Source organism: Cololabis saira, chromosome 22 (genome assembly GCF_033807715.1).
Source record: "Cololabis saira isolate AMF1-May2022 chromosome 22, fColSai1.1, whole genome shotgun sequence".
In the NCBI taxonomy this organism is placed as follows: domain Eukaryota; kingdom Metazoa; phylum Chordata; class Actinopteri; order Beloniformes; family Belonidae; genus Cololabis; species Cololabis saira.
The window spans coordinates 3,806,764-3,873,352 of record NC_084608.1 but is presented as its reverse complement, the minus strand read 5'-3'; the positions used below and the strand labels follow the sequence as shown (position 1 = coordinate 3,873,352).

At 43.7% G+C, this 66,589-nt stretch overlaps 3 protein-coding genes across 4 annotated transcripts; 2 read left to right on the top strand and 1 right to left on the bottom strand.

The window, feature by feature from the left end:
- The first annotated feature begins 12,209 nt into the window (after positions 1-12,209).
- On the top strand, positions 12,210-14,693 carry LOC133423537 (tripartite motif-containing protein 16-like). The gene has a single exon (XM_061713747.1). The coding sequence runs from the start codon at positions 12,308-12,310 to the stop codon at positions 14,051-14,053; it is 1,746 nt and encodes a 581-aa protein (XP_061569731.1). The 5' UTR covers positions 12,210-12,307; the 3' UTR covers positions 14,054-14,693.
- Positions 14,694-17,126: 2,433 nt separating this feature from the next.
- On the bottom strand, positions 17,127-19,818 carry LOC133423270 (uncharacterized). Its single transcript, XM_061713432.1, has 2 exons — positions 17,854-19,818; positions 17,127-17,542 (listed from the first exon to the last, which is right to left on the bottom strand). Exon 1 carries the CDS (start codon positions 19,798-19,800, stop codon positions 18,433-18,435), a length of 1,368 nt encoding a protein of 455 aa, XP_061569416.1. The 5' UTR covers positions 19,801-19,818; the 3' UTR covers positions 17,127-17,542; positions 17,854-18,432.
- A 9,322-nt stretch (positions 19,819-29,140) lies between these two features.
- On the top strand, positions 29,141-65,650 carry LOC133422987 (lethal(3)malignant brain tumor-like protein 4). Of its 2 annotated transcripts, XM_061713060.1 has the most exons (19): positions 29,141-29,181; positions 32,254-32,326; positions 32,463-32,548; positions 33,643-33,747; positions 33,826-33,961; positions 36,457-36,548; positions 38,572-38,714; positions 39,632-39,708; positions 41,476-41,561; positions 41,661-41,771; positions 42,666-42,780; positions 43,573-43,672; positions 44,488-44,616; positions 50,286-50,366; positions 55,321-55,394; positions 59,183-59,349; positions 63,150-63,212; positions 63,295-63,446; positions 63,501-65,650. In XM_061713060.1, exons 2-19 carry the CDS (start codon positions 32,299-32,301, stop codon positions 63,985-63,987), a joined length of 2,232 nt encoding a protein of 743 aa, XP_061569044.1. In that variant the 5' UTR covers positions 29,141-29,181; positions 32,254-32,298; the 3' UTR covers positions 63,988-65,650. The 2 variants fall into 2 exon arrangements, with proteins under 2 accessions (XP_061569044.1, XP_061569043.1); XM_061713059.1 differs by having other exon boundaries at positions 63,295-65,650.
- The last annotated feature ends 939 nt before the right edge of the window (positions 65,651-66,589 follow it).

Genomic DNA, 66,589 nt, shown 5'->3' with positions numbered 1-66,589 from the left:
CCTGTTTCTTTATCTATCAGGTTGTATTTTTTTCTACTTTGTGATTTTATAAGCTAAGAAAACTTGAAGGACAAGGTACTTTTGCTGTTTGCACTGTTATCCCACTGTTTAACCATACAGTTTGAATAAATGTTGAATCTGTTCTTACATTTCAAACTTGTTTCATTTGAGTCATTACAGTTTTGCAGTACAGGTGTACTAATTTAATTGGTTTTTATTAATTCAATTTAATTGGTGTAGTTTAGTAGCATTTAGTATTATTTTAGAGCAGTGATTTGGGGGCTCCAAAGACTGAATGTGGTGAAAGATGTATAGTTAAAAAGATGGAGTTGAATTGGTATTTTTTCTAGGGTCATTTTTATCGTTATGGGGATAAATGCCAGAAATTATTGTGATACATTTTTTAGTCCATACCACCCATCCCTACAATGTACAAAGAAAGTGCATTTGTATATTTCCTCACTGTCTCCTAGGCTTGTAAATGTAAACACTGTACAGCTGGACAAATTAAAGTGCATGAACATTAATAACATGTTTTATATAAACCAGGACAGTGCACTGCTTTGTTTCTAATACTGAAAAGTCAGTAAGCAACTTAATTCAGCATAGAACCTCACTGCCTCCTAGTCTTGTAAATGTAAACACTGAACAGCTGGACAAATTGAAGTGCATGAACAATAGTGCGGTGACAACAGTGTAAATCCATTATGTGTGTTGTAATAAAATATCGATATTTGCCGTAAGTTTATCGATTATTTATTGCGACAGAGAGCGCGACGATATATTGCAATATCGATTTTTTCCCCCACCACTAGTCAGGAAGCTGACGGTCCACACACAGACATGGCCTGGAAGCGACTGGGAAGCCTGGTGACCATTCCCCTCTCCCACTCTAGGCTGAACATTTTAGAACCATGATAAACTGGTCCAGCAATGGAGCAGCAGAGCTGAGATGGAGGGTTAGCAGTTACCTGAGCAGGTGGAAAACCCCATCAGTCCAAATTATCACCAGAGAGAGTTTGGATGCACGGTTATTACCCAACAACCTCCTGTATGGCAAGCCTAAGGAACGATATCTGCAGTCCCCAGACCAGTGTGGTTAATAAAAACAACAAAAAACATAACTTTAAACTGTTGATGTTTCAACATAAAAAGGGAAAATTACCACGCTCTTTGTGTTCTTGAAATTTGCAGAGGTGGGAAGTAATGAAGTACGAATACTTTACTGTACTTAAGTAGTTATTTCTGGTATGTGTACTTTACTTGAGTATTTGATAACTTTTTACTTTTACTCCCTAGATTTATGAAAACAAATATCTGTACGTTCTACTCCTTACATTATCAAAACAGACTTGTTACTTTTTCAACGGATGACAAGGTGACATGACTAACTTCAGAGGGATACGATAAAGAGGGAAAAACGTGCAGCGCAATGTTTGCATTACAACTTGAGCCATCCTCTGGTCAGTCCAGTCATGATTATATTCAGCTTGCAGCTAACCGATTATGTGGTGATTTAGTTCCCTAATTGCGTGTTAATTTAGTTCCAATTGCGTGGCGATTTAGTTCCCTGATTGCGAGACAATATAGTTCCCTGATTGTGTGTTGATTTAGTTCCCTGATTGTGTGGTGATATAGTTCCCTGATTACGTGTTGATCCCTGATTGTGTGGTGATATAGTTCCCTGATTACGTGTTCATTTAGTTCCCTGATTGTGTGTTGATATAGTTCCCTGATTACGTGTTCATTTAGTCCCCTGATTGTGTGGTGATATAGTTCCCTATTTACGTGTTCATTTAGTTCCCTGATTGTGTGGTGATATAGTTCCCTGATTACGTGTTCATTTAGTTCCCTGATTGTGTGGTGATATAGTTCCCTGATTATGTGTTCATTTAGTTCCCTGATTGTGTGGTGATATAGTTCCCTGATTACGTGTTCATTTACTTCCCTGATTGTGTGGTGATATAGTTCCCTGATTACGTGTTCATTTAGTTCCCTGATTGTGTGGTGATATAGTTCCCTATGTACCTGTTGATTTACTTCCCTGATTGTGTGGTGATATAGTTCCCTGATTACGTGTTCATTTAGTTCCCTGATTGTGTGGTGATATAGTTCCCTGATTACGTGTTGATTTAGATCCCTGATTGTGTGGTGATATAGTTCCCTGATTATGTGTTGATTTAGTTCCCTGCTTGTGTGGTGATATAGTTCCCTGATTGTGTGTTGATTTAGTTCCGATTGTGTGGTGATATAGTTCCCTGATTACGTGTTGATTTAGTTCCCTGATTGTGTGGTGATATAGTTCCCTGATTACGTGTTGATTTAGTTCCCTGATTGTGTGGTGATATAGTCCCCTGACTGCTTGGTGATTTAGTTCCCTGATTGTGTGGTGATATAGTTCCCTGATTACGTGTTAATTTAGTTCCCTGATTGTGTAGTGATATATTTCCCTGATTAGGTGTTCATTTAGTTCCCTGATTGTGTGGTGATATAGTCCCCTGGCTGCTTGGTGATTTAGTTCCCTGATTGTGTGTTGATATATTCAATTCATTTACATTTTATTTGTATAGCGTCTAATACAACAGATGTTGTCTCTAGACGCTTTCCAGAGATCCAGAACATGAACATAAACATGCACATAAACATAAACATAAACCCAATATAGTCTGCTCTTGCGGCTCTCTGCTCTTGCGTGCTTGCTGATTGGGTAACGTACTGCGTCACGCATCGCATCACTTCCTGGTGTTGCGGTCTGTTGCTGCTGCACGGCGTGCAGGCTCAGATCTCTCCCGACTTTTTTGTCTAAAACTTAGACTGTTTTCTGGTAAAATAGCACTATAACTGGTACATTACTGTCTTTATTTCAACACTCGCTCATTTTCTCTTCCATAACTTTCACTGTCACCAATCACCGATACATTTTCTGTCCGTTAGCCTCCGTTAGCATCTTAGCATGGCCTCTCCGTCTCCCACCGTTTCACCTCTTTGCTGCTCAGTGTGTGAAATGTTTAGTTATTCCTCTGCCTCCTTTAGTGAAGATGGTAAGTGCTTAAAATGTAGTTTATTTACAGGGCTGGAGGCGAGGCTCAGTCAGTTAGAGGTCCGGTTCTGCCAATTTGACCATAGTCCGATAGCCTCCTCAGCTAACCAGGCTAAGCTAGCGGCGGACCGGCCCATAGCAGCTGAGCGTAGCCGCTCCCCTGCAGCTCCCGAGCAGCCGGCCAGTCAGGACCGGTGGGTGACGGTTCGGAGGAAGCGTAGTCCTAAAGGGCTCACGGAACACCACCACCCGCTTCATGTGTCTAACAGATTTTCCCCACTCAGCGACACACCCGTTGAGAAACCGACCCTGGTGATTGGCGACACCATGGTCAGACATGTGAAGCCGACTCCAGAGACCATAGTTAGGTGTATCCCGGGGGCCAGAGCGGGCGACATTGAAGCAAATTTGAAGCTACTGGCAAAGGGTAATCGTAAATATGGTAAAGTTATCATCAATGTCGGAGCTAACGACTCCCGTCTTCGCCAGTCGGAAGTGACCAGAATGAATATTGTCTCGGTGTGTAACTACGCCAAAAGTATGTCGGACTCCGTAGGTTTCTCTGGTCCCCTCCCCAATCTGACCAGCGATGACATGTTTAGCCGCATGTTCTCGCTCCGTTGCTGGTTGTATCGGTGGTGTTCAGAAAACGACGTGGCCTTTATTGACAATTGGGAAACGTTCTGGGGAAAGCCCGGTCTGATTAGAAGAGACGGCATTCATCCCACCCGGGCTGGTGCTGCTCTTGTCTCTAGTAATTTGGCCTGTTTCATTAGACCCTCTCCCTGACATCGCAGGGTCCAGGCCAGGATGCAGAGCTGTAGTTTAACACACTTCTCTGCTGCTTCTCGAGGACCAACGCCTGCCAACAAAACTATAGGATTACATGATGTAACTGGTAACTCTAACCAGGTGCCTAGCAAAATAGAAGTGGTTGCAGTTCCCCGCCCTCCACAAGTTCACCAGGTGCGGCGTTATAGAGGCGTTAACCAAAATAATCTTGTAAAAATTAAAACCAATGCACACACTTTACAGCCATAGCTTTGTCAGCAAAGAACGTCAGATCTCTGGTACTGCTAGTTCCCTGATTACGTGTTCATTTAGTTCCCTGATTGTGTGGTGATATAGTTCCCTGATTACGTGTTCATTTAGTTCCCTGATTGTGTGGTGATATAGGTGTTGAGAAATGGTTGTTGTCGGACCCAGACGTAGGAGAGAGCAGGAAGCAGGAGATCCAAAAAAGCAGGATTTATTTAAGCAAACAAAAAGCGCTGCTTTTGTTGAATAAAATAATTCAAAACCACACTGAATATGTAAACTGCATGTGCTGATTAACTGAATGTGTGTATGTGCTGAGCTTATTGTGAGTTTACTCTGACTTGTCTCTGAAAGGAGAAATTCTGTACCAGGCACGAGATAAGGGGGGTCACCAAGCAATAAAACCTGGGGCATCCTCCCCCTTTCTAAAAGCAATACAACTTGGTCTCAGACACAGAGAACTCAGAACTCAGCAGGGCGTTGACAGGGCAGGCTGTGAAGTCTGTTGTCCGGCTGAGTCTCCCTTTGCAGAGGCCTCTTAAATTCTATATCAGTCTTGTGTCCATTTTTAACTTTTCCAGCTCGATCAACAAACCCGGGGTGATCAGGTTCGATCACAACACTTTGCAGGATGGCAAAAACTTGAAACAAGAATCCAAAACTACTAAACACAAGGGAAACCACGGAGGGAGGAGACAATACGGACCAGCAGGGAACAGGGAAAGACAAGACCAGATATACACAAGGGTTAACGAGACACAGGTGCAGACAATCAGGGCCGATGGGGAACAGGAAGGTCAAACCAGAACTGAAACCCAAAGACATGGGCTTCAAAATAAAACAGGAAGTATCAAACCACAGAATCCTAGGGGCCGGCTTCGGGGGACACAGAATCCTAGGGGCCGGCTTCAGGGGACATGAAATCCTAGGGGCTGGCTACGGGGGACATAGAATCCTAGGGGCCAGTTTCAGGGGACATAGAATCCTAGGGGCCGGTTTCAGGGGACATAGAATCCTAGGGGCCGGTTTCAGGGGACATAGAATCCTGGGGCCGGCTTCAGGGGACATAGAATGCTAGGGGCTGGCTTCGGGGGACATATGGCGCTTTTCCACTAGAACCTACTCAGCCCGACTCCACTCCACTCGGTTTGGTTCTTTTCCTCTAGGGGTCTAACGTGCCGAGTAGATACTTTTCTGTATTTATTCTGCCGAGGTTCTAAGGTGCTGAGTCGGCTGTATCTGACATCATCACACTACAGGCCACCGATTGGTCGGGGGGTTGGAGTCAGACGTCTGAGTCAGGAGGAGGAAATCAGAGAAAGAGACTCTGACGGATTCTTGTTCATTTTATTCAACCAGCAATGGCAGCAAAAGTCTGTTTGGTGATCCAACTCTGAGGTGCAGATGTTCATAAACCTGGTGCTGAGGAGAGAATTAAAAAGGGATCTAGACGGCGATAAGGAACGACCAGATCTACCAGGAGCTCTGTCTCTTTATAGCTGCTCACGGCTCCAGCTGACTTTTCAGCAGCACAGAGACAAACTAACAAAAAAAAAGTGTTGCCGCTTGAAGCTTCTCTCACTCTCATTTTTTAACTTGATAACAAACACAAGCCACACACCCAGCAGCACATCTATCATCTCCTCCAGGTTCTACATCTTTAGTGTTGTTGTCTTCTTCCTTTAGATCACACAATCAAATACGTCACAGCAGCTTCACTCCAACCTCCTACTTCTGCTCCAGGTGATGATTGTTATGGAAAAGAAACCAGGCCGAGTTGAGTCGAGTTGAGATGAGATGAGTAGAGCTGAGTAGGTACTAGTGGAAAAGCGCCTATGGTCTCTCCTGCTGATTCCTGTCAGCACTCTCTCACGCTGCTGCATTTTCGATCAGCAGGAGCCTATTCAGCAAATTACTTGGACATCCTGCTAATAACACATTAAAGTAATCTAGTCTAGAACATACAAACACATGAATTTGTTTTTCGCCATCACTCTGTGAGAGGATGTTCCTAATCTAATAGAGATGGAAAAATTTTGTTTTACAAATATAATATAATATAATATAATATAATATAATATAATATAATATAATAATATGCTGTTTAAACCACAAATCCTAATCAAAACAACACCAAGGTTTCACACAGTGGCACTGGAAGCCATCGCAACAACATCTAATCCCCTCTTAAGATGCTTGGGATCAAAAATAATAACCTCTGTTTTATCGGAATTTAGAAGCAAAAAAAAAAAAAAGAATTAGTTTATATCCAGTCCTAAGACATGATTAGAGTTTAGGTAACAGTTCTGTTTCATCTGCGTTCATAGACAAATAGAGCTCCGTATTTGTTGTGATTCTGGATTATACTTCCTACTACATGTATAAACTGAACAAGATTGGCCCTAGCACTGAACCCTGCGGAACACCATAACAGACCCTTGACTGTTCTGAACAAACCTCATGTACATGAACAAACTGGAACCTGTCAGATAGATATGATTTAAACCAACGTAGAGCTGTCCCTTTAATCCCAACAACATGCTCTAACCTGTGCAGTAAAATGCTGATCTTGTCAGGGTTTGACATTTCATGTTGACATTTCCTGTTTTATTTTGAAGCCCATGTCTTCATGTTCGAAACTGCGGCGCACAAAAAACACCACTTTCTACGCTCACGGTCGTACGATCGAAAACTGATTTGAACGTAGAAAGTTGCGGTCTTTCACGCACACACCAAGTCTGGCGTACACACTTTTTTCTGAGGTTTTGTCCATCAGCGACACTCACTGGTGATGCAGTGAAGTCCAGAATATGAGGAAACGTGACGTCAACAATAAGTTCACGACCACGTGAAGGACGCGACAGTCCCCACATCAATCAATCAATTACTTTATTTGTCCCCAAGGGGGCGATTAGTTTTGCAACAGGAGAAGCACACAATGTTAAATATAAATAAAATATACATAATAAGTTACAATAGGTTACACATCATAGTATAGACCTAAGCTTAAGAGGGAAGGCTTTTTCACCCACTACCTTTTCCTTCCGGCATTTAAAAGAACAATAGCGGAGGAACAAAGGAGTGTTTGTATCGGTTTGTCTTTGCAAAAGGTAGTGTAAGCAGTAACTGATGGAAACTGAAACTGACCTGCTGGTCCAGGACTAAGACTGGACCATCAGCTGGTTTAGTCTGGATCTGCTGGTCCAGGACTAAGACTGGACCATCAGCTGGTTTAGTCTGGACCTGCTGATCCAGGACTAAGACTGGATCATCAGCTGGTTTAGTCTGGATCTGCTGGTCCAGGACTAAGACTGAACCATCAGCTGGTTTAGTCTGGACCTGCTGGTCCAGGACTAAGACTGGACCATCAGCTGGTTTAGTCTGGACCTGCTGGTCCAGGACTAAGACTGTGTGTGTGTGCGTGTGTGTGTGTGTGTGCGTGTGTGTGTGCGTGCGTGCGCTCTTGTTTTCATGACAAATCAGGACATTTTTATGATAACACACCTTCACTATCAGGACACTCGGAAAAATGAGGACATTTTTGACGTCCTCATTTTTCTGTGTTCTAGACCTCCCCAACACATACCTGCCAACACTCCCGATTTAAGCGGGAGTCTCCCGATTTTCAACCATTTCTCCCGCCCTGCTCCCGATTTGTAATTTCTCCCGCTTATCTCCCGATTTTAAAGTGAAATGAGTGTTTCAATGGTGTTTCACGTGTCGGGGTTCCTGCATGGATGTATTATATTAACGGGTTCCTGACAAACCTGGCAACCCAACCCAAAAGCACTGGCTACGTCCAAGCTCCGCCCCATGGAGCTGCTGCGATACGTCAACGTCGCCGCCATATTGGATGTGGCAAGACTGCGCTGTAAACTAATACAAGTAAATGGACTTATTTTCATAAAGCGCCCTTCTACAAAGAAATTTACGTTTTACGTCTCATTTATTCATTCACACACGCACTAATATACTTGGGAAACAGTTAGGCACCAAATATAATATATTTAATTTTCTCAGATGGCAAAAATAAGAACTTTATTGATCCCACATAGGAGTAATTCATGTTATATCAGCTATAGAGAACAAGGTAGTGCCGAAAAACAATATATCCCCCTCACAAAAACAAGAAAAATAGAGAAATATATTCTCTCATCAGCAAAGCATTACATAAACATATTTAAAAAATTTCAAGTTACAAAATAACATATTTGAACAATTTTTCAGATTTTTTCAGTTATTTTATTGTTTGGAAAATGGTTAAAATATGTTATTTTGTTATTTGAAAATTTGTTTTGTTAGAGAAAATGCTTTGAAAAAAAGCTGAGGGAAGAGTTGGTGGAGTATCAAGTCATAGCAAGCAAGGATCTCCCACAGGAAGAGAGAGTTGAAGGTTCTGGGTTCTTCTAGGGAAAGAGGAGAGCTTTACAAATCTGGCATCACTGATGAAGGCAATGGTCTGCATCTCTCACAGCAATGCAAGCTCAGAGAGGTCATTCAGCATGGTGGAAAAGATCCTCACAGAAAACACAATGAGTATGGATAATTCTACTCTTTGCGCACTCCTTTCTTGCAGGATAAACCATACCAGCCCTGGCCACAAGTATGTACCCTCCAAGAAAGTGATTGAAGCTGCAAAGTCTCCCACCTACAATTACAACAGGTCCTTGGGTGACAAAGGGAACCTGGAAAATTCTTCAAATATTGTATTTTATTGTTATTAATACTAAACTTATTTGGCTCCAAGAAGGCTGTAGAATCATTTTGGGAGGTACATTTTAGCACATTTCATTGTAGCTATGGATTTAAAGCTCATTAAAAGTCGCCTTGTTTATATCAGGGTGGGGATGTTGTGAGTGGAGCATTCCAACCACTACCCCAGAAAATCTCCCTCTTTTTCACAGCCCAATGTTGGCAGGTATGCCCCAACATGCTCCCAGACCAAAAATTTCCAATGTCCTTAAAAATCACAATTTTAGGAAATAAAGTGTGTAAGTGTGTTTAACATTTTTGCTCATCTTCGATTACGCCAACTAGTGGCCAGTTTTGGAACTTAACAACCTGGGAGTCGAACCGGGGACCTTCTTGCTGTGAGGCAACAGTGCTGACCACTAAGCCACCGTGCTGCCCAAAAATGTGGGTGGAAAATGTCCGGCAAATTTTTGGAAACTTTGCATGGGAAGTTAAACTGGGGAATTTTGGAAATATTCCAAGTTGGAAACTTGCCATGGGAATATATGGGAATTAATGGGAAATTTGGGGTAATTCATATGTCATGCAAGCATAAATATAGCTAAACATTTTCTTTTGTCATCACCAGACATGCATGCAATTGCTCACAGCCTTTCCTTCTGCATTGGCTGGGGTAAAATGTATCTACATTGTTCTGTGCGTGTGCGTGCGTGCGTGCGTGCGTGCGTGCGTGCGTGCGTGCGTGCGTGCGTGCGTGCGTGCGTGCGTGCGTGCGTGCGTGCGTGTTTGTGGCGGTAGATAGACCTCTCTTAACTTCTGTGAAGTAACTATGGCTTGTTTATCCAACTAATATGAATCCTTTATTTTTATTACAGAAAAGAGCACTTCGAGTTATTTACAATACGCATTACAGAGAACACACCAACAGATTATTTATTGAATCAAGATTAACTGAAACTCCATGATTTGGTGAAGTTACAGACACTCACAATCATGTAACAACTAGATGTAAAGCATTACCAGAAAACTTACAATACATGTTTACTTTCAGTTCAAATAATGAAGATAGTCGTAGAAAATTTAATTTTAAACATCTATTTGCCCGAACAACTTTAAAGCAGATGAGTGGAATTCATTACATTATGATTTAAAGGGCTGTATAAACATATTTCAGTTTAAAAAGAAATTTAAAGAGAAAAAAATAGCAATGTATGGATGAAATAGTTAAAATTTATAATATATGCGTATGGAGACAGACAATCTATCTTTGATATTTTTGTTTTTCTTTCTTTGTGATATTAACTTTTTGCAGACCTGTGCAAATTGTGCAGACCATCTGTTATTATTGTTCAATTTAGTTCTGAGGGAGGGGCAGGTATAATAAGATTTTCTTCTTCCTGCTCCTTTCTGGTTATGGAATATGCTTTTGATTGTGTCATTTTACTAGTTTTTTTTTTTTTTTTTTTTTTGCATATTTCCATGATCGGAATAAATAAAAATTAAATGAAATGTTTGCACCACAGGGTGGCGCTATAACAGATCTTAAGAGAGACAGAAATGACTTTTCAGTGTCCTCTCCGCCATCATCCAGTTCAGCACCGCGGACAGCGCCGTGCTGCAACGGTGCTGAAAGGGAACGTTATTGCAGAGAAACGCTGGTAACACTTTACAATAAAGTACACAACATTTAGAGTACGCTAGTTACCAAATCCCTCATTAACATTAGGCATTTTGCTTTGCAAATAAATGAATCTATTTAAACGAGATATTTGCAAAACAATTTTCTGAACTGACAAGAAATGAAATAATAATAATAATGGGCATAAAATATTAAAAATAAGCTTTATTATTTAAAAAAATCCATGGTAAAGTAAGGAAATTTCCCTAACAAAAAAGTAAAAACTAATGGCTTTTTACTGAATTATGATTTTTTTTTTATGTTTACGAATGTCTTTCTCCCGTCGGGTCTGTCACGGCTCAGACAGGACAGACACATGGCCAAAGCTCCGGGGGCTGTCCTCGGTGCCGGGCAGACCAGCGAGGCAGTTCCGGGGTTCGGTCTGGGGGCTTGGCAGGCTGGTCCGGGGTTCGGCCTGGGGGCTTGACAGGCTGGTCAGGGGGTCGGTCTGGGGGCTTGGCAGGCTGGTCGGTCCGGGGCTAGGCAGATCCATCCAGGATCGCCTCAGGAAGGGGAACAGAGACCAGCGGGACCACCTCCAAAACAGAGACTGGCGGGACCGCCACAGGAACGGAGACTGGCGGGAAGAGCACAAAATAAAATGCATACAGTGTACATCATAGCCAATAAAATTGCTTCAATTCTGTGACGTGTGTTGCTGTACTTTGTTTACAGTAAGTCTATTTGAACCGTTAAGCTTAATAACCTTGACTACTGAGTAGTGGTGTACTGGCCATCGGGCATATGGTCAAAAACCCGTTTTTACCGGCCCTCTCTCTCTGTGTGCTTGCCATTCGGGGGTAATGAGAGCATGTGTGTGCCGGCCAATCACAAACCTACCGGGGCCTTAACACGCCTGTTTCTAGCTAGAGCAGACCCGGCGGGAGAAAGACATTCGTAAACATAAGAAAAATCATAATTCAGTGAAAAGCCATTAGTTTTTACTTTTTTGTTAGTGAAATTTCCTTACTTTACTAAGGATTTTTTTAAATAATAAAGCTTATTATTATTATTTTATGCCTATAACTAGCCTACTCTAAATTTTGTGTACTTTATTGTAAAGTGTTACCAGGGTTTCTCTGCAACAAGGTACCCTTCAGCACCGCGGACAGCGCCGCGTTGCAGCACGGCGCTGTCCGCGGTGCTGGACTGGACGACGGCGGAGAGGACACTGAAAAGTCATTTCTGTCTCTATTAAGATCTGTTATACCGCCACCCTGTGGTGCAAACAAGCTATAGTTACTTCACAGAAGTTAAGTGAGGTCTATCTACCGCCACACACGCACGCACGCACGCACGCACGCACGCACGCACGCACGCACGCACACACACACTTTTTGGCCCCCGCACTTCTGAAATGAATCCGGCGCCCCTGCTACACAGTGTCAAGTGTCTCTAATTTCTACACCATACAGGCATTAAAAAGTTGAATGCGTGTTCAGGGATAAAGAAGCTGGTGGTGGGAGGAGAACAAGGTGAAGGTTGGGGTCGTAGAACCAGCAAGAACTTTAATCTACTTTCACCCCTCGTTAAAACAACCAGGAAACCTGGAACGTGACACTGATAGTAGTTTGAAACAGGAACGTTTCCTGTTCTGAAAGAGGTCAAGGGTTTTTTTATCTCAGACATCTTATCCTGCTGGACTCTGAGCCTCATAAACCGGCAGATCCAGTCTGAGCAGGTTTCCTGGTTCCCTCCCCTGCAGACCTGCAGCTATAAGATGGGTCTGAACAACACGAGCTGAACACTGAGAGCTGACAGCCTTCGTTCTCTGCACACCTGATTTGTAGATCAGAGCTCAGACTAGTTTCAGCTTTGAGGAAGTTGAACTGTCTCAGTCTCAGTTACCGAGAGGAGAAATGGCGCAGAAAGGAGATCAGCTGGACCAGGAAACCTTTTCTTGTTCCATCTGTTTGGAGGTTTTAAAGGATCCGGTGGCTATTCCCTGTGGACACAATTACTGTATGAACTGTATTAAATCCTTCTGGGATGAAGGAGATAAGAAACCCCCCAGCTGTCCTCAGTGTAGAAGGACTTTCACACAGAAACCTGAGCTGGTGAAAAACACCATGTTAGCAGCTTTAGTGGAGCAGATGACGAAGACGGGACTCCAAGCTGCTCCTGCTGATCACTGCTATGCTGGACCTGAAGATGTGGCCTGTGATTTCTGCTCTGGGAGAAAACTGAAAGCTGTCAAGTCCTGTTTGGTCTGTCTGGCCTCTTACTGTGAGAAACACCTTCAACCTCATCATGATGTGGCTCCATTAAAGAAACACAAGCTGGTGGATCCCTCCAAGAACCTGCAGGACAACATCTGCCCCCGTCATGACGAGGTAATGAAGATGTTCTGTCGTACTGATCAGAAGTGTATCTGTTATCTCTGCTCCGTGGATGAACATAAAGGCCACGACACAGTCACATCTGCAGCAGAAAGGACGGAGAGGCAGAGAGAGATGGAGGTGAGTCGACAACAAATCCAGCAGGAGATCCAGGACAGAGAGAAAGATGTGAAGCTGCTTCAGCAGGAGGTGGAGGCCATCAATCAGTCTGCTGATGAAACAGTGGAGGAAAGTGAGGAGATCTTCACTGAGCTGATCTCTCTCCTCCAGAAGAGAAGCTCTGAGGTGAAGCAGCAGATCAGATCCCAGCAGGAAACTGAAGTGAGGAGAGTCAGAGAGCTGGAGGAGAAGCTGCAGCAGGAGATCAGTGACCTGAAGAGGAAAGAGGCTGAGATGAAGCAGCTCTCAGAGACGGATGACCACAACCAGTTCCTCCACAGCTGGCCCTCACTGTCACCACTCAGTGAGTCCACACACTCCTCCAGCATCAGCATCCGTCCTCTCACACACTCCTCCAGCATCAGCATCCGTCCTCTCAGGTACTTTCAGGATGTGACAGCATCTGTGTCAGAGGTCAGAGGTCGACTACAGGACATCCTGAGAGACACGTGGACAAACGTCTCACTGGCCGTTACTGAGGTGGATGTTTTACTGTCAGAACCAGAACCAGAACCAGAACCAACGAGCAGAGCTGGATTCTTGAAGTATTCATGTGAAATCACTCTGGATCCAAACACAGTAAACACACGGCTGTTACTGTCAAAGGAGAACAGAACGGTGACAGGCATGAACAAACTTCAGTCTTATTCTGATCATCCAGACAGATTCACTAATGTTCCTCAGGTCCTGAGTAGAGAGAGTCTGACTGGACGTCATTACTGGGAGGTGGAGAAGAATGCAGGTGGAGTTCGTGTAGCAGTTTCATACAAGAATATCAGCAGATCAGGGGGGTGGAAGGAAAGTTTATTTGGAAGAAATGACAAATCTTGGTCACTACGTTGTTCCTCAGACAGATATGTATTTTGGTACAACAACATCAGAACCTCCATCTCAGGTCCTCTGAGCTCCACAATAGGAGTTTACCTGGATCACAGAGCAGGAGTTCTGTCCTTCTACAGCGTCTCTGGAACCATGACCCTCCTCCACAGAGTCCAGACCTCCTTCACTCAGCCGCTCCACGCTGGAGTCACGTTTGGTTCCCCGCTCTTCGGAGTGTTTATTTACCCCCTTCCTGGTGAATCAGCTGAGTTCTGTAAACCCAAATAAGTCATGAAGATAATCGTGTTTCCTCTTCATGTTTTTATTGATTTTCTTTTCTTCTCAGAGACGATCGTCTCAAACTCTAATGGATGGAGGGACGTTTTTGTTCTATAAGTTGATGTTTTGTTGTTATTTCCTCTTTTGGAAGTTGTTCTTGTGTAGTTTCACCTGGGAAATATTAATAATATTAACATATTTTATTTCATTATAAAAACATAGAAATAAGCTGTGTTGTAATTGATGTTAACTGTAAGTTTGGATGTGTTTCTGGGTTGTATTTCTCTTTTCTTCCACTTCATGGACTCCAACAGATGACACACCAGACCTTCTTCATCTCTGATATCACGTCTGCATTCACACTCGTTTCCTCCTTCATTAGCAAATCAAAGGTTCTGGTTTTCTCAAGATAAAACTATTTTCCAGACATGAGAACAAAGTAAATGTTTCCAGAAATGTTAGTGACAGCAGCAACGCAGCAAACAGTTCAGTAAAGCCTGTAGTTGGTGTAAACTAGTGTGTCGGGGCCGGTAGTCATCGCTGCAGCTGCAGGACCAAACTAGATCTGCAGATCACATGTTGTTGATGACTCAATCTGTTGAGGATGTTTCATGTTTCACAATCTGGATATTTAGTAAGAAATAAAACTTCTGATGTTCTAACAAAGTGTTTTCTTCAGTCTTCATTCCAGGATTTGACAAGCACAGAGTTCATGTTCACAACAGATCATATTTCTGATATTTAAATGTGACTTTAATGATTTCACTGCTCTAGTTCTGGCCAGACTTCACTCAGAAAAGAGGCTTTAAATCTCCACAATCCTCTTTTCCTAGTAAATAAAGATGAAATAAGTGAATTAAAACAGTTGAATCTGAGTTAAATGGAGCCGTCTTGGGTGCAGGAGCCGCTGCAGGAACATGTTCTGCTTGGAAGATGCTGCTGCACGGTACCAGAGGTGCAGCGGTTCAGCTCCACTCTGCAGGGTGGAGGTCTTGGAACGTGGCTCAGGAAACCTCCCAAGATGAGTCACTTTACCGTCAGAGTGTTAACAACTGAGTGCACGTTGGGACACTAGATGTAGTAAATGTTTGACTTTTAATGGGCTGTGAAGCCTGAGAGCAAGGGTCAAGTAAACTTTGAGTTTCAATGTGCAGGTGAACAGAAGCAGCAATAAAAATGAATCATGATGGAGCCAGTGGCGTCAATTCAGTCAAAGGTCTGGCATGGCAAGGTTACGAGTCCCAGAAGTCTATGTAGCTGATCTGTGTGGTCAAGAAAATTTGAACTTTTTTAAATGCAGTCTCACTCACATCCTGCTAACTATGAATTCTACACTTTAACAACGAGTTGATCAATTCAGTCAATGCACCTTTACGCAATAATACGCATCCGTTTTCTGCACCACGGACAGCAAGCGGCAGTTAGAGAGCAGAAAAAGCGTATCTAACAAACGCAATTTAACTAATTCAGTTCACTTTATTCACTATGTCAGTGCAACTATATCACAGAGACATCCCAGTTTAACTTAAAACAGTTAGTGTCTAAATGCAAAAAGGAGAGGGAGGGAGCAGAAGAGAGAAAGAGAGAGAGTAAAAAAAGTCAAATATTTCCCTTAAACAGATTTATAAGAGGGTAGGGTGATTTGATATCTTACCTTAAGATGAACTTGCATAATTAAACCATCAGTGGATAACAGCCTCGTTAATAACAGCCTCGTTAATATCCTCGTTAACAGCCCGACTCTCTCTGTTGCCGGGGCAACATTGGACCATCACTTGCCTTCTTTTTTTGAAAAAAAAAAAAAAAAATTGCAGGGTTTCCTATGGAGCCACCCACCCTCAAAGTGAAATATTTCAAGCCTTTATTTGTTATAATTTTGGTGATTATGGCTCACAGTTTATGAAAACCCCAAATAAAAAATCTCAAAAAATTAGAATATTTTATGAAATCAATAAAGAATTAATCATCAAAATTATAACAAATAAAGGTTTAACATATCTCGCTTTGCATGTAATGAGCCTAGGTAATATATGAGTTTCACCTTTTAAGTTGAATATAAATTAACTTTTACACCATATTCTAATGTTCCGACCTTCACCTGTATATTCTACATCTGGGCTGATGTGGACGTACAAGCATAGGAGGATATTTCAGTTGCTAGTATGGTTGCCTGTTAGTTAGTTAATATTTATTTTGGTCAATCACAAGCATAAAAATCAACAAACAAGATAACACAGGTTTATCCCTGGTCAACATTGTGATTATTTTGACCGAAAAGGTCTGGGCTTGAAGCATAAAGCTGATCTTGCCCACCTTTTAACAGAATAGAATATACAAAAAGAACAAATAAAGTATAATAGTAATAATAATAATAATAATAATAATAATAATAATAATAATAATAATAATAATAAAAATAATAATAATAATAATAATAATAATAATAATAATAATAATAATAATAATGATGGCTCTGAAAACAGAAAGTGAAAAGATGCTAAGGAAACCGACAAAACCAATTTAGGTTGTCATTTCATCTCATACATGTGTACATTCTTCTTTGTTTGCTTATTGTGCTTCTATATACATGTATGTGTCCATTACCTTTGCTTTGAATAATATCTTGTATGCTTTTATTGAGTTTGCTAGTTTAAGGTCGTTGTCTAATGAGTTCCACAGTTTTACTCCTAAAACGGATAAACATCTGCCCTTTGTATTTGTTCTTACTGCTGTTGTGTCAAACATTGCTGTTCCCCTGAGCTCATGTTTGCCATTTCTTGGCTTGAAGTAGCCCAGAGGTAAATTGTTATAAGCCTTGTATATTATTACAGTGGTGTTCAGATTAATTATACAGGACTGTCTCAGAAAATTAGAATATTGTGATAAAGTCTTTTATTTTCTGTAATGCAAAAATGTCATCCATTCTGGATTCATTACAAATTAACTGAAATATTGCAAGCCTTTTATTATTTTAATATTGCTGATCATGGCTTACAGCTTAAGAAAACTCAAATATCCTATCTCAAAAAATTTGAATATTCTGGGAATCTTAATCTTAAACTGTAAGCCATTGTAGCCGGTTTGGGCTCTGCGTTGTGTTCTGATGGATGGATGGACGGACACAGGGACTCGGCAATGTTGTTCAGCCAGTTTATTTCAGAAATAAACCTGAAATAAACGTTGAAAAAAACTAGGCTTTAGTGTTTGCTCGGACACTAGAGCCTCGACGCCAGTTCTCTCTCCGTTGTCAAAAGCAAGAGCTGCAGCCACACTTAGACTACAGTACATGACGAATTCAAACAGAAAATATATAATACAAATACATATAACACACTTCACAATAAACACAAGACTAGCTGAATAACATATTTTATATAAAGTTAATAAAAGAATAAATTAAAATACAACAAACGTGGGAGCAACAGAAACATACCTGAAATAAACGTTGAAAAAAACTAGGCTTTAGTGTTTGCTCGGACACTAGAGCCTCGACGCCAGCTGCAATGAGGGGAAACACGGGTCAACAAATGGAGTGGTTTGTGAGTATGTGTGTGTGTGTGTGTGTGTGTCAGAGCGTAGAGCAGAGTGGGGGGGTCCCCACAATGCCATCAAAACAAGCCTCCGACAAATTAACCCAATTAAAAGAAAAGATTAAAAGAATCCCCCAAAACACCAAAACTGCTCACCAAAGAAACATATAACAACAAAACTTCAGACTACAACAATACTCCCCCGTTTGTAACACTTAAAGACACTTATAAAGACACTTATAAAACAAAATATGAACAGGTGGAAAATAATCCACTTACTTCTCTCTCCGTTGTCAAAAGCAAGAGAGCGAGAAACCGCGCGAAAGCAGGTGGATGACGTCACCGCGGTTGTGAAGACCCCACCAAAATAAGATAAAATTAACAAAATAAGACTGAAAATAAAATAATATGGAGTGAGGGATTTTTGATGGAATGCATATATATACACACTATTATATACCTGCTACATTCACCCCTCCTGAATTCCACCAAAATCCTGAGTGACTGACAGGACATATCATAACAGATAGGGACAACCAACATCACGAAAAAAAACTGGCACGGGTACACACAAAGATCTAATCTTCACATTCAGCTAAGAGCTGCCCGGTAAACAGGCCCAGAGAAAACAAAAGGTCGGCCAAACCCCAGTTTCTCCTAGAAATGTCTGGTGCCGCGTACACCAAACCACCCGGCCTACCTGAGTCCCAAACCAAACTGGTGAGTACATTCAGGAAGTACACCATAGCACAACGACAAAAAAAAAAAAAAAGTGAAAAAAGAGGGCGAACCTCTCTTTAAAACCAAAACATAAACAAAACAACCCCTCTAGAACAGAGTGGAAGCAAGCTATGAACCCTAACGAAACGAATAGGCAAACCCCCCCATGCTAAGAGGTTCCTGAACCATTGTTTCTATCAACCGGTCGACTTTTCTAACAACCCTCCCAGCACGTGTCCTGACCACACCCTGCATGTCTGGTTGCGTGGGTCCCTGACTGACTCGACCCCGTTCTTCCTCAACTCTGGGTAAGGCGCCAGGAATAACTGTAGGGGCATGGGCTGTGTGAACACTCGACACTGTATCTGACATATAAACTGCCGGCACTGTAACTGGTCTGAATGACTGGACACTACTGGCGTCAATCACCGATGCTGCATCTGGGGCAACTGACTGGTCTGGCTCTGTGTTCCTATCAGACTCATCTACCTCTGAATCAGACTGGTGACTGACATCTTCTGCTCCACTGAGGACCCATGCGCTCGTCCTATCTCCTGAATCCTCCTCCTCCAAAGAGTCGACGGTATCTTCCATTTGAGACTCGTCCTCGGAATCATCAAAACCATCCTCGGTATCTGATGGACCCCCTTCAGCAGACGTCACAGGCAGGAAACTGATATCCAGGAGAAGGTTGCGATGCACCACCCTTGTCCTTCCATCGCTATCCTCCAGCTTGTAGATATGAGTCTGTGGATTGCAGCCCACGACAGTATAGACTGTCGGTTCCCACTTGTCTGCGAGTTTCTTCTTGCCCCTCTCGCCTTTGTTGGCGAGAAGCACCCTGTCTCCCACATTCAAACAAGTCCCCTTGACCCTTCGATTGTAACCCCTGGCCTGCTTGTCTTGCTCCTTGATGGCATGTCTTTGGGCAATATCCGCTGCCTCGCGAAGGTGGGACATAAGTGTTGTCACATAGCTGCCGTAGTCAACAACCACAGGGTCGTGCAGGACCTGTTTGAACATCACATCGATGGGAAGCCTTGGAACCCGACCAAACATCAGGTGGAAGGGCGCATACCCAGTTGTCTCATGCACCGTGGCATTGTATGCAAACGTCAGGGTCTGTATCTGCTGGGGCCACTTGGCTTTCTCCCTCAGTGGCAGAGAACGGAGCATACTTCCCAGAGTCCTGTTAAATCTTTCAGTTCCTCCGTTCCCCATGGGGTGATACGCTGTAGTGTGTGACTTGGAGACTCCCGACAGTTTGAGCAGTTCTGCAACCAGATCACTCTCAAAATTGGTTCCCTGGTCTGTGTGAATTCGTCCTGGAAATCCATACACACAGAAGACGTTATCCCATAACTTCTTAGCAACCTGCTTCGCCTGTTGGTTGGTGCAGGGAAAGGCGTGGGCCAACTTAGTAAAATGATCTGTCAGGACGAGAACATCCACTGAACGTTGCTTGTTATCCTCCGCACTCCAGAAATCCAAGCACACTAGTTCCATAGGAGCGGAAGTCCTGATACTCTCAAGCGGAGCTCTGGCAGAAGGTTCTGGTGTCTTGGCCAGGATGCACCTCTGACAGCACTTCACGTAGTCTTTGATCTGATGCTCCATTCCGGGCCAAAAGAAGCGCTGTCTTGCAAGGTGGATCGTTCTTGCCTGCCCTTGATGTCCGGCAAAGTCATGCACACCACTCAAGGCCTTTCCAATCAGATTCTGGGGCAAGACGAACTGGTGTCTCTTGTGTTTACTCAAGGGGTCCTTAACAGTCCTGTAAAGCACCCCATCGACAACCTTGAGTCTCTCCCACTGTTTGATAAGCGCCAGGGCACCTCTGTCCAAACAGTTTTTCTCTCGCCTTGAGGGTCTCCTCTGTCGATCTAGAAAAGGCATGACTTTGGATATGCTAGGGTCAAGCTCTTGGCTTTGTCGGAGCTCTTCCAGCGAGAAAGCAGGAAGCAGATCTTGCCCACATGGAACCAGGTGTTGCACGGACTGAATTAGTTCTGTCGCCCTGGACTCCACAGCTGCGTCCCAATGACTATGAGAACCAATTATAGCTTTCACAATGTCTTTACACAGGGGCTGGGGACAACGGGACTGAGCTGCAGCGCCCCGTTTTGCCTTCTTAGTTTGTTGACACTGGACTTTCAGACGGAAGACATCCTGAACTCCATTCACTCCAACTTCATCAGACTCCGCAAGCAGATTGTTGTAGGACTCCGAGACAAGTCTATGCCCAACTGGCTTGGCAAACGGATCACGACTGAGGGCGTCAGCCACCACGTTCTTGGTTCCGGCAATGTGCTTCAGACTGAATGTATAAGGAGCAAGCTTTGCTACCCATCGTTGCTCACAGGCGTCGAGTTTGGGCTTGGTCATTATGTACGTGAGTGGATTGTTGTCCGTCCACACTGTGAAGGAATTGCCCTTCAGCCAATGGCTGAATTTGTCACGGACACTCCACTTCAGCGCCAAGAACTCAAGTCGATGAGCTGGATAATTTTTCTGAGAGCTGCTCAGTGTCTTGCTTGCGAATGCTATGGGTCGTGCTTTGCTTTCACCAGCTGGTATTTGTGACAACACTGCTCCGAGTCCGTCCAAGGAAGCATCGGTAGACAGAATCAGGGGACGTGAGAAGTCGGGGTGTGCAAGGACCACACAGTTCAGCAGACTGTCTTTAAGACTGACAAAGGCGATGTCACACTCCGGAGTCCAGTCATCAGGTTTGAGTTTCCTGAACGTCCCTGCCTTCACATTGACTTTCTTCTTTCCTCTTCTCTTTTGACCAGCAGTCAGAGCAAAGAGAGGCTTGGCGATGGAAGAGCAATTAGGGACGAAATGTTGGTAAAAGAACACCATGCCTAAATAGGACTTGATCCTCCGCACTGAGGGTGTACACCCATCATCTTCCATTAGATCAGACTTAGACATCTTGGATATTACTTCCACCTTTGCAGGATCCACAGCCACACCACTGCCATCTATGATGTGACCCAGGAACTTGACAGACGATCGCATCAGGTGACACTTCTTGGGACTCAATTTTAGGTTGTGGTCTCGCAAACGTTGGAAGACGACCTCTAACCTCTGCAGTGCTTCGTCTTCAGTTGACGCAAAAACAAGCAAATCGTCCAAATAACATAGCAAACTGCTGAAGTTCAGATCCCCGAATATACTCAGCATCATGCGCATAAAGGAGGCTGGACTATTGCATAGCCCCTGCGGCATCCTATTATACTCATGCAGACCCAGCGGTGTGGTAAAGGCTGTGTATTTTTTGTCCTCTTCGGCCATGGGGATGTTGTAAAAGCCGGACGTCAAGTCCATCGTGCTGAAGTAGGCGTTTCCTCCCAAGGCGGCCAAGCAGTCTGACTGGTGTGGAAGGGGATGGGCGTCCTTGAGTGTCCTTGCATTCAACCACCGGAAATCGGTGCAGATCCTCAGGTTTCCATCCTTTTTCCAAACCATCACCAGCGGTGAGGCATACTCGCTCACAGACTTCCGGATTATCCCTTGCTCCTCCATGTCCGTCAAGACTTGACGTAGTTTCTGGTAGTGAGCAGGGGGTACTCTTCGGTAAGGAAGGCGGAACGGGTGTTCGTCAGTCAATCGAATGCGGTGGACGAAGCCTTTTGCCTCACCGCAGTCCATCTCATGCTTGGAGAACACATCATTGTAGCGCTCAAGCAGCTGGACTAACTTCTCCTTCCCTGTTTGAGTGGTGAGACAGTGTTGTATGTCAAGGTTGTCGAGGCCAACATCCCGCAGCCTCTGCTCGAGATCAGAAGGACTGGTTGATGTTTGACACTTGGCTGGAACAGTCTTGTCAACCTGACTAGAGCCTTGGAGCAGCTCAAAATCCTCCACAGCCAGACAGGGGGACACATCCGCCAGCTTACAGTTCCTCTTCAACGTAACTGGTCTATCAGACAGATTGGTGACCTTCATGGGGATCCACCTATCACCCCACAGAGGTGTCACGATACGACCAACCATGATGTTACGTGGCATGGACTTGGATGAGGTCGGTTCCACCATCACAGTGCTTCCTGGTGACATTGGAGTATTGTTGGGCAGCTTACCCCAAACAAGGTGTTCTTGCATCGCTAGAAGAGTGACTGATTGTTTGAGCTTGACTGTGCCAATTTTGTCCGGTAGCTCCTCACCCCTCCAACGGGATGTATTAGCCATGACGTCTAAAAACTGTTCACACTCTGGGGACGAAGAAAGGCTGCAGACGGAGATGAGGCGCCAGTAATCATCACTGTTCTTCAACTTGTGCATGAGAAACTTGATGACGTTTGTGCCGATAATAAGATCATCTCGCTGGCCTGGCACCACAAGGACTGGAACGATGCAGCTCTCTCCATACACCTTCAGTTCAACCTCGTACAAGCACTTTGGTTTAGTGAGTTTTCCTCCACAGCCCACTAAGACCACTTCCTGAGTCATAGGTCTCCGTTCTGACAATACTTTCTCACTCAGCATTCTTTTCTCTGCTTCTTCACTGAGAGTACAGGCCATGGAACCTGAGTCAAGCATCCCTCGCATCTGGAATGTATTATTTACATTGACTGGAGCATAGAATAGCTCGTCGTATGGCTCAATTCTCTGTGTCTTCTGTGCTATTACTTTCACACCGGCCGGTGCTGTACTGCACACTTTCACATAACACTGTTCAATTTCACTGTCACTTCTGAGGGTTTGTTTGTCCTCACCCACACTTCCCCTCTTCCAATGCGGGCCAGTTAGTTTAAAGGCTTCTGCTCTCGAGGTGGCTGTGCGGCTTGGTCCTTCCGTCCGTTGGTGTAACTCGAACAGTCTCTCTTGATATGGCCTGACTTGAAACAAGACAAACATAGGCGGTCCCGCATGCAGTGTGCCAGAGTCGAGTGTTCCACAGACTTGCAGACTCTACAGTGTCTCCTCTGTGACTGGTCAGACTGGTGCTGTCTATAGATCGGCTGGTTACCTTGAGCCATTGCCTGGCTGTTCTGAATGAGTGTGCGATCAAGGAGGCCAATCAGAGTCCTGAGACAATTATCATCGAACTGAGGAGCAGATGTGACACTCGCTTCAGCCTGGACAGGTGGCATCACAGGCTGGCTGGGCATTGATGTCTCCTCAGACACGGGTGCTTGAGCATGAGCGGTGACAGGCCTCACCGGGCCAGGACGGTGTGGTCTGGTGGTCAGTCGTTCTCCCGTCTCGATCTGATAACGGTCAACGTGCTCCTGTATTTCACCAGCAGTCCATTTCTCTGGCGCTTTGAACCGCAGCACTGCAGCAAGGGAAGGATCAGGACAATACTTGACAAACATCATAGTCACCTCTCGACAGGGATCATCAATATGTCGCCCTTGTCTGCTCAGACCTTCCTCAGCTGCATCAACAGCCTTGTTAAGGCGGATCCAGTACTCAACTGGGTTCTCTCCTACCACAGGCACGGTGCTATAGAAGTCTGCAAGAGGCATACTGGACCATGACACACCACTGAAATGCTGTTTCAGTATGTCAATGATAACCTTCGGGTTCTCATGAGGTTTCAGTGAAGGATTGCTACGGAGTGTTATTTTTACGATGTCTTTGGCTTTGCCCATCAATCTAGACAACATTTCCTGATGCTGCTCTCCTAGCTGTATGCCCCTTTTCCTCAAGTAGGTGTCCATGAGCTCCTCCCACTCATGCACCGTAAGCTTGTCAGACCCATCTCCTCTGTACACTGGAGGCTCTCTCACATCAGACTGCATGACTAACTTCACACCAGTCAGATTAAGTGTGGAATCAACAAGTGACTGGCCTGTACCTGGGTTCTGAACCCGTACCTGACTGTCTTCACTTGTCTGACTCTTCCCCTTTAACTGAGCTGATATAGAATGTCCTACTTCTAGGGCAATCTGTGTGATGAGACTACTCAAAGCTGGGCTACTCACATCTGGGATGACTGACAGAGTTTCAGTGGGCATGTGTGTAATGAGTGGACGGCTAGGTAGATGAGTGGAAGTGAACACTGGGGAACCTACATTGTCTGGAACACTAACTGGATGGGTGGATCTGGGTGCTGGTGACCTCACCTCTGGTCTTACATCTGGGGAATTAAACAGCTGCGCCCCCCTTCCAAGACCAGTAACTGGAGAGTTAAATAGCTGTGACCCCCTCCCTAAAGAGTTAAACAGCCGGACGCCCCTCCCCAAACCAGAAATCGGAGTGTTAAATAGTTGGGCCCCCCTCCCAGAACCAGAACCAATAATATGAGCCGATTCCCCATTTACAGCATTGTAATCCATTTTCTTGTTTTCTTCCAAATAACTCATCAATGCAAAAAAAAAGAAAAAAAAATATATGTATATACTGATTTTTCACAATAACAAAGAAAGTAATTTTCAGTTGTCTTTTTCTTTCACGTGACACTTTACATTTCTTTTTTTTTCTTTTTTTTTTTTTTAGTTATACTTTTCCATTTCCAGAAAAAAAATATAGGATCATACAATAACCAAATCCTTCCCAAATGCCCTTGTCACTGTGACAAAGTTACTTCAATATAACCTTCTTAAAAGAACTTTAACGTTGTTGTTGGCTGACCCCTGGCGACCAAGCTGGCGTTGATCTTGATGCATCCGGGTCGTCACGGCACCAATGTAGCCGGTTTGGGCTCTGCGTTGTGTTCTGATGGATGGATGGACGGACACAGGGACTCGGCAATGTTGTTCAGCCAGTTTATTTCAGAAATAAACCTGAAATAAACGTTGAAAAAAACTAGGCTTTAGTGTTTGCTCGGACACTAGAGCCTCGACGCCAGTTCTCTCTCCGTTGTCAAAAGCAAGAGCTGCAGCCACACTTAGACTACAGTACATGACGAATTCAAACAGAAAATATATAATACAAATACATATAACACACTTCACAATAAACACAAGACTAGCTGAATAACATATTTTATATAAAGTTAATAAAAGAATAAATTAAAATACAACAAACGTGGGAGCAACAGAAACATACCTGAAATAAACGTTGAAAAAAACTAGGCTTTAGTGTTTGCTCGGACACTAGAGCCTCGACGCCAGCTGCAATGAGGGGAAACACGGGTCAACAAATGGAGTGGTTTGTGAGTATGTGTGTGTGTGTGTGTGTGTGTCAGAGCGTAGAGCAGAGTGGGGGGGTCCCCACAATGCCATCAAAACAAGCCTCCGACAAATTAACCCAATTAAAAGAAAAGATTAAAAGAATCCCCCAAAACACCAAAACTGCTCACCAAAGAAACATATAACAACAAAACTTCAGACTACAACAATACTCCCCCGTTTGTAACACTTAAAGACACTTATAAAGACACTTATAAAACAAAATATGAACAGGTGGAAAATAATCCACTTACTTCTCTCTCCGTTGTCAAAAGCAAGAGAGCGAGAAACCGCGCGAAAGCAGGTGGATGACGTCACCGCGGTTGTGAAGACCCCACCAAAATAAGATAAAATTAACAAAATAAGACTGAAAATAAAATAATATGGAGTGAGGGATTTTTGATGGAATGCATATATATACACACTATTATATACCTGCTACACCATGATCAGCAATATTAAAATAATAAAAGGCTTGCAATATTTCAGTTGATTTGTAATGAATCCAGAATGTATGACATTTTTGTTTTTTTAATTGCATTACAGAAAATAAAGAACTTTATCACAATATTCGTATTTTCTGAGACAGTCCTGTATCTTGCAATTGAAGTGTATTGTTTTGAATGAAAAGTGGGTTAGTCGATGCAAGATAGTCAGCCAAGTTTACAATTGTAATTGCTTTTTTTTGTAAAATATAGATGGGTTGTCTGTCTGTACAGTCATGCAAGTTCAATGCTATCAAAGCACTTTAAACTTTAAATCAAAGCATTTTGTTTTTTCATATTAAATAAATACATTTCTAAGCAGTTTAGAAGTTTTGGGGGTGTCCCTTTATTTTTGTGCCTGTGCTGCTGAAATCGGGGCGTCCCTTATTTCTATTTCTGAAAGGTGGCAACCCTAGGTGGATGCTGTCAAATAATTGTGTTTTTTTGTGAAAGGGAAATTGAAACTTTGCAACATCTTTTCTTTCATTGTGATTCAGTGCAATATTTCTGGAGTGAGATGCAGAGCTGGCTACAGTCCAAGGACATTGAGCTACATTTAACAGTGAAGACAGTTTTATTTATGGGCATGCCAAGTAGTGGCATGACCATATTGCAATCGTCCAGAATGGCCCAAAGGGCAATGTTGCTAGCATTTTGCTAACAAGCTAAAGTCGCAAAAGTCCCACTGTGCACCAGCGGGTGTACAGCATGACCCCGCTCTGATGTGGAAAAAAAAAAATCCCCAAAAAATAAAACACACCCGAAAAAACGAGAAAAAACATGAAAATGAAGGTGATATAATGGTATACAGGAAGGTTTCCCTTTTCTTATTCCGCATGCTTTTTTCGTCCGTTAATACGGCCCGAACCGCAACGTGCACCCATGCATGGCATACATCGTTAGATGCTTCTACATCGTGCCTCGATGGGCATTACTTTTCTCAGTCAAAACTGTTACCGTGGCAACGCTAGATGCCAAAAACCAAAAAAAGGGCGAAAATTCGGACGCTTATTGCTCGACCAAATTTTATCGTAGAGACATCGTTCAAATTTACAAACACTCGGCCTGATTGGCACTAAAGGACCGTACAACTTCATCATGCTACGTATTAGGGTTTTTGCGATATTTAACTTTCAATTAAAAAAAAATTCCATTTGACTTTGGACGCTTGTTGCTAGGCGACAGGTTATTGTAGAGACATCGTACAAATGTTTCCCGACTCGGCACGTGGTGGACTTCAACATATTCAAATTTCATTAAGCTGTGACGTTAGATCATTAGATACGTCTCCATCGTGCATCGATGGGCATTACTTTTCTCAGTCAAAAGCGTTACCGTGGCGACGCTAGACGCCAAAAAGCGCGCCCCATTAATAACTATGAGGAGCACAGGAATGAATGCAATACAACCGTAAACACCTCAAACTGACATAGAACCACCCTGAACACAACCAATACAGCCCCAAACCAAAGCAGCAAGAGGGGACGAATGGGCTGTAGGGCATGCCCATATAAAAATTTCCTGAAATTTTCTAGTTGGTGTTTTTGTTGAAGACAAGAATTTGGACTTTGTCCTTAATAATTTGGTGTTATTGGGAAAGTTCTTCATTCACAAATGTAGATATTTTAAGACCGAACCGTGTTTGACCCATTGGAGAAATGAGCCAAAGCTCTTGAGTAAGTCCTTGAGTCTTGTTAAAGAAAAGAAAGCCCTCAAACTGTTTTCTTTACTTGAAAGATATGATTTAATATGAGATGGCCCTTGTGAGTTTTTTTTTAATTTTTTTTATTTGATGTTGTACAATAATTTACGACGGAGTATTAGGGCCAAACTAAGACAAAAAAATTTGGAAATTACGAGAATGAAGTCATAATATAATGAGAATAACGTCGTAAAATTACGAGAGTAAAGTCATAATCTTGTGAAAATAAAGTCGTATTAAAATAAAGTCGTAATATTACGATAATAAAGTCGTAATATTACGAGAATAAAGTCGTAATATTACGAGAATAAAGTCGTAACATTACAAGAATAAAGTCATCATTTATGAGAATAAAGTTGTAATATTATGAGAATAAAGTTGTAATTTATGAGAATAAAGTCGTAATATTATGAGAATAAAGTTCTATTTATGAGAACTCTAACAGGAAGAGCATCTTCTCCCTGTGTTAAAATGAGGAATATTGAGCATCTTATGAAGTTATAGTTATATATTTATAATATATTTAATATTTTGACTTAATTCTCGTAATATTACGACTTTATTCTCAAAATATTACAACTTTATTCTCGTAATATTACAAGTTTATTCTCGAAACATTATGACTTTATTCTCATATTATTATGACTTTATTCTCGTAATTTCCTTTTTTTTTTAATCTAATACTCCGTCGTAATAATTAGATTTTCAGTGTATATTTTGTAATACTGATGTTGCTCAACCCAAGGCAAAAGTTTGTATTTCTATATATATATATATATACATATATGTACTGTAGGTATGTATGGGTGTATGCGTATGTATGGGTATACATATATATATGTGTGGTGTGATTATGTGTGTAAGTAGATCTATACATAGATACAGTATAGTGTAAATAAGTACATTTATATAAATATTTATATGGGCATGTGTGTACAAATATATAGATATATTCAACTATGTGTATGTATGTATGCATGTATAAGTATGTGTGTGAGTATAATTACAGTATATAATAATAATAATAATAATAATAATAATAATAATAATAATAATAATAGTAATAATAATAATAATAATGTTATTTAGCAGTGTGAGTACAGTGTGTGAATATTTATAAATACAGGTTAAATGATCAGTGAATGGGGGTAGGACTAAATAAGTTTACACTTCTTCCTACTCCTTTTTTGGCACATGTAAATCAAGATAGCAAGTTTTAAAGGATGAAATTCTTTGTTTTGTTGTTTTGTTTCCTTAAACTTCTCATGAAGTGTTGTTTCTTTCTTTTTTTTACATGTACAAAAATAAAATAAATCAAATCAAATCAAATCAAATCAATTCTGATACGACTATTATGTGCCTTGTTTGTTTGTATCTATGTTTCAATAAAAAAATCAAATAAAATAAAAAAAGGTGGATGCTGTCCTGTGTTTTTGGTGGTAGATGATGATTTTAAAATCAGACCAGCTCCCTCCCCGCCCCGCCTCCCCGCCCTCGCGAGCATGCGCAGTGCGCTCCTTCCTCGCTGTTTCTGTTCCGGGTGTCAGCGCGCTGAGCTGGACCGAATCGGTCGGTAAGTTTTCGCTCCACACTTCGGTTCCGGAACCTCCCCCAGCGCTGGTTCCGTGTGTCGGGCTCCAGCCGCCCCCTCCCTCCCCCTCGGCGGACTGGCATTCCCCGGGAGGCCCCGCGGCGGGCGGTGGGGGGTCACGGATCAGCGCTGATCCCCTGTTTCCTGGCTGGAGCCGTCAGCACTGACATGGCGGGACACCCACCAGGCCTTCACAATAAAAGCCCTGCGGGACACCCACCAGGCCTTCACAATAAAAGCCCCGGGGTGTTCTGCCAACACCCAATGGTTTTCTACCTTTGCAGAGCTACAATTTTACTGTGTTTTACTCCCTAAACCACTTCCTTTTCCCCAAAGTGGTCCTTGTTGCTTGCCAGGCCGTCATTGTAAATAAGAATGTGTTATTAATGACCTGCCTGGTTAAAGCAGCACTATGTAACTTTTCCCTTAATCTAATATTTCATCATCATCATTGTGATGGAACATCAACTTCCAACAGGTTTAATGAACCTCTGTCATGGTCTGAGGGGTCTGTATCTCCTTCACTGGCACTATGTAACTTTGAGGAGCATGGTAGGAACCCTTCCACACTAAAAAACTACACATTTTTACGGCTTTGACTGCTTTATGGCATACGTCACTTCCCCCTCCTTCCCCATTCGTAGTCCAGACCAAAGCTGGGCGGGGTGTGGAGCTCAGAGCTCAGCAGAAGCTGGTGTCATGGCCCAAGCAGCGGAAAAACCCAAGAAAATACAAGTTTTATCGGAGGAGGCGAAATAAAAGAAAGCGGGAGAGTAACAAGCTAAATGCCCGGACAAGAATAAACATTGGCCCGGCGTTCACTCGCTGGCGTGAGCTGAAAGACGAGGAGGGATGTCCGACAAGAGAGACAGAATTGTTATGATACAAATGTAAATGTAGAGTTCTATGTTCAATAAGAATCTAAATTAGAATGTTTTCACATTCGTCTTGAGTCAACAACAGACACACAATAATAATAGTGATCATAAAATTGTGTAATTGGCAATGAGGAAGCTTTATAAAATAATAATACAATTTGAATAGAATTACAGCACTAGAGGAAAGAATGCAATGCAAAGAAAATGTATAGAACATTTCTAGTATTTTTCCTGAGAACTGTAAAATTGTGCAGGGCTGATCTGCAAAACATTCAGTTAAGCTGGGCATAGACTGTGCGATATTTTAAATCGTTTGATTCAGCCCCATGTCACACTGCACGACTAGATGGCTGAGTTCAAAAGTTCACACCCCACGATTTATGGTCTCACACTGTACGACCCGATGCTCTGATGCTCCGTCTGCGACCACTATACGATCATAATCCTCACGACGGACCTCTGGAACTCGAGGCCGGTTTTGGGGCAGGGGTGGGCTGTGTCCACCCAAACGTGCGTCCTGCCCACCCGATCAAAGGTTATGGGGATCCTTTATTTTTTTATAATTTTATTTTTTTATATATATAAAAATAAAACACTAGTCTGGTGAGAAGGTGTGCGGGAGTTTTCTTTTTAAATTGGCTGCAGCTTTCCTCCTCCAACGCACCTTTCTGCATATCCGGTGTGCAAAAAGTTTTCTACTTTGGATATATATAAAAAAAATCCCCAAATATCTACCGTTTCTGGTGGGCACTGCGCATCATTTTTAGACGCAACAATGAACGCATACCGCAAAAGTTGTGTCTCGGCAGAGGGACCCGACGTCCCAGCAAATGAACAGCGCACAGAGCGCACACTAAAGGCTGATTTATGGTTCCGCGTTACACCAACGCAGAGCCTACGACGTACGGTACGCGGCGACGCGCACCGTACGTGGAAATGCGGTCTTTTTTTTCTGCTATTAAAACATGATTTGTAATGTGAATTTGCAACACTTAAACTACAAATAATAGTTTTTGACGTGACATCAGAGATTGCGCATGCTCTCGAAAGGATGAGGCAAATCGGGTCGTAGCTGCTTCAACTGTGCGACTCCTTCACGAGGAGCGACCAGGATTTCAAACACGCTTGATTTTCTTGCAACCACACGATTCGTGATCGTGAGCTCGACGTGAGGTGTTACTCTCTCGTCGTGAGGTGTTACTCTCTCGTCGTGAGGTGTTAATCTCTCGTCGTGAGGTGTTAATCTCTCGTCGTGAGGTGTTAATCTCTCGTCGTGAGGTGTTACTCTCTCGTCGTGAGGTGTTACTCTCTCGTCGTGAGGTGTTACTCTCTCGTCGTGAGGTGTTAATCTCTCGTCGTGAGGTGTTACTCTCTCGTCGTGAGGTGTTACTCTCTCGTCGTGAGGTGTTACTCTCTCGTTGTGAGGTGTTACTCTCTCGTTGTGAGGTGTTACTCTCTCGTCGTGAGGTGTTAATCTCTCGTCGTGAGGTGTTAATCTCTCGTCGTTACCCCACGTTTACTGCACGAGGCACGACCAACGATTGGGTCGAAATCCGGCCCGATCCAAAAAATAGTCGCAAATCGGTTCAAAACGAGCCGACAATCGCACAGTGTCTGCCCGGCTTTATGTATGAGTGTTGTTGTGCTTACTGACCTGGAAGCAGTTTTATTTGGTACACTGGGCTCAGAAACCTGTCATCATGTTTTCCTTTGGTAGTGACGAAGCCGCTCCGCTTGACTGATGCTCGGACCGTTTAGCTGACACATTAAAGTCGGTCCTTGGTTGGATACGGGTTGCAGCGTCAGACAACGGTAGTTAACTAGTTATGTAGCTCTGCAAGCAACCATCATCCACCATCTAGTCAGTGTTACCTTACTGTAATTAGACGTCAACGTCAGGTTTTTAGTGTAAACCCAATTTTCTTTTCTTTTTAAATATTTTTATCGCCAATTTTTCCCATTTTCCCCCCAGTGCTTCTGCCTAAGTCAGTCCTGGGCATTGCTCCCTCTACCAACCCCCGGAGGCCCACACTGCGCTCAAGCCTCATTCTTGGCTTGAGGAGTGAGCAGGCCGCTTCTTTTCCAAGCTCCACTCGTATATTTGGTTCTACGTGAAATGATTGATCACATTGATGACCTTTTGATGACCTTTTGTTTTCATTTCCTGCCTGAACAGAAAAGAACCAAAGAAGAAGAAGAAGAGGAAGAGGAGGTCGAGGAAATGAAGAACAAAGTGAGCAGCACTCAAGGTATGAGCAGCTGCTGGTCCGCCTGGGCCCCCCTGCTTCTCTGATTGGCTGCCAGGATGGCGGCTGACTCGGCGTGTTTGAGCTTCTGTGACTCGGCGTGTTTGAGCTTCTCTGACTTGGCGTGTGTGGTTTACAGTGAGTGTGAAGAGGCGGTCCTGGTCCTGGCAGCAGTACCTGAATGAGCAGAAGGCAGAAGCGGCGCCGGCCTCCCTCTTTACACAGGTAACAACCGGACAGCTCTGCCCTCCCTCTTCACTAATGGAGCTTTCCCACTAGTACCTACTCAGCCCGACTTGACTCGACTCGGCTTGGTTCTTCTCCACTAGGGGTCTAACGTGCCGAGTACATACTTTTCTGTATCTATTCTGCCAAGGTTCTAAGCGGCTGAGTCGTCTGTATCTGACGTCGTCACCCTACAGGCCACCGATTGGTCGGGGGGTTGGAGTCAGACGTCTGAGTCAGGAGGAGGAAATCAGAGAAAGAGCGACTCGTGGCTTCTTGTTCATTTTATTCAACAGGCAATGGCAGGAAAAGTCTGTTTGGTGATCCAACTCTGAGGTGCAGAGTTAATCATAAACCTGGTGGCTGAGGAGAGAATCAAAAGGGATCCAGACGGCCGATAAGGAACAACCAGATCTACCAGGAGCTCTGTCTCTTCATAGCTGCTCACGGCTCCAGCTGATTTCTCATCAGCGCCGACGAACAAAATAAAAAAAAAGCGTTGCCGCTTGAAGCTTCTCTCACTCTCATTTTTTAACTTGATATCGAACACAAGTCACAGATCCAGCAGCACATCTATCATCTCCTCCAGGTTCTACATCTTTAGTGTTGTCTTCTTCGTTTAGATCACACAGTCAAATACGTCACAGCAGCTTCAGTCCAACCTCCTACTTCTGATCTGGGTATTGAAAATAAACGAGGAGGAAGCGAGTGGAGGTGGTACGAGGCGTGCCGAGGCGTGGCGTGCCGAGTAGGTGCTAGTGGATAAGCGCCATAAGTTTCCCGAGTTCGGGTTCTTCATACTCCGAGTTCAGCGAGTTCGGGTCCAACTTTCTCTAAGTTTCCGGAGTTCGGGTTCAACTTTCTCTAAGTTTCCGGAGTTCGGGTTCAACTTTCTCTAAGTTTCCCGAGTTTGGGTTGAACATTCTCTAAGTTTCCCGAGTTTGGGTTCAACATTCTCTATGAGTTTGGTGCTGGTCCTTTCTTTGCCTGGTTTTTGGATGAGGCAGGAGTTGGGTAGGCTCAGTTTGGTCCAGTTCTCTGGGTAACACACATTGATATCCAACTGAAACCCGTGTTTCCCCTGCATCTCCCAGGCCCAGTCCTTTCCCAGCAGGAGGAGCGGGTTTAAAGCGGGCCTGAAGCTGGAAGGCATCGACTGCCTGCACCCCTCCATGTTCTGCGTGCTCACGGTCGCCGAGGTAACGCCTCTCTTTCTCTCACGCAATCCAAACAACCTGTGTGAGGAGGACCAAGCAAGTTCCCTGTCTCTCTGCCAGGTGATTGGCTGCAGGCTACGTCTCCATATCGACGGCTACTCGGAGTGCTATGACTTCTGGGTAAATGCTGACTCGACAGACATCAAGCCCACGGGCTGGTGTAAACAGCACAACCACAAGCTCCACCCACCCAAAGGTGAGGAGAGGACAGTCCTCCATCCACAGGTGAACCAACCTGATCTCACAAAAAATCTGTGAAATGTCCACGAACTCCCACCACTATTTTCTGTGGCACCAACACGGAAAAAGTAAAATTCTGTGTGAGCACCACGGATATTGTACCTATGTGAAGTCAATCGGGATCCGTTGTCATGATATTTACACGGATTATTACATTATTATTATGTACAGGACTGTCTCAGAAAATTAGAATATTGTGATAAAGTCCTTTTATTTTCTGTAATGCAAAAATGTCATACATTCTGGATTCATTACAAATCAACTGAAATATTGCAAGCCTTTTATTATTTTAATATTGCTGATCATGGCTTACAGCTTAAGAAAACTCAAATATCCTATCTCAAAAAATTAGAATATTCTGGGAATCTTAATCTTAAACTGTAAACCATAATCAGCAATATTAGAATAATAAAAGGCTTGCAATATTTCAGTTGATTTGTAATGAATCCAGAATGTATGACATTTTTAGGGCCCGAGCACCTTCAGTGCGAAGGCCCTATTGTATCTGTAGGAATTTTTTTTCTTTTTCTTCTGACGAAAGGAGGGCCTTTTTGCCCCCCTAAACGTGCCCAAAAAGTCACCAAATTTTGCATGCAAGTCAGGCCTGGCGAAAAATTTGATATTTAATGGTTTACATTAATGGGCGTGGCAAAATGGCTCAACAGCGCCCCCCGGAAAACTTTGTGACTCAAGCCCCACAATACGGTTTGACGTACATGCACGAAAATCGCTACACACCTGTATCAGTACACAACTTAAAGAAAAGTCTCTTGGCGACATGGCCGAAACCGAACAGGAAGTCAGCCATTTTGAATTAATCGTGTCACTTTGGCGCAATTTATGCCATTCCTTCGGCAGTTAATACGGCCCGAACGTAACGTGCCCCCAAGTGTGTTATATATCAAAATGTGCGTCTCCATCCTGCAACAACACGCATTACTTTTCTCTTTCAAAAGCGTTACCGTGGCGACGCTAGACGGCAAAAAGTGCGCCCACCCTTCATCTGGTTGTTTCAGACCGAAAAAACTTTGCGCCTCAAGCCCCAGAATACGGTGTGACGTACATGAACGAAAATCGGTACACACCTGTATCATGTCGCAACTTAAAGAACAGTCTCTTGGCGCCATGGCCGAAACCGAACAGGAAGTCGGCCATTTTAAACATTCTGAATTAGTTGCGTAATTTTGGAGCAATATGAGCCATTCCTTCGAGAATTAATACGGCCCGAACCGTAACGTGCACCCAGGTGTGTTATACATCAAAATGTGCGTCTCTATCCTGCCACTACGCGCATTACTTTTCTCTTTCAAAAGTGTTAACGTGGCGACGCTAGACGGTTAAAATCCCACCCCCCTTCATCTGATTGGTCCATATTTGATAGTTCCCCAAAAGTCACCAAATTTTGCATGCAAGGCAGGCCTGGTGATAAATTTGATATTTTATGGTTTACATTAATGGGCGTCGCAAAATGGCTCAACAGCGCCCCCCGGAAAACTTTGTGCCTCAAGCCCCACAATACGGTTTGACGTACATGCATGAAAATCGGTACACACCTGCATCATGTTGCAACTTAAAGAAAGTCTCTTGGCGCCATGGCCGAAACCGAACAGGAAGTCAGCCATTTTTAATTTATTGTGTAATTTTGGCGCAATTTATGCCATTCCTAATTTACCATACCAAATTTTACATGCAAGCCAGGCCTGGCGATAAATTTGATATTTCATGGTTTGCATTAATGGGCGTGGCCTAACGGCTCAACAGCGCCCCCTAGAATACTTTTCTCTGCCATAACTTTTGAATGGTTTGACATAAAGAGTCGTGGGTGGTGTCATGGGACTCGGTATAGAGTCATTGACCATAATTGGTGAAAATTAGCCCCGCCGCTTCTTCTGATTGGTTGTCCCTATTTCCTGCTATAACATTTGAATGTTTTGACATAGAGAGTCGTGGGTGGTGTCATCAGATTCTGTATGGAGTCCTTGACCTTCATTGGCCTGAACTAGCCTCGCCCCTTCTTCTGATTGGTTGTCCCTTTTTTCTGCTATAACTTTTGAATGGTTTGACATAGGAAGTCGTGGGTGGTATCGTTTCTGATATGCTTATGGGGGGCGGTGGCCGTGAGTGCGAGGGCCCGTTCATCGCTGCTTGCAGCTTTAATTGTTTTTGTAATTGCATTACAGAAAATAATGAACTTGATCACAATATTCTAATTTTCTGAGACAGTCCTGTATATACATAATAATAATGTAATAATCCGTGTATATATCATGACAACGGATCCCAATTGACTTCGCATAGGTACAATATCCGTGGTGCTCACACAGAATTTTACCATTTCCGTGCTGGTGCCACGGAAAATAGTGGTGAGAGGTCGTGGACATTTCACGGATGTTTGTGAGATCAGGTTGGGTGAACAGCCTGACTCAGCTAACGGCGTTTGTCTGTCTGCAGGTCACAGCGAGGCAGAGTTTGACTGGCAGGGCTACCTGCAGTCCACGGGATCTGAAGCTGCTCCGCCCACCATGTTCACCTGTGGCTCTGCAGTCAGTACACACCTGTCTGTCCACCTGTACCAGGGCCAGCCCAAGCCTCCATGGGGCAAAATTAGATCTTGGGGCCCCTCTATTACTGCCAATAATACTGATTATTGATCATTCAAACACCCACTATAAACTTATTTCATGTTCTTCCCTGTCATTACAAATACACTTGTAAAACTAGATGGAAGAACTTTTTGTTGTAGTTAGATTGTAATCCACAGGGATTAAGACCATGGAAGCTACGGAAGAGTATTAGGGCCTGACAGGAGAAAAATAAAAATAGTATTTTAGAGGAGGAAGATTTTTTTTTTCATTATGCACTACGAAATGTCGAGAAAAAAGTCGAAATGTCGAGATTAATGTTGAAGTGCAATTTCAATAAAAAGGCGAAATGTCGAGAAAAAAGTCGAAATTTCGACTTTATTCTTGAAATTTTATTTCAACATTAATCTCGACATTTTCGGCTTTTTTCTCGAAATTGTATTTCAACATTAATGTCGACATTTTGAGATTTTTTTCTCGACATTTCGACTTTTTTCTCGAAGTGCACAATAAAAAGAAATCTTCCCCTCTCAAATATCTTTTTTCCTGCATGGCCCTAATACTCTTTAACATGGAAGCAACAACAGATTAACAAATTTGCTGAAAAATCTTTCAATTAATATGTATCAAAGTCATCAACTGCCCCTACTGGCCACACAGAGAAGCAACAGGTCAAAGGTCAGAGAGCTGCACAGTTGCAGCAGTGTTGTTTCATCATCCTACTGTCAGCCTGGCAGGTTTTTACCATCTATGGTTTTTAATCTGAAATGGAGCAAATTCAGCTACAAGAGCAGCCTGGGGTTGATTTACACTTAATATTTAAAGTGATATAGTACTTAATGTGATACTGAGTGTCATCTACAGTGTAGGCCTACTAAAAGAAACTAAAGAATCAAATAGATCATTTATAAACCATTTACTCTAAACACGTTATCTACTTTATTTTTGGTTTTAAATAAACTGCAACAGCAATGTGCAACAACAATTTGAAGTGGAACAACAACAATTAAGTGCAACAAAAAAGTACTACAAAAACTAGAACTATAATTAAAATCACTCAACTTAGATAAACAGTACCTCGTCAATATGTTCTCCATATAAGAATAAATTCAAATTTACAAAAACAGACATTATTAAATAGAATAAACTAATAAAATCAAACAAATAGAGCCGAGAGGCAGCAGTCAATATGCCAGCAGTCGTCTACTCTAGTCTGTTAACATAATATTGTTTATGTAATAATATTAATTATTGTGTTTTTGTACAATAACATACCTTTGATAATGTATGAATCATCACTCACACATAAAAAAACAATTTTATTTTTTATTTCATTTTTTTTACTCTTGGGTGCCCCCTAGTGGTCACGGGGCCCTAAGCAGCCGCTTAGTTGGCTGACCCTGCATTCACACTGAAAGCGTCACGGGCGTCATAGGCAACTCCGGCTGCCATTCATTGTCTATGAAAACGCGCGTCGAGAGGCGGTGGGAGCAGCAGAGGCAGCGGAGGCGTCGGGAGCAGCCGGAGCAGCGCGTCAATTTGAAGTAGAAAAATCTGAAATTTATGCAAATGAGCAGCGGTGACGCCGAGGCAGCGTCCAATCACAGACCGGGATTCCCCAAGCAAGAAGCCTCAATGCAGATTGTACTTTCATGTTCACACAAACGTACACTCATTCACATGCATACAGGAGCAGAGCTGTGCAGTAACACACTTATTTTATCAGGAATTAATATATTTCATCCAGAAAACTGACATTTTTGCTGATTTGACTTCCGTTTTTACCTGAACTGCTCATGTGAAACACGTATCTGATGGTTGAGGAGCTGGATGGTCCCAATGATTTTATTTGCTACATCGATCCAACGCAAAATAATTAAAAACCTTATTAATCACAAAACACAGCCTTGGGCCGGCTCTGCCTGGATATCCCCCTGTGGTCCTGCGGTCACCGTGCGGTCACCGTGCATGTCTCCTCTCTCAGGGCTGTGGCTTCCAGGTGGGGATGAAGCTGGAGGCCGTGGACAAGAAGAACCCTGGTCTGGTCTGCGTCGCTTCGGTTGCTGACGTGGTTGACAACTGCTTCCTGGTTCACTTCGACAACTGGGACGACACGTACGACTACTGGTAAGACATGCAGGGGGTTTTTAGTTTTTGTTTTATTTTGGATCCCCATTAGCGGACGCAAAACGCCAGCTAATCTTCCTGGGGTCCATGAAGATACATTTACATCTATATGTCATATAATACTTTACACTTTGAATATATGAATACATAAATAAATACAATGACATCACTCCATTAACCCCCTGCCATTAACCCCACCCATAGATGGGTTAATGGTGGAACAGATGGTGGAAATGTAGATGGGCAGGCAATGGACAGGAGGACAAGTGATGCACCAGCAGAAGGACAGGTAGACAGGTGATTGACAGGTTGATGGACAGGTGATTGACAGGCAGGCAGACAGGTGATTGGCAGGTAGATGGACAGGCAGACAGGTGATTGACAGGTAGACAGGTGATTGACAGGTAGACAGGTGATTGACAGGTAGACAGGTGATTGACAGGTAGATGGGCAGGTAGACAGGTGATTGACAGGGAGACAGGTGATTGACAGGTAGATGGACTGGTAGACAGGTGATTGACAGGGAGACAGGTGATTGACAGGCAGACAGGTTTTTGACAAGCAGACAAGTGATTGACAGATGATTGACAGGCAGACAGATGATCGACAGATGATTGACAGGCAGATATATGATTGACAGATGATTGACAGGCATACAGGTGATTGACAGGTAGACAGATGATTGACAGGTAGACAGATGATTGACAGGTAGACAGATGATTGACAGGCAGACAGGTGATTGACAGGTAGACAGATGATTGACAGGTAGACAGATGATTCACAGGCAGACAGGTGATTGACAGGCAGATGGGCAGGTAGACGTACTAGTAGACTGGTGATGGACATGTAAAAGGACCATCCATAAGTTGTGATGGTTCCTAAGATTGATTATTGACGGCTGTGATGTTTCTGATCAGGTGTGACAGCAGCAGTCCGTACATCCATCCTGTGGGCTGGTGTGAGGAGCAAGGACGACCTCTGACTGCTCCACAGGGTACAGTAGCTCTTCTTCACCCCCCCCATAGACGTGGTCAGCTATCCTCTTCAAGCTCAGACCCTTTCCACAGATCTGGAAGGTTGAAGTTTCTCTTCAGTATCTTAGCTTTTCTTAGAGCTGCACATGTCTAGATCAACATGGCCGGTGTTGTTCCTGAGCTCTGCTGGAGTCACTTTCCCATCTTGAAGGTCACAGCCCTGAGTGCTCCAACTGCCGTTGACACCAATGTCTTCAATTCAATTTTATTTATATATTATTTATATAGCGTCTAATATGAAACCTTGAGCAGGACCAGGCTCATAAGGGGGGACCCTCCTGCCGAAGGCCAGACTGGGGGTCGGGGACATCAACAGCACACAGCAGGCAGGTGGAAGCAGCAACGGGATGACCGGGGGTGGGGACCGCAGGCAGGTGGAAGCAGCGACGGGATGACCGGGGGTGGGGACCACAGGCAGGTGGAAGCAGCGACGGGATGACCAGGGGTGGGGACCGCAGGCAGGTGGAAGCAGCAGCAGGATGACCAGGGGTGGGGACCACAGGCCAGCACGCAGCTCCCGAAGCTCCGGCCCAATCAGCAAGTCCCAGGTTGGGGGAAAGGGAAAGGTTGAGAAGGGGCAGGGCCAGGGAGAGGAGTCTTGTCGGACAAACCTCTCCCCCACCTGCCCGGGCCGTTACCCTGCCCCTCTCACTCCCATGCTGCAGGTTAAGGTAAGCTAAACAACAAATTGGAAATGTACCATGGGGACTGTGGTACAACCAAGGGCTGTATTTATGGTTATTAAGCCATTAGGGATCCCAGCCAGATGTTCTGTGTTTAGATGCGTTGTTTTTTACTGGGTCACCAGTCGGACCGGGGTCAGCGACGGTAAAGGCTGATTTATGGTTCCGCGGTACGCCAACGCAGAGCCTACGGCGTAGGGTACGCGGCGACACGCACGTACGGTGCGTGTCTCCGCGTACCCTACGCCGTTGGTGTACCGCAGAACCATAAATCAGCCTTGACGCTCATACATGGCTGGCACTAGGACCCTGTGGACGCATGGTGCGTCGTCGGGCTGTGTTTTCCTTCATGCTTCCCTGCAGCGTCTCATGCAAACACAAACACACAGACCTGGCAGAAACATTTCTTTACATCATGTTGTCTGTCGCCCGCGATCTTCTTTCTTTTTTTTTTTGGCTAGCTACAAACTCTATACATCCCATAATATATAATAATATGCCCGCGCTCTCAGCAGCGTTACTAGGCAACGAAGCAGGTTGACTCCCGTTGCAGAACAGCGCTGCAGAGGCTCCTAAACGTAAATGATCATTGATTTTTTTTTTTAGGCCTGGCGGGGGGTCTCGTTGGCCTGGCGGCCCCGCCAGGCCTATATAATGGTAGGGGAAACACTGGACTGTAATGACGATTCATCAAAGGTCCCGTTCTTGAGCTGCTGCTGAAGCTCATTGGCCGTTCTCAGCATTGTTGCTAAGCAACCAACGTTATTGACACAGGAAGTGAAGAAGCGGGGAGACTGTTTAGCCAATTAGAATGCAGAACCCGATGCACAATGCAAAGGTGAAAGGTGAACCGCGTTCTAGCCAGGGATTACTGTACTCTCTTATATCATTTTTTGTTCAGGACAGGTTATTGGCTGGTAATTGGGTAGATGTTCCCCCGTCTATGGCTCCATTAGGACTAGGGATTGTGTCGGCTTGGGTAAACCACTGTGACTGGGTCCCATCCGACCATTTCACACAAATACTCTTACTTTTATTCTTCAGGGCATCCCAACCCTGAGAACTTTGTGTGGGTGGAGTACCTTCAGGAGACTGGTGCCACTGCTGTTCCCTGTTCAGCTTTCACACTGGTGAGAGGAGGTTGAGGAGGCAGAAAAGGGCACTTATCAGGTAAAAAAACACCCTGCCTGTGATGACTGATAGCTGTGTCTGTGCCTCTGTCCAACCAGAGACCTCCACACGGTTTCCAGGTCAACCACAGGCTGGAAGCAGTGGACCGTAGGAACCCCATGTTGATCCGGGTCGCCACAGTTACAGACACAGAGGATTACAGGGTGAAGGTAGTGTCTCCCTTTGGGTTCTGCATATGTGTGCGATGTTGCTGATGGCTGATGATGTAATAGTGCAGGAGATAACCAAAACAATCGTTCAGTTTGTAATACAAGCATGCAATTTTGTATCACATAGCCAAAGGCATTCCAAAAATAATTGGACGTGGAGCCATCATGAATTTTCAACATGGCGCCCATGGCAGCCATTTTTCAAAATGGATGCCAGAAACAACTCTTTTTATATGACTTGGGGACATAATATGATATTTTAGACATATTTACCACATATAGTACTTGGTAGATGTCTCTTGGATAATTGAAAAGTTGTCATTTAATATTCAAGATGGCTGCCATTTTTTTTAAAGATGGCAGCCATCATTTGTGTGACTGTCTGATATGGATGATCTTGGTGTCTAATCAGTCATTATTTATGATGCAGAAATCAAATTTGAAACATTGGAATTGGCCAGAAGCTTCCTTCTACCTCAAAACTGAACAGCCATATTAGCCAAAATAAAATATATACAGTCATTTCATGAAAATAGATCTATTATACATAAAAACAAACTTTGAACTAATAAACCAAAAAGGATCCTCATATCTGCAAGAACTGAACCATCCCATGAATGGATAAGTAATAGAGTGGATGTTGAAGGTCAGCCAGGGCAAACTGGCAACTCATTTCAACTAATCACTCATTAGAAAACACTTGTTTCTGGCGGCCATTTTAAAAAATGGCTGCCATGGGCGCCATGTTGAAAATCAGAATGGCTCCACGTCCATATCTTTTGGGGAAGCCTTTGGCTATTTGTGTACCAAATTTCATGCTTGTATCACAAACTGAACGATTCCTATACATTTTATAGCTAAACAGCTGGACTTTAACCAGATCTGTTCCCGCAGATTCATTACGATGGCTGGTCGACACAGTTCGATGTCTGGTGTGATAGCGATCTCTGCGACCTGCATCCAGTGGGCTGGTGTCAACGCACAGGACACCCCCTGGAACCGCCCCCAGGTTAGGCTTGGGGGAGACAGGACAGTTATGTTGGAGGGAGACGGATAAATTATGCAGGAGACAGGACAGTTATGTTGGAGGGAGACGGGTCAGATATGATGGAGGGACTAGGGGTGTGACGATACGGGTAACTCACGATTCAATACTGTGGCGATATGTGGCCCACGATAACGATAATATCACCATACACCATATCTACGATATTCCATATATTGTAAGAAATTTCATCAACGATATATCACGTGACTGAAAATGTGACTGAAAAATAAAAAATACCCATAAAAAGGAAAACGTCTGTAGTTATGCATTTATTCAATGCCAAAACTTCATACAATGTACAAAGAAAGTGCATTTGTATATTTCCTCACTGCCTGTAAATGTAAACACTGAACAGCTGGACAAAATAAAGTGCAAGAAACAATAGTGCGGTGACAACCGCATAAATCCATTATGTGTGTTGTAATAAAATATCGATATTTGACGTCAGTTTATCGATTATTTATTGCGACAGAGAGCGCAACAATATATTGCAATATCGATTTTTTTCCGAACCACTAGGACGGACACAGGACAGTTATGATGGAGGGACACGGGTCAGATATGATGAAGGGACACAGTTATGATGGAGGGACACAGGACAGTTATGATGAAGGACGGGTCAAGGAGACAGATCTGATATTTAGATGGATGATATTCTTTTTTTGGTATGTGGATTAAAATTTGCGTTTGTATCTTTTTTCTGTGTGTTTAATAAATGTATCTTTTATTGGTTTGTCGTCTTTCTGGCTGCAGGTTCATCCCCCCTGTCCCCGCCCTCTCAGGGACTGTGTCCTACTGCCGGCTGCAGAGGAGTTGGACACATCAAAGGAGCCAAATACACTGGACACCACAGGTACGTTTGTCCCCTCTCAGGTACGTGGCTGAACCCAAGATGGTTAAAAAAAGCAAACACGATGGCCACGGTTACATGATGTTTTTTAATTCGGAATTAATTATTACGAATGAAATAATTCCGACTTAAACTATTTTCCTTCGAGTTTACATGGAAATAGTAATTCTGAATTGAGGTTTACATAGAAAACACGTTTGATCGGCTTTATCCAATTCCTCTTCAGGTCTGGGGGTTGGGAAGGTTCTGATTGGATAGGGGGGGGACCGGAAGTTACGTCTACTGGAAGAAAAACTAACTTAGCCGCTACAACTTTGAAAAGCTCGCAAATTTTATGTTTCCTGTTTCCATCTGTTCTTTTAATGATTTCTATTTATTAAATAAATGGTCTCTGCTCTTGACCAGCGTATCCTGCGTGCTGCATCTTGAAACTTTGTAAAACCAGCCCAGCGTGGAATATAAGCGTCATGGAGACAGACGGGCGAGGGAACGAGCAGCGCAAAAAGGAATTAATTTAAAGAGGAATGAGTGTTTACATGATCACGGAATTATTCTATTTGGATTTAAAATCGGAATAAACCAACCACTTACTTGGTAATTAAGTTTAATTCGGAATGGCCATTTTGATTCTGAATTAGGTGTTTACATGGTAATTTTTACTCATTTTAAATCAGATTTAATTTTAATTCTGAATTAAAGAGGAATTAAACTTCCCATGTAAACGCACTCAATGGTGTGATAATAAACAACTAAACCCATCCATTAATCATGAGTGTCTCACTTTCAGACTTTACTGTGCTCTGTCCTCTCCCATCCAGTGCCTTTGGCTGTCCGTATTCAGACATTAACATGCGTAAGGAGGTGCTGCTTCCTGATAGGCTGGAAGGAGAGAGGTCCGTCACCCTTGTACCGGTCATTTTAAATCACCATGGAAACCAGGCAAACAGGTAACCTTTGTTATCATCAGCTTTTCTAGTGAAACCTGCATGTAAATGTAAATGACATGCATTTTCAAGACCAGCACAACAAACGGAAACAATTATGGTGATGAGATACTTCTAATTAATACTGAGGGTAGATCTGAATAAAGAAAAGAGAAGGGGGGGTGACGGGCAGCGCCCAGTGGATCATGTCGGTGCCCCCCTGCAGCATAGGCCTATAGCAGCATATCTACCACCAAGCTATATTTGAGACTAACTATTATAGTCTTGTTCTATAGCTGCAACTATGACTACTGACTCTAACACACTAGAGTTTACACTACCTAGAGATTTACCACCAGCTAGAGGTTTACTAACACTAACTAGAGATTTACTCAACACTAACTAGAGGTTTACTAAACACTAACTAGAGGTTTACTAACACTAACTAGAGGTTTACTAAACACCAACTAAAGGTTTACTAAACACTAACTAAAGGTTTACTAACACTAACTAGAGGTTTACTAACACTAACTAGACTCTAGTTAGTGTTAGTAAACCTCTAGTTACTAGAGGTTTACTAACACTAACTAGAGGTTTACTAAACACTAACTAGAGGTTTACTAAACACTAACTAGATGTTTACTAAACACTAACTAGAGGTTTACTAACACTAACTAGAGGTTTACTAACACTAACTAGAGGTTTACTAAACACTAACTAGAGGTTTACTAAACACTAACTAGAGGTTTACTAAACACTAACTAAAGGTTTACTAAACACTAACTAGATGTTTACTAAACACTAACTAGAGACTTTACTAAACACTAACTAGACTCTAGTTAGTGTTAGTAAACCTCTAGTTACTAGAGGTTTACTAAACACTAACTAGAGGTTTACTAAACACTAACTAGAGGTTTACTAACACTAACTAGAGGTTTACTAACACTAACTAGAGGTTTACTAAACACTAACTAGAGGTTTACTAAACACTAACTAGAGGTTTACTAAACACTAACTAGAGGTTTACTAACACTAACTAGAGGTTTACTAACACTAACTAGAGGTTTACTAAACACTAACTAGAGGTTTACTAAACACTAACTAGAGGTTTACTAAACACTAACTTGAGGTTTACTACAAGAACCGCCTCAGAAGGGGGAAGCAGTACTCTGCCGGCACCGTTTACGGTGTGGGTGGGGAGCTGTTGACCTCGACTGGGGATATCGTCGGACGGTGGAAGGAATACTTCGAGGATCTCCTCAACCCGACTGACATGCCTTCCACTGAGGAAGCAGAGAGTGGGGACTCTGGGGCGTGCTCATCCATCACCCAAGAGGTCACTGAGGTAATTCGTAAGCTCCTCAGTGGCACCGGGGGTAGATGAGATTCAATTTCAATTTTATTTTCAATTTTTTTTTTATATAGCGTCTAATACAACAAAAGTTGTCTCAAGATGCTTTCCAGAGACCCATACCCAGAACATGACCCCCGAGCAGTTATTACATAAACAATGGCAGGTAAAAACTCCCCTAGTGGGAGAAAAACCTTAAGCCAAACAGTGGCAAGAAAAACTCCCCTTTAGGAGGGAAGAAACCTTGAGCAGGACCAGACTCATAAGGGGGGACCCTCCTGCCGAGGGCCAGACCGGGGGTCAGGGACGGCAACAGCACAGCAGGCAGGTGGAAGCAGCAACGGGATGACCAGCGGTCAGGACCGCAGGCCAGCATGCAGCTCCCGAAGCTCCGGCCCAATCATCAAGTTCCAGGTTGGGGTGCAGGGTCGGGGAAAGGTTGAAAAGGGGCAGGGCCAAGGAGAGGAGTCTTGAGGGACGAACCTTCTCCCCAGCCCAAAAGGGGCCGTTACCCTGCCCCTCTCACTCCCACACTGCAGGATCCGGTGTTTTGCATTCAGAGATGCTCTTCGCCACCGGCAGAGGATGCTGCAACATGGACAAAAGAGAAAAAAGAGAAGAGAAGGGGGGGCCAGCACAAGAAACTACAGGAGCGACTCTAACACACTAGAGTTTACACTAACTATGGGCTTTACTAAACAGAAATGTTTTAAGTTTAGTTTTAAAGGTGGAGGTGGTGTCAGCCTCCTTAACCCAGATTGGAAGTTGGTTCCATAGTAGTGGTGCCTGATAGCAGAACGCCCGCCCTCCAATTCTACATTTGGATACTCTAGGAACTACGAGTAAACCTGCACTCTGAGAACGGAGAGCTCTGACAGGAACATAAGGCACTATCAGGTCTTGCAAATAATGCGGAGCTAAGCCGTTTTGGGCTTTATACGCAAGTAATAAAATTTGAAATTGGATTCTGAATTTTACGGGTAACCAGATTCGCCCTGAGTACCTCAAATCTCTGGATGTCGTAGGGCTGTCTTGGTTGACACGCTTCTGCGACATTGCATGGAGGAAGGGGACAGTACCACTGGAGTGGCAACCCGGGGTGGTGGTCCCTCTTTTTAAAAAGGGGGACCGGAGAGTGTGCTCCAACTATAGGGGGGATCACACTTCTCAGCCTCCCCGGGAAAGTCTACGCCAGGGTACTGGAGAGGAGAATACGGTCGATAGTTGAACAGGAGGAACAATGCAGTTTTCGTCCCGATCATGGAACACTGGACCAGCTCTACACCCTCCGCAGGGTGCTCGAGGGTTCATGGGAATTTGCCCAACCAGTCTACGTGTGCTTTGTGGATCTGGAGAAGGCATTTGACCGTGTCCCTCGTGCCATTTTGAGGGGGGTCAGTGAGTATGGAGTCCGGGGCCCTCTATTAAGGGCTGTCCGGTCTCTGTGTGATCGGAGCAGGAGTTTGGTTCGCATTGTCGGCAATAGGTCAGACTTGTTCCCCGTGCATGTTGGACTCCGGCAGGGCTACCCTTTGTCACCGGTCCTGTTCATAATTTTTATGGACATGATTTCTAGGCGCAGCCAGGGGCCGGAGGGGATCCGGTTTGGGAACCACAGGATTTCTTCTCTGCTTTTTGCGGATGATGTTGTCCTGTTGGCTTCATCGGACCGGGACCTTCAGCATGTGCTGTGGCGGTTTGAGGCCGAGTGCGACGCGGCAGGGATGAGAATCAGCACCTCCAAAACCGAGGCCATGGTTCTCCACCGGGAAAGGGTGACGTGCCTTTTCCGGGTGGGTGGCGAAGTCCTGCCTCAGGTGGAGGAGTTCAAGTATCTCGGGGTCTTTTTGACAAGTGAGGGAACAATGTAGAGTGAGATTGACAGACGGATCGGTGCAGCGTCTGCAGTTATGCGGTCGATGTACTGGACCGTCGTGGTGAAGAAGGAGCTGAGTCGAAAGGCGAAGCTCTCAATTTACCGGTCGATCTACGCACCTTCCCTCACCTATGGTCATGAACTTTGCGTAGTGACCGAAAGGACAAGATCGCGGATACAAGCGGCCGAGATGAGTTTCCTCCGCAGGGTGGCTGGACGCTCCCTTAGAGATAGGGTGAGGAGTTCGGTCACCCGGGAGGAGCTCGGAGTCGAGCTGCTGCTCCTTCACATTGAGAGGAGTCAGCTGAGGTGGCTTGGGCATCTGTACCGGATCCTCCTGGACGCCTCCCTAGGGAGGTGTTCCAGGCATGTCCCTCCTCCCTAGGGAGGTGTTCCAGGCATGTCCCTCCTCCCTAGGGAGGTGTTCCAGGCATGTCCCTCCTCCCTAAGGAGGTGTTCCAGGCATGTACCTCCTCCCTAGGGAGGTGTTCCAGGCATGTCCCTCTTGGAGGAGACCCCGGTGAAGACCCAGGACACGCTGGAGAGACTATGTCTCTCGGCTGGCCTGGGAACGCCTCGGACTGCCCCCGGAAGAGCCGGAGGAAGAGCCGGAGGAAGAGATGTAGGAAGAGATGTAGGAAGAGATGTAGGAAGAGATGTAGGAAGAGATGTAGGAAGAGCTGGAGGAAGAGCTGGAGGAAGAGCTGGAGGAAGAGCTGGAGGAAGAGCTGGAGGAAGAGCTGGAGGAAGAGATGGAGGAAGAGCTGGAGGAAGTGTCTGGGGTGAAGGAAGTCTGGGCATCCCTGCTAAGACTGCTGCTCCCACGACCCAGTTCCGGATAAGCGGCGGAAAATGGATGGATGGATGGGCTTTCAACATCCATATGAATGTTAAAGTCACCCACTATGATTAATTTATCTGTACTGACCAATAAACCAGATAGGAAATCTGAAAACTCAAACAGAAACTCTAGATAAGCACCAGCAGGGGGCCGGTACACTACTACTAACAAAACTGGCTTCTCTGATTTCCAGTTCTGGAGTTTTAGACTAAGCATGAGGCTTTCAAAGTATTATAATTGTATTTAGGTTTAGATTTTATTTGAAGACTGGAGTTATCGATCGTTGCTACTCCTCCACCTCGGCCTGTGCTTTGGGGAACATAAAGGGCAAATAGACACCAACATGATCCACTGAAATGAACATAAAGGGCAAATTCCACTTTTAGTTAGCATGTGGGTAATTTAGCTTTGATTGGCATATGGCTAACTTAGCCCTGTTTAGCACAGGGCGAACTTGGCCATGGTAAGCACGTGGCTTGAGTCTTACTTAAAGGACAGAGACTACTTTGTGTCAATAGGCAACTTTTTCATCGGAATCAACAGAAATTACATGTGGAGTTCCCCAAGGTTCTATCCTAGGACCTCTCCTATTTAACATCTACATGCTAATGCTTGGTCAGATAATAATAAACAACAAGATAAGTTACCATAACCACACAGATGACACACAACTTTACATTATAATGTCACCAGGAGACGATGAGCCCATACAAGCGTTGAGTAGATGCAAAGAACAAATCAATAAGTGGATGTGACATCATTTTCTGCAGTTGAACACAAACAAAACTGAAGCAGTTATTTTTGGACCGAAAGAAGAGCGTTTAAGAGTCAGCACACAGCTTCAGCTATGACAGCTACAAAAAACTGATCAGATCTGAAATCTCTGTGTAATCATACAGTACGTTTACATGCAGCAGTTCAATCGGATTTCTGATCCTATAAGACATCGTTCGGACTTTTAAACTGCATGTAAACACCTTAATCCGATCGCTTTCAGACCTGTATCGGACATTTAATAATCGGATAGCAACACCTAGATAATTCATTCACAGTCGGAATGTTAACGCCGTGTATACGGAGACATCAGATATTGCAGTCTGAGCAGCTGGAGAATTTCCTCTGGGGCATTCACCCGGAAGTGAAAGGAGACGACGCGTGTTAAATAGTTGTTTAAACACCTTTAAAAAGATCGAGAAAGAGATGGCAGAAGCTTCATCAGGACACCGGAGCAGATCAAAATAAAGTGGAAAAATATACGGAAGGCGTAACAACCAAACAAAACAACCGTCAACCGGAAGTGGCTCTTTGTTGAAATGGTTACCATGGTTACAGCGCCACATAGCGTCACGGAGTCAGCCATGCTCTGGACATTTATCCCATTCTCTGAACAGCATGTAAACTCAGACAAGTGATTGGGTCTTCTGGATGTTTATCTGATACCATCAGAAATCCCATTTCTTTGCTGCATGGAAACGTACTGATAGACTCAGACCTGAACCTTCATAGACAGATTAAGACAATCACAAAGTCGGCAAACTGAGTAGATGGTCTGCTGGTAACCTGAGGAAGAGAAGAAGCTCTCCTTCTTATCCAGTTTTCATCAGCCCTCTGTCTGTCTGTAACAGGGGAGGAGTTCCGGTGAAGTCAGACTCTGGAGATGAATCGCTGCTACTTCCTCTGGCAAAGAGAAGAAGACTGGCTGACAGGTGAGACTGCTGGACAGGTGAGAGCCTGGTCTCTGATTGGCTGTGTGAGGTCATCCCTGGACACTTCTGTTAATCCCCCTGGACCCAACAAGGCTGCAGTTCACCAGGAGGGGGCGCTGTAGAAACAGTCCTCCATGGAGGCTGGGGAGATAAATGGATAGGCAAGGCAAGGCAAGTTTATTTGTAGAGCACAATTCAACACAAGGTCATCACAAGTGCTTTACATCAACATTAAAAGCAGCAAGACACAATTAAACAGTAAATAACAAATAAAATGATAAGAAACGAGGTAGAATAATAAAAAGCACAAGTTGTTAAAAAGTAAGAGCAGTAAAGTATAGCAGGTACATCTCATTCTTACAGTGGCAAGAATTACATTTCTATACGGTCAAAATGTACAAAGACCGGGTCAAATACAGTATTACAAAAGTAATCTGTAACAATTTGTACGGTGAATTCAACCAATTTGACAATTCTATGCCACAATGCCTGTTTCCAGGTCTTATTTCACACAACTGACGAGAGTTACGTTTCTATACGGTCAAAACGTACAAAGACCGGGTCAAATACAGGATTACAAAAGTAATCTGTGCCGATTCGTGCGGTGAATCAAATATACAGCTGAGTATATTTGAGTTCCACTAGTTTTATGATTTAAGTCTCTCTATACAAGTTTATACACTAATATTAAAAAATCTTCACGTATAAACTTAGCTTAAAGTGTATAGTTAGCTTAAAGTGTATTGTTGCAGCAATGCCCCCTAGAAACCTGAACGACCTGGAGGTGAAAACTGCATCCACATCTGTCAGAGGATTTTCAGAATAAAGGTCAGGATGTGGTGCAGTGAGTGTGTGTGAGTGGATTATCTGTGGATGTTATATAAATCTGGATTATGTAACACACACAGTGGATTTTGTCGATGTCTGCAGAGAACTCACCCACGGTACCGTCACACTGGACTACTTTATATAATCAGTTCCACACATGCACACACTCCTCTATATGAGGAGTGGTGGGTCAAAGGTACACACAGGTAACAGGAACCATAGTTACATCAACGTAGAAACAGTAGAAAAAGCAATTACATCATGTTAGAAACAGTAGAAACACAGTTAAATTATGTTAGAAACAGTAGAAATGCAGTTAAATAAAGTTAGGGACAGTAGAAACAGTTTATTTGTGTTGGAAAGAGTAGAATCACAGTTTAATTATTCTTACAAACAGTATAAATACAGTTAAATTGTGTAAGAAACAGTAGAATCCCAGATAACAGATAAAACAGTAAGTCTAAACTCTTGGTATCTGACATCTCTAACTGCTTCCTTCCATCCCCTATCAGGCCAAATCCGCTGAAGAAGATGATTGTGGCTCCACCTACCTGATGTGGTTTTGACCTTGATGTTTTGGAACCGATAAATATGTCTTAGGCCACGTTTCCACATAGCCGTGTATTTACAAAAACGGATATTTCCCCCTCTACGTTTTGAAAAATACCATCATTTAAATTTTACACGTACCTGCATAAATAGCTGTTAAGGTGCTATGAGCAGCCAAACCTACAGGGGGCAGTGTAACGAGAAGATAAAGTCATGCTAGCCAATCAGAATCCTGGAAAAAAACATCATCAACATCAACTTCCAGTTATTTCCAAGATGAACGAGAGTCTTTCGTTTGGAGTGACAGAGAAGTGGAGTTACTTTTAAGTGTGACTTTAGAATATAAAACAGGTAAAATACAAGAAAATATTGACGGTGGCCAAACAAATTGTAAACACAGGTCACACACATGACGCTGCACTGCAAAAACTCAAAATCTAACCAGGAACAAGAGTCATTACCAGAAAAATGACAATTTTCATCTGTTTCAAGTAATTTTTCACTTGAAATAAGTAGAAAAATCTGCCAGTGGGACAAGATTTATATTCTTATTACAAGCAAAAAAATAAAAATGTTCTACTTATTTTAAGTGAAAATCTACTTGAAACAGGTGAAAATTGTTGTTTTTTCCAGTGATGAGTCTTGTTTGATTTTTTTTTACTAAAAATGAGACATTTTTACTAGAAAAAAGACAAATATTTTTGTTAAGATCTTAGGTTTTTGCAGTGTGGTGACGTTTCTGTCTCATAATGTGACGTTCTGAAGCCTAAATGTCTGTTTACATCTGTTTACAAGCAAACGTGAAGACGGAGTTTTTGCAAATCTCCACTTTGGCTGGAGTTTTCAGGAATTATGGTTTTTGGTGACTTTTGAGGAAATTCTCTCTGTGTTTCTCTCAGCACTCACTGTTTTCTCTTTTTTAACAGTAAAATGCACAGAGATCAGAGAAAATTCTGGAAAGACGCTATGCAGCAGCTTTTAGATCATCCCGCTGGTGCTTCTCTCTTTCTGCCTGGAGCTGGAACACGTTTGTTGTCACGCAAAAGGGGATCATCCCAGCCAGAGAGGCCTTGAGCTGTGACTCACGATAGATTAGTTTACCGTATTTTCACGACCATTCGGCGCACCGTGTGGAAAGGCGCACCCTCAGTTTTGTGTGTCATTTTTGGATTTAAAACACACATACGGCGCACCGTCCCAAAAGGCGCCGTCTACAGACACGGAGCGCGCACACACGCGTGCCGCAAAACACACACACACGCGCCGCAAAACACACACGCGCGCTGCAGAACACACACACACACAAGCATACAAGTGTGTTTATTTAAAAATAGAACGGGAGCAAAACTTAGTTTGATTGTATTTTATTTCCATTTTTACATTAATCAAACCCTTCCAAGTCCTCATCCTCTGTTTCTGCATTAAAGAGCTCCACTGAATCAGCTGCGCCAGTCCCAATTTCCTTGCTGTCAGAGTCACTTTCCGTGCCGTGCGGCGCCTCGGAAAGGCTTTTGCAAAAGCCCGAACAACAGTCCCAGCAGACACGTTAGCCCACGCATGATGTGTGAAAGAAACCACCGGGTCGCCGCACATAGACCTGCCTCAGCCACTCGATCATCTCTTCATCCATCCAGCCCTTGTCATTTGCCTTTATAATGACTCCGGCTGGAAAAGTCTCTTTAGGCAAAGTTTTTCTTTTAAAAATCACCATACAGTTTCTATCCATCAGCGTGGCAGCCAAGCACAACAGTGAACGATGACTTCTCATACGCCGTGCTGGTCCCGTCCTCTCCACCGCGCTGGTCCCCGTCCTCTCCACCGCGCTGGTCCCCATCCTCTCCACCGCGCTGGTCCCCGTCCTCTCCACCGCGCTGGTCCCCGTCCTCTCCACCGCGCTGGTCCCCATCCTCTCCACCGCGCCGGCCCCCGTCCTCTCCACTGCGCCGGCCCCCGTCCTCTCCACCGCGCATTGGGCGCGCGGCACATTCTTTAAAAAAAGAATTTTATGTGTGCCTTATGGTCGCGAAAATACGGTACTTTAGTTTACCCATCACCCACATGCAAGTCCTGTGATGTCTGTGCTTTGTGTGCTGCGAGGTGTTTTTTTGCAACTTGATATTGTGTATTGTATGATATTCAGTGTGAAGATGTATTTTTCTCTCCCCCCCCCCTATCCCAGTGTTACCCTTTGGAAAACAGGCGCACAATACCATAGTGTCGCCGCCGGTGTATCCAAAGTCAAAAACAGTTTTTCTAAGCTGACCTAATAAACTTGATTCTGATTCTGATTCTGATAAACAACAATAACAACAGCAAAAGCCAAAACACAATATAGAAATAGATAATATAAAACAGAAAAATACAATTTAACATGAAAAAGAAAAACACTACTGAATTATTGAAAGGTGGAAAAAATTAAGAAGATGTAGGATAATTGCATGAAAAAAAGTACAATTCAACAACTCCAGATGTGTTTCTGATTCATTCATTCATTCATTATCTTACCCGCTTTATCCCTTGCGGGGTCACGGGGGTCTGCTGGAGCCTATCCCAGCTCATTTTAGGTGAGAGGCGGGGGTTACACCCTGGACAGGTCACCAGTCCATCGCAGGGCCACATATATCAGTGTTTCTGATCTTAACTAAAAAATGATTTTTTCAAGTGTTCACAGGTTGAATGATGGGATATTATTGCTTCTTCCGACAGACCTGGGACGCTGTGTAAAATAAAAATAAAAACTGAACTCAAAGATTTATTTGTCTCATATAGAACATAAGCAGCATATTCAGTAAAGTATCCAATAATCATATCTACCTTATTTTGCTGCACCTTTCACTTTTCAAAAATTGTAAATACAGGACTGTCTCAGAAAATTACAATATTCTGATAAAGTTCTTTATTTTCTGTAATGGAATTAAAAAAACAAAAATGTCATACTTTCAGGATTCATCACAAATCAACTGAAATATTGCAAGCCTTTTATTATTTTAATATTGCTGATCATGGTTTACAGTTTAAGAAAACTCAAATATCCTATCTCAAAAAATTAGAATATTCTGGGAATCTTAATCTTAAACTGTAAACCATAACCAGCAATAAGTAATAATAAAGTATTAAAGCTACACAGTATAAATTTAAAAAACAGATTAATAAAAAAGGGGAAAAAAACAAAGGAAAAGTAAACATATAAATAAAAAGGAAGAAGAAAGAGAGAAGAGAGAGGGGGGTGTCCGTCAATCAGGGGGCAGGGACTGGAGAGAGTGGAAGAATGTAAGAAAGGGAAGCCACTTCTTATAAAATAAGTTACCTTTCACTGAATATCTGATCTTATCCAGTTTCAGGAAAGACATGGTGTCGTTGAGCCAGTGAGTTCGAGAGAATCACGTTAGATTCACTGGAGATTTGTAGTTGAATCGGCTGCTCCTGGTTTGTGGTCAGGACTTTCACAATAAAAGCCTGTCCCCCCACTCCCAGCTGCTTTTACAAACTAAAGAAGAAGGTTTTCATCTTTCTTATGATGGTTGTGTTGATGGTTACGATGGCTTTTTCCTCCTCTCTGACCCCCCCACTCCCCCAGGTTGGTGCACCCTGACAAATTACTTCATGTGAAACAGGAAGAGGAGGATCTTCAGCCAGGAGCCGTCACTTCAGGTATGGTCTGCAGAGTTCTCATCCATCACAACACTAGCTGGACCGGTGTGAAGCATTTAGATCAGGGGTCAGCAACCCAAAATGTTGAAAGAGCCATATTGGACCAAAAACACAAAAAACAAATATGTCTGGAGCCGCAAAAAATGAAAAGTCTTGTATAAACCTTAGAATTAAGGCAAATGGCGAAAGGCGGAATGTTGAGAAAAAAGTTGAAATGTCGAGATTAAAAAGGAAAGGAAAAGAAAAGAAAAAAAGAGTAAAAAAGGAAAAAAGAAGAAAAAAAAAGAAGAAAAAAAAAAGGTCAAACATTTTTGAAAAAGCTCCAGGAGCCACCAGGGCGGCGCTAAAGAGCTGCATGCGGCTCTAGAGCAGCGGGTTGCCGACCCCTGATTTAGATTGTGACTTCTTTCAGAATAAAAGCACGACATCAGGGTTTGTAATGTTGGGATTTAGCAGTCCAGAGGTTTTGCAGTGGTAGACCTGTGGTAGACCCCCCCCCACATATGATGTCACCATCACATGGTGTTAAACCATTGTCATGGCGCGGAGTGGCTGTTCCTCAGATGTTGCTGCTGTGCAACCCTCACTCCCGCTGCCCCCATGCCTCTCCTCACTGCATCTCCATGGAAACAGCAGGGAGACGGGGTGACTATCTCCATGGAGACAGCTCACCATGGTTACCACGGTGCTGGCTGTGGTCCGGGAGCTGCAGCCTGTGATGGCCGTCGGTCTCTGATGAGCCTGGTTAGGGTCACATGATCAGAGTTTCATCACAAAGACGACCAGAGGAAGGTCAGGGAACAGCTTGAGAACCACTTATGTCTTTTATAGAAAATCCTTTATTTTTTGTGCTAAAGGATGAAATAAAATCATTTATTGTAATGTATCTCAGTATTGGACAAATACAACCTTGGGAAGACAAAATGTGACTGTTTTCACACTGACATTATTTATTTAACAAAGATGAAGCCAAATACCCCACTGACTGGTTCTTGAGTTTCCATAGGGTTGTTGAGGTTTTGAATAGGTTGCTACGGAGTTTCTGGTTGCTTTGCTGTTTCATGATCGTCCTTCTGGTTTCTATGGTGTTTGTGTTGTTACTAAGGATTTCCTTGTGGTTACCAAGGAGTTTCTAGGTTTCCTTATAATAACGAAAGGGTGTTAAGTTGGTTGCTAAGGTGTTTCTGACTAATTGCTAAGGGGTTTTCTTATTAGTTATTAAGGAGTATCTGGTTTCTATGTTGTTTCTGTCTGGTACATAAAGTAAGGCTGCTTTCACACCTGTGGCCCGTTTGTTTTGTTCAGATTCAGGGGCTAAATCCATACAGTTGTTTGGTTTTTCGTTTGTGTTCACAAAGCGGTTCAAAGCTGTTAACAAATGCCATGAACCAACTGTTCTCTCATTGGTCAGAAATGAACGTGGAAGGAGTTTCCTCTTCCGTACCCCGGGAAAAACAACCAACCCCTTTCACAGAGAGGGCGCAAAGCGCAGGCCGCCGTATATAAAAGAGTCATCACCAGATAAATAACTTATTTGACAATTTTCACCTGTTTCAAGTAAATCTTTTCCAGTGATGAGTTTTGTTTTAAGTGTAATGATATTTTTTTGACTGAAAATGAAACATTTTAACTACTGTGGCAGGGTGGAGGAGCTGCAGCCACTCAGGCTGATTAGGGCACAGGTGGGCCCAATCAGCCTCTCCACTCTGCCAGCCTTCATAAGGCATGGCTGCCCAGCAGCAAGGGTTCAGACTGAAGCTGTGAAGCTGCTGTGAAGGTGCTTGTTCACGTGTTGGCGGTGAAATAAAAGGGTCTGCACGAAACTCCGTGTCTCTCCATCCTTCGGTCGGCCCCGGTAGCACTCGCCCTGCTACATCTGGCGCCCAACGTGGGGCGCGAAGGATGGAGGAGAGAGGCATGGAGCGGGCCCTGGACACGCTCGCCCGGGCCATGGCGGGCATGGCGGCCGCCTTCCGGGACCAGGGCGAGCGGCAGCTGGCCGCCATAGAAGCCCTGGTGGCCGCGGGGCGACCCACCCCTGCACCCCGTCTGAGGGCCGCCGCAGCAACGCGGGAGGAGCTGGCGGCGCCGCAGCTGAGAGGCCGGGAGGCAGAAGCTGCGGGCCGCCAAGCGACGGCTCCCGAGGCGGCGGGACCCGCGGAGCGACCCATCCCTGCACCCCGTCTGAGGTTCGCCGCGGCAGCGCTGGTGGCGCTGCAGCCGACCGGCCGTGAGGCAGTGGCTGCAGGCCGCCAGGCGACGGCTCCCGAGGCGGAGGCGGAGGCGGAGTTGGCGGGGGAGGCGGCTTCTGAGGCGCAGCCGCCAGCGACAGCGGGTCCCGCGGAGACGGGGCCGGACCTGCGGCCAGAGCAGAGTGTGGGGGAAGAGGCGGTCCTGGAGGCGGACCAGCAGCCCGCGGAGGTGAAGGAGGCAGTCGTGCGCGCACCGGGTGGCCCGAGGCCACCATGGGCCCGGCCCCGAGCGCATCCTCCACGGCAGGCGGGCCGACGCCGGGGGCGACCACCCCGACCGTTCCGCGGCTCAGGCCGACGCCGTGGGCGACCACCCGACCAGGAAGCCCAGAGGGTTCCTCTCCTGCTCCGAGGGGGCGGGGGGGGGAGTAGGCTCGGCCGGATGGACCCCGGCTCGAGGTTGGCGTTGGGGGTGTGTGGCAGGGTGGAGGAGCTGCAGCCACTCAGGCTGATTAGGGCACAGGTGGGCCCAATCAGCCTCTCCACTCTGCCAGCCTTCATAAGGCATGGCTGCCCAGCAGCAAGGGTTCAGACTGAAGCTGTGAAGCTGCTGTGAAGGTGCTTGTTCACGTGTTGGCGGTGAAATAAAAGGGTCTGCACGAAACTCCGTGTCTCTCCATCCTTCGGTCGGCCCCGGTAGCACTCGCCCTGCTACAACTACAAATAAGACAAATATTCTTGTTAAGATTTTGAGTTTTTGCAGTGTGTTGACGTTTCTTTTGCATAATGTGACGTTCTGAAGCCTAAAGCCTGAGTTATGGTTCTGCGTCAAAACGACGCCGTGCCTACGGCGTGTGGTACGCGTTGACGCAGACCACACGCCGTCACTGACACCGTCACTGACGCCGTCACTGACGCCGTCACTGACGCCGTCAATGACGCCGTCACTGACGCCGTCACTGACCTGCACCTCCCGAAAATTGTAACTACGCGTCGAGGCGACGCAGACCAAACGCAGACGAGAGGGCTGTGATTGGTTCACTTGGAAGCAACGCATTTCCAGTTTGAAGCAGTCGTGAACTTTCAGCGCTCTTTTCTTCGTGTATGTGTGATACTTTTTGTTTTGTGTTTTTGCACAATAGTTGTCCTTATCTCTTTGATTCACTGTGACCGGAAAAAGTTGGATAAACCATTCAGGAAAAGATCGCGAATTAGCAGTCACGGGGGGTACTGCACCGCGGAGAAATGGAGTGACGGAGAAGTCCGAAGGTTCACGACGGCGTCACGGTGACGGCGTGTGCTCTGCGTTGGTTTGACGCAGAACCATAATTCAGGCTTAAATGTCAGTTTCCCACTGTTTACAAGCAAATGTGAAGACGGAGTTTTTGCAAATCTCCACTTTGGCTGGATTTTTCAGAAATGATGGTTTTTGGTGACTTTGAGCTTCAGTTTCGTGTAAACGAACGGCCAAAACGCGTGAAAACGCCACCGTTTTTGCTACGTGTAAACGGGGCCTAAAGCTTGTGTTATTAATTTAGTTGGGGTTTCCATGTTGTACCGGTAACTGTGTAATTGTGTGCATGTTTGGGTGTGCAGGAACGGAGTCCAGTCTGCAGGCCGTCCTGCACCAGTCCGTCTTCCTGTCAGCCATGTCGGCGCAGCCCGGACGGGACCTGTCGCTCTGCTGGGAACAACACCGGAAACTGCTGCCGGGCGTCAGGGGCGTCCACGCAGACACCGTCCAGCACTGGAGCGTCCAGCAGGTGAGAGCGGCACTAGCACACCGCTGCAGTCTGGTCCGTACACACACTGGTTACTATGGCAATAACAGATACTTATTCGCTATAGAGGGAATGCATTGACGTCACTTCCCCACTGGACCAGACCCCTTACTGCACTGAGTGGTAAAAACAGCTGCAACTAGTGGAGAAGACGAGATAACAGCTGATTATCAGCTTAAATTAAAGGTAGTTGGACTTGACAGTGACCTGTACAGTTACCAAGAACCAGTGGTCCATGGACATTAATATTTGCTACAGTTACCAAGAACCAGTGGTCCATGGACATTAATATTTGGTACAGTTACCCCAAGAACCAGTGGTCCATGGACATTAATATTTGGCCCAGAATCCAGTTTCCTGATATTTATATGAACTTAATTTCTATTCCGGGGAAATACACGAAGCAAAGTTTGAAGGCATACAAAAGTCTTGACGCTTGGTCTGACTTCAAGGCAGGATTTGTTGGTGAAATTAAAGTGATGAGGACACCGAACTTTATGATTTGACCGTTTAACGTTAGCTACCCAAAAATCCAACATTACCTGATACAAAATGGGAACCACAAATCCACGTTTCGGTGTCTGGAATCCAGTTGTTTCTGTGAATTGCAGAGATCCATTTGTCTCTCTTAAGCTTATTTTTCATCAGTCTGTAAAACGATAACTCTGATTTCTTGCTAAATCTATGAGTTCAGTCGATCGCACAACAGCTCTTTCCCATTTTAGATGTTTTCCAGTTGCTCAAACTGAAAGTTTACTCTGCCACTCAGTCTTTCTGACACTCAGTCTTTCTGACACTCAGTCTTTCTGACACTCAGTCTTTCTGACACTCAGTCTTTCTGACACTCAGTCTTTCTGACACTCAGGGCCCGATTTACTAAGATCCTAAATAAAGAGTACTAAATTGCGTGTGCACTGAAAAAGTTTGCGCGTGCTGTTGTTGTGTGTTTTGCGGGTGATCAACTAAGATTGCGTGCGCAATTGATAACAGGTGCAAACAGCAGTATTTAAATGAGGTGTTGCACGTCTTACGGTTTGCGGCGCAAACTTTGCGCCATGGAGAGTCTGGATGGAAAAGCAGGATATAGTCGCAAGCGCAAAATGAAATTTGACGCGGTGGAGTTAGAAATATTAGTGAAGAGGCAAATAAACACATTCATGAACTACAGCAAAGAAATTTAAACATTACCAAAAGAAACGCAATATCGGAGAAAACCTGCAATAGAATAAATGCAGAACAGAAAAAAAGAACGGCAGATGAGGTTAAAACAGAGTCGGCGGCAGAACAGATCTAATTGGGGGGCACATAATAACCAGCGATGTAAATGCTTAATATGAGTTTGCCATCAACGATCACAGCAAACCAGTTTCAATTACACAACATACTGCAAAATCTCTTTTTAATACACACACACACAAGTGTATTGTGCACCCAAACTGCAAAAAAACAAAAAACAACGACGTACAGGCCACGTCTCTCCCTCCCTCGCCCTCTCCATCTCTCTCTCATACAACGCATACACATAAAAATGTGAACGGTCAATCTCCAAATTTAATTTGACGAAATTAGACAGACCCAAACATTCCACATTTGCGTAATAATAAACGCCAAGGCTGGCGCCATGAAGTCAATTAAATGCATGTCTCACCTTTAGAAGAGTTGCACATCTTAATTTTCCTATTTCACCATAGATCACACTTTGGGAAGCCTTCTTTACATTTTAGCGTTATTTCCGCGTAGATAAGAGTGAGTTTGATGCTCCTTAACAAGTTTTGTCTGCGGATCAACATCAACCCAGCTCCCCCAACCCCTTGCTGCCTGATTGGCTGATTTATGGTTCCGCGTCACACCAACGCAGAACCGACGGCGTAGGGTACGCGGCGACGCACACCGCACCGCGACCCTACGCTGTCGGCTACGCCGTCGATTTAACGTGGAACCATAATTCAGGCGAAGCTGCAGTCTCTGCGCTGATCCTGACACAGCGGGTCGGAGCGGATTTGGTCATGATGTTTAACCTGTGTTTTGTGATTAATAAGCACAGGTTTTAATTAAATGTAATTTACGAAGGATGATTTCACGTTCAATAAGATAAGTAATCAATAAAATACAAAGTTTTGGCACAAAGGCATGGCCTGCTTGTGGGCGAGTGGAGGGGGGGACATTAAAAGAAGGTGGCAAGATATAAGGCGAAGAACTAAAGAAAAAGTGGCCTTTAATAACACTTGTGCAACCATTTTTAAAATAGCATGCAGGAGAATAAAGACTCTCTCTCTGCGTATTCTTTGATTTTGGATGTCGCCTCCTTGCCACAATAACAGCAGCAGCAGATTAGCACCTTCCTTTCCAACGTATTAAATACAGACGCAATCACAAGACGCGCAACTACTTTCAGGCTTGGTAAATCTCATTGCGCGTGGTAAATGGACCAATTTGCATCTTCCCCTCCCAGTATTTAGGATTTCTGCCGGGTACGCCCCATATTGATTATTCATCAGGGCAAAAGTACTAACTGAACAGCGTGTGCTATTTTGCGCATTTCAGAGACGCAGTCGTCTTTGCACGCTGTTAGTAGATCAGCTTGCACCTTGGTTTGCGGGTGATGTCAAGTTTGCACACGTTTTTACACACGCAAACCTTTAGTAAATCAGGCCCTCAGTCTTTCTGACACTCAGTCTTTCTGACACTCAGTGGGCGTAACCCGCTGTGAAGTTGCATCTGTGTGTCATTCACATTCCCTTTAGGCTATAGGCCTGTGTTTAAAAAATCAATTTTCCGATTCTAAATCAATTCATATTTCTAAAGATCGATTTTTTTCATCATTACATAACAACTTTTGGTATTTTTTTGTTTATGGCCAGAAAAGGAATGTTTTGTTGGACACAAGAATAACTAATGCCATGTTTTTGCCTTTAAATATGTTTAAAGGCAAAAAAGTTTTCAGTTATAATTGCATAAATTGTCTATATTTCATTACTTTATATACTGTCTTGGGGTTACATTTGCATAAAATGGTAAAAACCAAATTCTCAAAAATTAAAAACCAAATAGACCGAAAGTGGAAAAAATTCAAACGGAATGTGGGAAAAAATAAAACTGATTTCCTCCGTCTCTGTTTCCTCCCTGGATCTGTTTGATCATTCTGACCCACATGATGTTTCTGAAAGCAGTTCTATCAGCATTCTGGGAGCTGATTGGTCCTTACAGCATCATTAGCTGCAATACTTGCTGTTGAATCGGATCAAATCAAATCTTCACTGCAAAAACTCAAAATCTTAACAAGAATATTTGTCTTATATCTAGTTAAAATGTCTAATTTTTAGTCAAAAAATCTCATTACACTTAAAACAAGACTCATCACTGGAAAAAACAACAATTTTCACCTGTTTCAAGTAAATTTTCACTTGAAATAAGTAGAAAAATCTGCCAGTGGAAAAAGATTTTTTTGCTTGTAATGATAAATCTTGTCCCACTGGCAGATTTTTCTACTTATTTCAAGTGAAACTTTACTTGAAACAGGTGAAAATTGTCAAAGTTATTTTTCTGGTAATGACTCTTGTTTTAAGTGTAATGAGATTTCTTGACTAAAAATTTTAGACATTAGACATTTTAACTAGAAATAAGACAAATATTCCTGGTAAGATTTTAGGTTTTTGCAGTGTTGATAATCGATTCTGAATCTTAAGAATCAGAATGGAATCTATTCTTGACATTTGATTGGATCCCCAGCCCTAACTCACTCTGTTTTCATTGGTTTCTGTCCGTGTTTTGTTTGGCTCCAGGTGTCGGATTTCATCGAGTCCCTCCCCGGCTGTGAAGACCAGGCCAAACAGTTCAGGGACGAGGTGAGACGACCAAACGCCTGCTGCAGCTCTCGTGACATCTCACTGACTCAACGTGGTCTGATCCTATTCTGTTTGTGTCCAGCAAATCGACGGGCGAGCTTTCCTGCTGCTCACCCAGCGGGACATCGTCAGGATCATGTCCATCAAGCTGGGCCCCGCCCTCAAGATCTACAACTCCATCCTCATGTTCCAACACGTCAAGGAACACGGCCAACCTAAGGCCCAGGACAAGAGGCAATCACACAGTGGTGGGGAGGAAACCAACCAATCACACGGCCAGGACAAGAGGCAATCACACAGGGATGGGGAGGAAACCAACCAATCACACGGCCAGGAGAAGAGCCAATCACACGGCCAGGACAAAAATCAATCACACGGCGAGAAAAAGAACCAATCCCACGGCGAGGAGAAGAGGCAATCACACGGCGAGAATAAGAACCAATCACATGGTAATGAGAGCCAATCACATGGCGAGGACAAAAATCAATCACATGTCGAGAATAAGAACCAATATCACGGCGAGGAGAAGAGGCAATCACATGGTAATGAGAGCCAATCACAGGGCGAGAATAAGAACCAATCACATGGCATGGATGAGAGCCAATCACATGGCAAGGATAAGGACCAATCACACATCGAGGACAAAAATCAATCACATGGCATGGATAAGAACCAATCACACAGTGAGAAGAAGGACCAATCACACGCCGAGGAAAATAATCAACCTCGGGGCAAGGATGAGAGCCAATCACACATTCAGGAACTGAAACTTTGAACTAATCACCTGAAAATAAGCCCCTCCCCCTGGTCATCCAGCCCCCCCGTCCCGTATTTGTTTCACCCAATCATGAGTCAGATAGGAATTAGTGATGTCACAAGCTCAGGTGTTTACGAGGAAACTGCTGCTTCTTTCTGTCCCTTTCCCAGAGAAGAGCTGAGCTCCTGCTCAGACTTCAGCTCTGCAGAGGGAGAGATCTTAGAGATCCGCTGCTCAACCTGGACCTGGAGTGGTCGTCGTGGTTACATCACACCTGCCAGGAAACACCAACAATGAGGAAATATTCTCCAATAAAGTTGCTGCGAATCCAGCATTCAATCAAGTTTATTCCAAACGGGCCAGAGGACGGACACAACCGCACCAAAGAGGAAAGATGTCAGTCACCTGATCTTACTTGAAAGTTTAAATAAAAACTCTTGTTTTTTTTTTTACAATCACAAAGTCCTTAAATGTCATAGGAAAATCTCACGCTCAGGATGTTGAGACGGACGTACGGAAGCGTATTGCATTCACTTGAGAAAAAAAAAATCTGCTCTGTTTTTCTGAATTAACGACACAATTATCTCAGAATTCTGAGAAAAGTTTTAATTAAAAAAAAATCTGCTCTGTTTTTCTGAATTAACAACTTGCCAGAAGCTGTCATTCACTTGAGAGCTGGATTTCATGGAAGCAAACATGTTCCTGCCCATTCTGATCTGCTGGACATTATCCGGTTAATTCAGAAAAACAGAGCAGATTTTTTTTTTTTTAATTAAAATTTCATCTCGTTAATTCAGAAAAACAGAGCAGATTTTTTTTTAATTAAAATTTCATCTCGTTAATTCAGAAAAACAGCAGATTTTTTTTAAATTAAAATTTCATCTCGATAATTCAGAAAAACAGCAGATTTTTTTTTTTTTTAATTTCATCTTGTTAATTCAGATAAACAGCAGTTTTTTTTCTCAAGTGAATGCAATACGCTTCCGTACGGACGAGACAAAACCTGCGTTTCCACAAAAATGATAGATTTTAGGTGGAGTTCATAAAAATATCAATGATCAGAAGCTGTGTGCATGAGTCGTAATGGTTACTATTAACGACGCTTGAAGTCTTCATGCACCAGGTCCAGCAACAACTTTCACGTTTCTCATTTTACGTCACGTCCAACCGAATGCGTGACGTCACCGCGGCCCTGGCCGTCCCCGGCCAGTCCTGGCCGGCCCTGACCGGCCCCTCTAATCATTATTCCTCTCAGGATTTTGCTCCTCGGACGTAAACGATGACATCGCTTGTGAAAACAACCAATAAGGCGTGTAGAACATTTCTCCTGGTGGGCGGAGCTTCTCTTATCTGCTGTGTTTCTAGAGTTCTATTTTGATGTTTATATATTTGACTACAGATTTGTATTTCTGTCCTGCTGGGATTCAAACCAAAAAGCTGCCGCTTCTCTCTGACTCCTCCCACTCTGTGACGTCACAGCGAGAGGGCGGAGCTGAAGGCCACGCCCCCCCAAACACTCCGGGAGGCGTTTTTGCTGCACATGCTCAGTTTGGAAGTGTAGTTTCTCCTCAGGTTTCCACGGTAACAGCTGATGTGGTGCAGGTCCTGGTGATATTTATATTCACTTCCTGTCTGCTGTTTCTTTCAGTGTTCGAAGAGATCAATAAAGTTTGTGATCTGACCCGTGTGCTGCTCTCTCATTGGCTGCTCAGGTTTTGGATCCCACGTGGCCACGCTGCACAAACGCTGATATTCAAAACGATTTTCACTGAATTAATACTTTAATATTAAACCACAAATATATAAGATATTATATATTTATATTATATTAGATATTATATATATATTATATATATATATATATATATATATATATATATATATATATATATATATATATAATATATAATATATTACAGAAGAGTATTAGGGCCAGGCAGGAGAAAAATAAAAATATTTTAGAGGAGGAAGACTTTTTTTTCGATCACTCCACAACAGGGAGCTAAACAAATTTTTTTCTGCATTTTGAGAAAAAAGTCCAAATGTTGAGAAAAAATTCAAAATTTCGTGAAAAAAGTTGAAATGTTGAGAAAAAAGTTGAAATTTTGACTTTTTTCTCGAAATTGTATTTCAACATTATTCTCGACATTTTTACTTTTTTCTTGAAACTGTATTTCAACATTAATCTCGACATTTCGACTTTTTTCTCGAAACTATTTCAACATTTCAACTTTAAGTGCACATAAAACAAAATCTTCCCCTCTCAAATATTTTTTCTCCTGCATGGTCCTAATGCTCTTCCGTTTTTATATATATATATATATATATATATATATATATATATATATATATTTATATATTTATTTTATATATTTATATATATATATATACATATATATATATATATATATATATATATATATATATATACACATATATATATATATATATATATATATATATATATATATATATATATATATATATATATATGCAGACAAAAAAACAAATATAAATTATGTTGTTGTAGTTATAATTAAAGTAAACGTGAAACACTGGATAGTAGGTGGAGCTCAACTGTCCAGAAGTAATCCTAGTTATTGTTGCCTGGCAGCAGCTG

Bases quoted from the DNA above. Each gene is read 5' to 3' on its own strand.
- LOC133422987 (XM_061713059.1), top strand. From the start codon at position 32,299: ATGAAGAACAAAGTGAGCAGCACTCAAG. The intron at 39,709-41,475 runs GTACAGTAGCTC...TTTATTCTTCAG, and splicing joins ACCTCTGACTGCTCCACAGG to GGCATCCCAACCCTGAGAAC. The intron at 55,395-59,182 runs GTATGGTCTGCA...TTGGGTGTGCAG, and splicing joins GCCAGGAGCCGTCACTTCAG to GAACGGAGTCCAGTCTGCAG.
- LOC133423270 (XM_061713432.1), bottom strand. From the start codon at position 19,800: ATGGAACTAGTGTGCTTGGATTTCTGGAGTGCGGAGGATAACAAGCAA.
- LOC133423537 (XM_061713747.1), top strand. From the start codon at position 12,308: ATGGCGCAGAAAGGAGATCAGCTGGACCAGGAAACCTTTTCTTGTTCC.